This window comes from Episyrphus balteatus, chromosome 1 (genome assembly GCF_945859705.1).
Source record: "Episyrphus balteatus chromosome 1, idEpiBalt1.1, whole genome shotgun sequence".
Taxonomy (NCBI): domain Eukaryota; kingdom Metazoa; phylum Arthropoda; class Insecta; order Diptera; family Syrphidae; genus Episyrphus; species Episyrphus balteatus.
This window is the reverse complement of record NC_079134.1, coordinates 29,188,091-29,258,444: the sequence shown is the minus strand read 5'-3', so window position 1 is coordinate 29,258,444 and position 70,354 is coordinate 29,188,091. Positions and strand designations below refer to the sequence as shown.

General features: G+C 31.5%; 6 protein-coding genes across 8 annotated transcripts; 5 read left to right on the top strand and 1 right to left on the bottom strand.

The window, feature by feature from the left end:
- Positions 1–9,854: 9,854 nt before the first annotated feature.
- LOC129921522 (uncharacterized) lies at positions 9,855–23,219 on the top strand. Of its 3 annotated transcripts, none has more exons than XM_056003383.1 (2): positions 9,855–9,873; positions 22,782–23,219. In XM_056003383.1, the coding sequence occupies exons 1-2, from the start codon at positions 9,870–9,872 to the stop codon at positions 23,123–23,125; spliced, it is 348 nt and encodes a 115-aa protein (XP_055859358.1). In that variant the 5' UTR covers positions 9,855–9,869; the 3' UTR covers positions 23,126–23,219. The 3 variants fall into 3 exon arrangements, 1 of the variants encoding a protein (XP_055859358.1); XR_008773532.1 differs by lacking the exon at positions 9,855–9,873 and adding an exon at positions 22,580–22,678; XR_008773533.1 differs by lacking the exon at positions 9,855–9,873 and adding an exon at positions 22,642–22,670.
- A 1,555-nt stretch (positions 23,220–24,774) lies between these two features.
- On the top strand, positions 24,775–26,018 carry LOC129921520 (phospholipase A1-like). The gene is made up of 3 exons (XM_056003381.1): positions 24,775–24,885; positions 24,945–25,194; positions 25,252–26,018. The coding sequence occupies exons 1-3, from the start codon at positions 24,840–24,842 to the stop codon at positions 25,967–25,969; spliced, it is 1,014 nt and encodes a 337-aa protein (XP_055859356.1). The 5' UTR covers positions 24,775–24,839; the 3' UTR covers positions 25,970–26,018.
- Positions 26,019–30,655: 4,637 nt separating this feature from the next.
- Positions 30,656–31,802, top strand: LOC129911613 (phospholipase A1-like). Its single transcript, XM_055989504.1, has 3 exons — positions 30,656–30,701; positions 30,766–31,015; positions 31,076–31,802. Exons 1-3 carry the CDS (start codon positions 30,656–30,658, stop codon positions 31,800–31,802), a joined length of 1,023 nt encoding a protein of 340 aa, XP_055845479.1.
- Positions 31,803–37,819: 6,017 nt separating this feature from the next.
- On the top strand, positions 37,820–39,089 carry LOC129921521 (pancreatic triacylglycerol lipase-like). The gene is made up of 3 exons (XM_056003382.1): positions 37,820–37,953; positions 38,012–38,255; positions 38,315–39,089. The coding sequence occupies exons 1-3, from the start codon at positions 37,914–37,916 to the stop codon at positions 39,024–39,026; spliced, it is 996 nt and encodes a 331-aa protein (XP_055859357.1). The 5' UTR covers positions 37,820–37,913; the 3' UTR covers positions 39,027–39,089.
- A 16,480-nt stretch (positions 39,090–55,569) lies between these two features.
- On the top strand, positions 55,570–58,328 carry LOC129921518 (phospholipase A1 VesT1.02-like). Its single transcript, XM_056003380.1, has 3 exons — positions 55,570–55,668; positions 55,732–55,999; positions 57,534–58,328. The coding sequence occupies exons 1-3, from the start codon at positions 55,629–55,631 to the stop codon at positions 58,252–58,254; spliced, it is 1,029 nt and encodes a 342-aa protein (XP_055859355.1). The 5' UTR covers positions 55,570–55,628; the 3' UTR covers positions 58,255–58,328.
- A 3,998-nt stretch (positions 58,329–62,326) lies between these two features.
- Positions 62,327–63,527, bottom strand: LOC129911531 (phospholipase A1 VesT1.02-like). Its single transcript, XM_055989388.1, has 3 exons — positions 63,488–63,527; positions 63,127–63,406; positions 62,327–63,065 (listed from the first exon to the last, which is right to left on the bottom strand). Exons 1-3 carry the CDS (start codon positions 63,525–63,527, stop codon positions 62,327–62,329), a joined length of 1,059 nt encoding a protein of 352 aa, XP_055845363.1.
- Between the last annotated feature and the right edge of the window lie 6,827 nt (positions 63,528–70,354).

The window sequence follows — 70,354 nt, the reverse complement described above, 5'->3', positions numbered from 1 at the left end:
AACTTGCAAAATGTATCTTCTTTATCGACTTTTATTGATTTAATTCTGCACAGTTAATTTGTTTGTGATAGTGACCCATTTCCATGTACCTATTGATATTATTTAGAAAAAAATCGTAAGTCATTCAAATTTGGTTGAGGTAGGTTTTAGTTTTAAGGTCAATTAAAGATGTCAATGACCATACTACTTGCTGTGTAATTGATTTATTTCTTATTCTTTGAAAATAACATGAAACAATTGAAAGAATTAAATTAAAGTATTGTTCTTAATTTTGTCTTATCAATTATTCAAATGGAATCCCCAATTTGTTTCTATAGACTTACGTATTTGCTGTCATCATGAATGAATGCACCTGCTTATACCTAATTTATGTGAACTCATTGAACTTTAGATGCCATTAACAAGAAAATATTTATAAATACTTAAAAACGAAGTTTCAATAAAATTCATTTTTTTCATTTTCAAAAAATTGAAAGAAAAAAACTTGGAACTTTTTGTTCTTAGTCCAAAAATGATTTTTTGTTTAAATGTTCTCAATTTTAACATTAGAGTTACTATTACATAAAAGGCAATTTGTTGGGAATGGTAGGATGTTGGCAGCAGCCGCCATCTTGGAAAAGAGGTTGGTAGCTCCATTTTAACTCATTGTTGTTATTTTTTTTTTGCAAAATTCTGAGTTTGAGTACCATTTTTACTTGCGATATAGGTACTATATATCAAGTTATGCATTCGTAAAAAAAAAAAAGTTGAGATAACATTTTTCCATGACATTACGATGGTAGACAATTTTTTTTGAAATTTTGTTGTAAGATGTTGATTAGTAATTTCTACAAAATGGCATACCAATTTTATTTTAAAACTTTTTTTCCAAAAAATTATTTATAAAAAATTAGTTTTTTTAAAAAACGGCTCTAACGATTTTGAAAATTTTTTTTCTAAAAATGCATCTTAATATATCAATCAAAACTGCATACTTACTTTGGAGGGCAATTTGATTTCAGATTTAATTTTATTTTTTTCCAAATACAGTAGTCCCTCGATAATGTGAACTAATTAAAACAAGGCGTTTTCGGATTTTAGAGGGATTCACATTACTGGAACTTTTTCCAAATGCCATTTAACTGATTAAAACATTCTTAAAACTAATGAATATTACAGTTATTTAAGCTCAGTTTAAGCCTGTACTGAATAAAGAAAAAAATCAATAAAATACAAGTAAAAAAACTTAAAAAACTTCGTATAAAAAGATGTAAAATGTTAGCACAAAAATCTCCAGCCTGCAGCTGCTTTCAATATCTTAAGAAATGTCAAGACAAATAACAGTTATCCACTTTTCAGACCTATACAAAGATTGCGTGCACGAACGAGAAAAACATGCAAGCTTTTGCAAAGGAAATTCACATTATAGAGTCTAAAAATTTTCGAAATTCACATAACAGAGATGAAAATGAAAATTTTTGGCGATTCACATTTTAGAGAAATTCGTATTATCGGTAATTCACATTACCGAGGGACTACTGTATTTATTTTTTTCCAAATTTCTATATAAAAGTCTTAAAAATTTAAGCAACTTTAACTCTAAGAGCAAGTTCGTGCGACCCAGTCGTGCATTTTATTTCAAGAACACTTCATTTAGTTTACCTGATTATAATAATTTTAAAGATAAGAATAAATTTCTTTGTAAAAATATATATCTTAATAATGCATGTGTTGCCTTTGTGTTGTAATAATATTTTTTTTTACGTTTTAAGTCGATATTTTTCTTTTAAAAATCTAAATAATTTAATTTATAGGTAGTTTTAATTTAATTTATGAAATTTAAACAAATTTTTTTGATAACGAAGAAAAAAATAACAAAAATAATAAAAATTATTTAAATTATTTCTGATGAGCCCACTGTCGTACCTGGGCGAAACGCTTTATAAATTTGGAGTTGAGGTCACTTGAACTTTAAAATCAAATTTTTTTGAGTTATTCAATTTTATTCAAATTTTTTTAAGTCTTAAAAAACAAAACGGCAACACCGTTAATTTTTTACCCATAGATGTTATAGTATTTTTAATTATTTTAATTAAGAACAAAAATCATCAAAATTGAATCTTTTATTTGCTTTAGATAATTCACTTAAATATAATAAAACGATATCAATGCAAAAAAATCCAAATTTCTTGAATTAAAAAAAAAATGTCTTGTTAAATAAATTGCTCCAAATTGTTTATACTGTCGTTATGCTGGCAATAAATAACGTTTAAGAAAAACTTTTGCTATTGCATTTTTCAATAAAAAAAAATATCTGAATGTAGAACATTGTTGAATAGTTTTGAGCTGATATCAATAAACCCAATATGTTTTAACAAAATACAGCCTTTGAAAATCTACTAACTTTTTGAGCTCGAAATTTGTAACAATGTGTTTTAAATGTAATTAAATTAGCTAATTATTCAGATAAATTTTTCTTAAAAGCTACAAAGTAATTACAATTTTCAGATATAGTAAGATTGTCATCCTGAAAAAAGGATGTGATTTTAGATATTTTTAATATTAGTACAAAAAACCGATTCGCGGGTTTTTTATCGGATGGCTTGATGGATTTGATTTCTGTTAAAACATATAATCATATTTAAACCAAGAGTACTTAATGCAAAAAATTGGCAAAAAATGAGAAAGGGTACAAAAATTAACGTTTCCACACTTTTTCCGCAATAACCTAATTTTAAATATTTTTTTTCAACGCAAAGTCTCAGAAATCAAGTTGTTTCAATTTATATTAATTGCCAAGAATTCAATGATATCAGCTCAAAACTACGTAATGCCGCCGTCAGAAAAACTCCTAAGAAATCGCATAACACACATAACACTGGTCAGCAAAATTTAACTTTTTTTTTGTCACAAGAACCAAAATATACTTTTCTAGTAGTTTTTGGGGTGCTAAATCCGAATCTGAAGTCAGAAAAATTTGATTGGCCTTCGTTTTTGAAATATTACCGTTAGAAAATGTCAAAAAACGTAATTTTGGCTGTTTTCGAGGTTCTGTTTTTATGTATGGTAATTCATTATAAACAAATTTATAACGGTTATTATAAGAACAGATATTCTTCTTTCAAAAACTTTTAAAATTTTCCCGATATCTCTTTTATTGCTCGAGATATCTTAAGTTTCATTTAATAAGTCAAAGAGAAACTAAACTTAATCTAAAGTTTAAGTCACTGGTCACAGAATTTTTGCCACAAGAACCAAAATATACTTTTCTGAAGGTTTTTGAGTTGCTGAACTCAAATCCGCAGCAACTCAAAAACCTTCAACTCAACTCCGCTCAGTTTCAAACAGACATTCAAAGCAGATAGACGTGCAGCGGATAGTTTTAAACACTTAACAAAAACAACCACCAAATCTACCAGCGAAGGGTTTTACCTGCGACGATTTTCAAAAGTTTTATTACCCTGTGGTAATAAAACCCGAAATCATTAGCAGAGTTAAGCTACCTAAGCCAACCCTTAATTAATGTGCGCATGAAAGTTTTTCTTAAAATATCGTGCGAGGATTAAACTAAGTGGTGCCATATAATAATTAAAGTAAAAACAATTAGCAGCAATTAAAAATGGGTGAGCCTTTTAATCTTGAAAGTGCGTTTATTGCCCTGGAAGAACTAATTAAGAGGATCATCAACGACCTGGGTCCTGAACACGGATCGCGAATCAATAAAACCCTAGGAAGTTTTATCACAAGGGATGATCAATTGCAGAAGAACAAAGAAGACAAAGCCGAAGATGAAATGGAAACCGAAAGTGAAGAAAGCTCATCGACACACGCCAACGATGAGGTGCAAACCAGCCAAGATGAACCAGCCAGCGAAGAAGAGGATATTTGTGATTCTGCTTCCAGTTCGGAAATTGATGGTGAATCTCCCCAGCCAGGGCAGAAGAGGCCTAGGAAATCCGGAAAAGGAGCAACTGCAGCCAAAAAACTAATAATCACGGATTTCTACAAGCCATCAACAGCAACAGCCCAGCATTCTCCGAATAAGCAGCCAACATCAGCCAGTCCAAACAAACCGCCAACAGCACAACAGTCACAAGCTGCAACACAGCCACCAACAGCTAAAGAACCAGCAACAGCAAGTACAACTGCCGCCCAGCCAACGCCTCCAATCACCACCACCAAGACAACAGGAATGCCACCAATCTTCTGTTTTTCCGCTAACATCGCGGAAATTAGCAGATTCTGCAAAAATAAAAACATCAAGGTGACATTTAAAAACCGGAGCACAAAGACAACCATCATTTCAACTGGGAACCGCCAATCTTTTGAGGACATTAAAAACTTCCTAAAGGCGAGGAAGATCCAATTTAATACCTTTACACCCCGAGAAGATAGGAAGAACCTACTAATGCTGAAAGGACTTCACTTCACACTCGCAGCCATTGAAATAGAAGATGAACTTAGGATCGAGGGTCTCCCAGTCATCAAAGTCACTGAATTCAAGTCCAAAAAGGCACAGGGCAAAGAATTCAACAACTTCGTCGTAGAACTAAGTAAGAGCTGTGACATCGCCGAGGTCTACTCAAAGACATTGATAATGAACCACCGGGTTCATTGGGAGCGTCTTAGGACCAACGACATCGTGCAATGCCGAAACTGCCAACGTTTTGGTCACGTTGCCACAAACTGCGGCCGCCAATATGTTTGCGTTAAGTGCAAAGAAGACCATGAACCAGGACAATGTAGAAGGAAGGAAAACACCGGAACGGATGTATGGTGCGCCAACTGTAAGAAGGAAGGACATCCAGCTAGCTTCAAAGGATGCCCGACACTGAAAGCTAAGCTTACCGAAAGGAATAAGGTGCTGGCGCAGAAAAAGTCTCACCAGGAGTTTGCTGCTAAGTCAGCATGTACCATTACCCGGCCAGCAGTGAGCTATGCAGCAATGGCCCTAAAAGCACAACCACCAAAGGCAGCAACACCCAAGCCAATAGCACCAATGAAGAACCAAACACAACAACGGCAAACCAGGACTCCAGCAAAGAGCATCCCAGTTAAGACAGGGCCAACTAAGCCGACCAAACCAGCATCTACATCAGCACCACCACCGATGAATCTCAGTAACGAAGTTGAGCGCCTCTTCGGAAGTGACCTCTTGTCAGTGATGCAGAAAGCCCGGAGTGCCGTTCCGTCTAACTATGGGCTTCTGAGTGATAAAGATAAGTCCGCGGCCTTAGCCACCTTCATCTACACACTATGTCATTAAAGAAGCTCCGCATACTGACGTACAATGTCAATTCATTGTACAGCCTGGAGAAGAGGACATCATTCAACTTGTTCTTGAAGAACAACAGCCCAGACATCGCCCTCATCAGCGAGACCAACGTGACACGGAAAAATAACATTGACATCGTTGGATTTAACACCTTCCGACAGGACAAAGCCGAGAACCGAAGAGGGACTGCAATTTTTGTAAAGAAAAATATAAGCACCAGTGAAACCATCATCAAAGGACTCTCGACCAGTGAAGCTACTGCCGTAATCTTAAACCTAGGAAGAGATGAGACACTCACCATAATAAGCGTGTACTTCAAATGCAATTCCACGGCCAAAAACATCCAGAGCGACTTACAGACCCTCAACGGCACACTCTCGAGAAGCACTTATGGACTCATCGGCGGTGATTTCAATGCTAGACATCACCTTTGGATGGATACAACAATCAACACTGAAGGGAAGGCAATATCCGACTGGTTGGATTTCAACAGTGCCCAAAACTCGTTAGTTGTAATTTCTCAACCGAAACCAACCTACCCAAGAACACCTTCAACATTGGACTTCTTCTTAGTAACATCAAATTTTGTGCATATTCATCCTGATTTCTGCAACTTTATCTGTTCAACAGTATCCAGCGACTCGGACCATGAAGCAGTTCAGCTCAGTATTAAGCTTCATCAGCCCATCAACTTAGTGACACAACCAGCGGAACACTTCATCAACTATAGGAGATTGGATATAGACAGGCTGCAGAGAGAGGTTGAACAATCCATCACTTTCCCACCACACAACAGAAATCTCCAGAATGTTGAAATTGATGCTGCTATTGATTCTCTGGAAACGGCAATCACAAGTGCACTGGACAATCAAAAACAGCCGAAGACATCAAAGGACCGCTACCAACATCTTCCAGTACACGTGCAAAATTTATACGCACACAGACAGCGGTTAAGAAAACGCCTCCAAAGGATCCACAAGCGGGACTTAAACACATCAAATGCCAACTACCGGACAGTGTGGAGTGAGCTGCAGTGCACCAACATCATGCTCCGTAACGCCATTCAACACTTCAACAACACACAGTTCCAGAAGAGACTGCAGTCAATAAAGCCCGGACCTGATGCCTTCAAGAATATCAACCGAATTGTTGGACAGAAGTCACCAATGCCGGAAGTTATTAACACCAACAATGGAGAAGCAACAACATCTCAGGAAAAAGCAGAAGCATTTGCAGCCCACTTCGAAGGTAACTTCACACCGAACCCTTCCGCAGACCCAGTCTTCTTACAGGAAATGGAAGCATCCATCCGAAGGACCTTAGTACCTAACATCGATGTAGCAACATTCAGCAACACCAATCCCGCAAGTGATCCAGTTGACAGCCCAAACCTGAGCACCCCAGAAGAGATTGCCGAAATAATAAGCCTATCCAAACCTAAGAAATCAGCCGGACCGGATGGCATTTCCAACTTCGTCATTAAGAGGCTCCCGCAGACAATATTAATCTTCTTAACCATTATCCTAAACAACTGCATCAACAACAGCTACTTCCCGCAGAAATGGAAAACTGCAAGAATCGTGGCAATTCCTAAGAAAGGTGCGAGGAACATTATATCTAATTACAGGCCAATTTCTCTTCTCAACAACCTAAGTAAGCTCTTGGAAGAGCTGACACTGAGGAAGCTCAAGAAGTTTTGCAGCGATTTCAACATTATCCCAGACATGCAGTTCGGCTTTCGGGAGAAGCACTCCACACTGCATCCGCTCATGAAGTTCCACCAAGACATCACCTCAGCTTTGAACAACCATCAAGTTACCGTCGCATGCTTTCTGGATGTCGAGAAAGCATTTGACAGCGTATGGATAGAAGCCCTTATCCATAAACTTCATTTACTAGGCTTCCCTGTAGCACTAATAAAAATCATTTTTTCTTTTCTTTCTTCTAGGAACTTCTTCGTACAAGTGGAGGATAGCAAATCAGCAAAGAAGTGCATTAGAGCTGGAGTTGCCCAAGGATCAAAACTTGGTCCCTTCCTCTATAGTATCCTGACGTCAGACCAGCCGCTTGCAAGTGAGTGCGAGAACCTGCTTTACGCTGACGATTCGCTCACATACTACAAGTCCGTCTCGCCAACGATAGCTGCCAGGAAAGTTGAAGCTCACATTCCAAAATTGTATGAGTTCTACAGTAAATGGGGTATCCGGATCAACTCATCCAAATCGGAATTACTGTGCTTTAGACGAACAGGAGGACGAAGCATTCGGTCAGCTGCAAACTGTAGGAGCATCACACTTACACTACCTGATGGTACTAAATTGGCAGCCAAACGCAACGCGAAGTATTTAGGGATCAACTTTAACGAGCTCCTGAGGTTCAACCTTCACTCTAGGTCTGTCCTGAAAAAAGCCAACTACGCCTTCCATCGCCTTCACCCCCTGATGAAGAGAAGAAACGGATTAAGCCAACCAACGAAACTCCTGATCTACAAGCAGCTTCTACGACCTGTCATCGCCTATAGCTTTCCGGTATGGTATACCATTTCCAAGACAGCCATGAAGGAACTTCAAATTTTTGAGAGGAAAATCCTGAGGATCTGCACCGGACTTTACTTCGATCGACAGCGACAAAAATACTACAGCAACGAGCGACTTTACGAGGAAGCAAACATCATGACGTTGGAAAAGTATCTGCTGCAATCTGCAAAGAAACTTGTCGGAAGCATCGCCAACCACCCCAATCAGCTGATGAGAAGCATGAGAACCCAACAATGACATCCCGAACCCAGATACCTTAGTGCTTTGGATATTCTGGATGAGCACATAATCCCAACCGACAACGAGGAAGTAGTTTACTTTTACGCCGATACGCAATCGGCCTACTACCGCGGCTAAATGCCATACCACCCAACCCACCATTATCAATACCACAACTGGACAACCGGGACGGAACACCCCGAGGATAACCTAGTCAGCAGACTTGTAAAATTAAGCCTATTCATGTACTATATTTATATATATTTTATCTTTTATCCATTGTATAAGGTTAGGCCCCATATGTGCCAACAAATTTTATATCAATCAATGTATCTTATTAGAAATAAGTTAAGCTTAAGTCAATTGTATATAGTATGTTCAATAAAACAAAAAAAACAAAAAAAATAAATACTCAAATCCGCAATCGGAAAAATTCTATTAGCCTCCGTTCTTGAAATATAACCGTTATAAAAAAAACCGTTTTTGCATTTTATAACGGTAATATTTTAAGAACGAAGGCTAATAGAAGTTTTCTGATTGTGGATTCGAGTTCAGCAACCCAAAAACCTTCAGAAAAGTATATTTTGATTCTTGTGGCAAAAAAAGTGTAATTTGGTTGGCCAGTGTTGTATCTGATTCAAAGACCGCTACTTAAATTTTAACCCTAGAAAGCTAACCTTCGTCGATTTGACGAACACCAATTTTATTTTTTCTGATTTTTCGGAAAAAGGAGCTTCCGATTGCATTTTTAATTCGTGTAATCCGTGTGTAAAAAAATCCTTTTTTTGTTTTTTTTCTGTGAAATAAATAACTACTTAACATGAATTATTTAACTTCACAGAAATTAGTTAATAACTTTTTCTTAACAGCGCGGTTAAAAATCACTTCGTCGTTTCGACGAATGGTTAGCTTAAACGTACTACAAAATAAGGTTAGCTTTTTAGGGTTAAATATCTCGGGCAATAAAAGAGATATCGGAAAGATTTAAACATTTTTTGAAAGAATAAAACTAGCTCTTATAGGTACCGTTACATTTACTTTTTACAATTTATTCACAATTAATTGCTCCACATAAAAACATAACCTCGAAAACAGCCAAAATTACGTTTTTTGACATTTTCTAACGGTAATATTTCAAAAAACGAAGGCCAATCAAATTTTTCTGACTTCAGATTCGGATTCAGCACCCTTAAAACTACTAGAAAAGTATATTTTGGTTCTTGTGGCAAAAACCTTGTTGACCAGTGTAATTAATCAAATTGCGACCTTTTCTCTTCATTTCTCTGCACTTAGCCTTACACTGTATTTCTATTTCACTTTCAAATATGCTACTTACATCAAATTCGAAGAAGATTATAATCTTAAAAAAGAAAGAACAAATTTTTCAAACTTTCCACTTACATATTTAGCTCTTGCGTGCTTGGGATAAGTTTCAGAACGTTACTAGCAAAATGTATCTTCTTTATCGACTCTTATTGAATTTGTTATGATAGTGACCCATTTCCATGTCTTCATATTATGGTTAATGTAAAGCATTCATTTAGACTATCTTATATTAGAAATCATTAAAATTTTGTTGAGGTAGGTTTTAGTTTTAAGGTCAATTAAAGCTGTCAATGACCATTATACTACTTGCATTTGATTCATCAATTTTCTTGGAAAACAACATGACAACTGATAGAAAACATTGAAGTATTGTTCCAAATTTTGTCTTATGAATTATTCAAATTTGTTTTGTCAAATTTCTAATTTGTTTTTGCAGACTAACGTATTTTCTGTCACTATGAATGGACTTTCCTGTGAATTGTTATGAATTGGTTGCCTCTCACGCAAAAAATCTGCGGACACATCTTCGTCACATGGGTATTGTATTTAATTAATGTGTTGACATCTTGTCTCGAAAACTGATAAATCAGGGCGCGCCCGCCCTGGAGTATACACATTAACTTCTTGGGTTGTGTCATGCTGAACTTTTTTGTACATAAATAAATTAATTAAGCGATCGAGTTATTTTAAAAAAATCTGCAAACTAATTTAAGCCCGCAAAGTTTTGTTTTGATGGTTATGATTTATCTTAGAATCTATTTATACCTATCGTTCTGCAGGTAGAAGATGGTCGAAAACTGAGATGTAGAGGAATGAAAATGGGTTAAAATTGAGTTATTGAATAAAAAACGATACCAAAATCTTTTCCAAGATGGCGACTGCTCCCGACATCCTATCATCCCAACAAATTGACTTTTATGAAAGGGACATGAAAATTTATTGTACAACAACGTTATAGTACCCAGAGCCGGTTTTAGGGGGGGGCAGCCTGGGCCGTCGCCCAGGGGCGCAAGAATTGAGGGGCGCCGCAGGCGCCCCGAACTTTTACAAAAGTTATATAAATAACGAAGTCTTTCCAATCGATGTTTTATTTTTTTTACATTCACAAAGGCGCCCCAATTTGTTTCTATTTTACATTTTCAACGGCGCTCGTATTGTTTGTCCTAAACTTTTTGAAGAATGAAGGCGCCCCCCAATTTTGGGTTAATTTATTTGGCTTACGGAAGGACAATGGTGTCCAAAATCTTCGTTCATCTTTGAAGAACAAGGCGCCCCAATTTCTTTTGAAAGACTAAAGCAATCCTAATATTCCTCCTACCAATTTAATTTTTTCAAAGGTGCCCCTATAATAATGAATAAGGAAAGAGAAGGGAGACGGACAGAATCCCGAAATTAAAAATCCAGAAAGCCCAAAATCCAGAAAACCCTCTCCCCCCTCCAGGGCACTCTAAGTCATTTCAATTAACTGTGAAAAAAATCAGAGTTTCTCGGGTTTTCATTTTACATCGAACACCTCAGAGCTTTAGTTTCATCAGCGAACATCGAACACAGAGGAAATAACTCTGGTTGAAAAAGAAGCTACAAAAAACGCTTGACAACGAATTCGGAGCGACCCAGAGTGCCCTAGAGCTCACAACGAACAAACCTTATACTTATAAAGGTACAGTGACGAGCAAAAGTGGTCAAATGTTTTGCCTTTTTTGAGAAAGTTGTTTGAAACTTAGTGTTCTTTACATAAATTAAATCGTTTTTATTTTATTATTTTTCCATATTATGCCACCATTTGTTTTCCTGATTAAAATTTAAAAAAATGCTTCATTGTCCAAAAATGGAGAGTATCATATTGGTATTTGGACTTGACCAATTCTGCTCGTTTTGGAAAAAGGCTTTTGTTTCAATATTTTGAGTGCACTAGAATTAATTTTTACCACTTTTAACCACTTTTAACAATGCCTCGAGATAGGATCTATCAATCTGTGAAGAAATAACTTTAAAATTCGGTAGTATTTCAGCTTAATTCAAAGCTAAAAGCTAATCGCTTTTAGACTTGTGTTTTTTTACTGCCCTTACAATTTCTTCAAAATTTTCAACGGATTTTCAGCCAAAATGGGTCAGGGCCTTATGCTGACTACGCAGCTGCCTTAAATTTCTGATTTCCGAAGCAATATTGAAAATTTTAAAGGTTTTGGTGGGGTCTTCATGTAGTTGAAAAATTATATCACACAACACGGAGTCTTCTTTTGGCAAAAAAAACTTGTTAAATTGTACCGTTTTATATCAAGATAGATTCTCCTCTTCATCATATCTTCAAATTTTATCAAAGGTCGGAAACTCCCCCCAAAAACTCAAACAACATCACCAAACCTTTTTTAAGTCAAAAATCGTTAGGTTAGATGAATTTTTACTAAAACTTTTACTAAAACTTTAACTATAACCACAAAAAAGAATCAATAACCAATGGGAAAAGTAGATTGGAATGACGAGAACACAGAAGAAATAGAATGCAAATCTAGTTACTATCCAAAACTGGAAAAAAACATTTCAGCAGTATCAAGTTTATAGAACGGACATAAATTATTATAGATTCAAGAATATTTACCGAAGTTATCTTGTGGATTGCTAGCTTATTTTGAAAAAATAATGGACAAGCGAACCTATCTGAACAATAATCTATTAGTAGCTTTAGTGGACTGTATAATATTTTGATAATAACAAATAAAACACAACACATTGTTTTGCTATTAATTGGACTGAACGTCCTCTTTATTGAAAGATCTTGTTAAGACTGAGGAGAAGAGAGGGAGGGAAGAAAAAGGAAACACACACGATCGTTGGTTGGTGTTGTTGGTTGGCATGTCATGCGTGTGTGTTGGTAGTCTTCTCCGTAGTAGGCACGGATTATTGAACATCCTGCCCACTTTAAACCTTCGGTTTAATATCTTCTGATTGTTATTTTGCTTGAAGTTAAGTTCTGCTTTGGGGCTCCTTCCGAATAGCATTTGCTCAAGGACATTGGGAAAACCATTGGCGCCCCTGAGTGTTTGTCAATGCCAATGGAAAAAACCAAGTCGATTCGGGTATTATGTAAAGAAGTGACTATAGTGACAGAGGAGATCGTTGTTCAAATGAATCTCCAGACTGAAAGCCTGTTAGATGCCTTGGAGACTTGATTTGAGAGTCGGGAGAATATCGTAGTGGTGGTTTTAATGAACCAGAGTTTTGAAACTTGAAAATGTCCAAGGACAGTTTTGTTGTTGTGAAAGCTGTTTATACGGTTGTGTCATATCTGCTATTATTGCCAAATAGATATCTGGAGATTTCTTGGTGTGTTTTCAGTGTGTGCTTAACTTTTTGATGAAAATTTTTCTACTTTGTGTGTGGAAAAACTTGATCCGTTTTATTTTGCAAATTTTTGGTGATGATTGTTGTAAGACTTGTAGATACTGCTGAATTCTTGTGGTTAAAATTGAAAAGCTACTGAAACTTGTTGGTGTATTCTGTTGATGGTTTGATGAATCACAAGTTGGTGCTGTGCTGTCGTTCTTGCAGTTCTTGCTGCTGCTTTGGTTGTTATTCTCGTTAAAATACTAATATATGACGAAATATTGCTGCTATTGATATACTGCATTGTGTGCCTTGTGTTGTGGGTTTGATCTGCCTATGAACAGATGTCCCTGCCCACTTTGATTCTACAGAATCAAGAGAATTGAAAAAGCTGTGTCGTGTCTCATATGGCTTTCTTAGCCATTTCTCTGTGTTGGAAAAGCTCGGAAAGAAAAGAAAATAAAGAAGAAAATATTTAGTCATGCTTCCTACTTGAAGGAATATAATTTATAAATGTATGTTTGAAATGTGTATGTTTTGATTTTTTTTTATATTGTGTTTTATATCGTGCGCCTCTTGTGGGCTCATACTTCTAATTAATTGTCAAAAGGTTACCCATTGTAGGTAGATCCTTTTCTGCAATGTCAAAAGGTTACCCATTGTAGGTAGGTCCTTTTCTGGAATGTCAAAAGGTTACCCATTGTAGGTAGGTCCTTTTCTGGAATGTCAAAAGGTTACCCATTGTAGGTAGATCCTTTTCTGGAATGTCAAAAGGTTACCCATTGTAGGTAGATCCTTTTCTGGAATGTCAAAAGGTTACCCATTGTAGGTAGGTCCTTTTCTTCAATGTCAAAAGGTTACCCATTGTAGGTAGGTCCTTTTCTGGAATGTCAAAAGGTTACCCATTGTAGGTAGATCCTTTTCTGCAATGTCAAAAGGTTACCCATTGTAGGTAGGTCCTTTTCTTGATCGTCAAAAGGTTACCCATTGTAGGTAGGTCCTTTTCTTGAACGTCAAAAGGTTACCCATTGTAGGTAGGTCCTTTTCTGCAATGTCAAAAGGTTACCCATTGTAGGTAGGTCCTTTTCTTGAACGTCAAAAGGTTACCCATTGTAGGTAGGTCCTTTTCTGCAATGTCAAAAGGTTACCCATTATAGGTAGGTCCTTTTCTTGAACGTCAAAAGGTTACCCATTGTAGGTAGGTCCTTTTCTGCAATGTCAAAAGGTTACCCATTATAGGTAGGTCCTTTTCTTGATCTTCAAAAGGTTACCCATTGTAGGTAGGTCCTTTTCTTGAACGTCAAAAGGTTACCCATTGTAGGTAGGTCCTTTTCTGCAATGTCAAAAGGTTACCCATTGTAGGTAGGTCCTTTTCTTGAACGTCAAAAGGTTACCCATTGTAGGTAGGTCCTTTTCTGCAATGTCAAAAGGTTACCCATTATAGGTAGGTCCTTTTCTTGAACGTCAAAAGGTTACCCATTGTAGGTAGGTCCTTTTCTGCAATGTCAAAAGGTTACCCATTGTAGGTAGGTCCTTTTCTTGATCGTCAAAAGGTTATCCATTGTAGGTAGGTCCTTTTCTTGAACGTCAAAAGGTTACCCATTGTAGGTAGGTCCTTTTCTGCAATGTCAAAAGGTTACCCATTGTAGGTAGGTCCTTTTCTGGAATGTCAAAAGGTTACCCATTGTAGGTAGATCCTTTTCTGCAATGTCAAAAGGTTACCCATTGTAGGTAGGTCCTTTTCTGGAATGTCAAAAGGTTACCCATTGTAGGTAGGTCCTTTTCTGCAATGTCAAAAGGTTACCCATTGTAGGTAGGTCCTTTTCTGGAATGTCAAAAGGTTACCCATTGTAGGTAGATCCTTTTCTGCAAGAATGTGCGCGTTGTAAGGACGCACACTCTTAGTCCAACCCAAAGTCAAAAGGTTACCCATTGTAGGTAGATCCTTTTCTGCAAGAATGTGCGCGTTGTAAGGACGCACACTCTTAGTCCAACCCAAAGTCAAAAGGTTACCCATTGTAGGTAGATCCTTTTCTGCAAGAATGTGCGCGTTGTAAGGACGCACACTCTTAGTCCAACCCAACGTCAAAAGGTTACCCAACCCAAAGTCAACCCAAAACACCAAAGTCAAACCCCGAACACCAACCTTGTGTACCCTATTTTGTATATGTACAGGTACCTAATTTTTTTTTTTTTTTTCAAATTTAATTTTTTTTTTTTCAAAAATGTTTCTCTTGCACAATAAACCCATAAATAACACAGTTTAAGTTAGTAAATACATACATAGATGTAAAATGTAAATGTACTAGCATTTTTGTTCTGCATGATACTCTTTGAAATTTTCTATGATTTGATTTTGCTTAGTTTGTTGAATTTTGTTTATTGAGTTTGCTTTATGACTCTGCTTCCAATGATTTAATTTGTAAGTTAATTTGTGTGATTTGAAAATAACCAATTGAACAGGTTTTTGCATAGGTGTGAATGAAAAACTTTTGGTTTTATCAATTTATTATTTTTCAATTGCTTAACCTTTTTTAATGAATGCGATCGATCTGATGTAGCTGCATTTTCTTGAGCAGTTTTAATGGATACTGATTTTTTTTTATTATGTACACACGTGTTTGAAGTGTTTTGTATTGTTGAACATTTGATATCAACTGATGTTTTTGGTTTGAATTTAGTGTCTTTAACAAATGCTTCATCTTGGTTTCATGTTAGAATGTACGCCGGGATGAATTTTGTCTCCTGAACAAATGATTCATCTTGCGAACGCACACTCAAAATTGAATTGTGAAAAGGACACCCTAGGTAGGCGATCTGCTTTTTGTAAGAATGTACGTTTTGTAAGAACGTACACTCAAAATGGAATTGAGAAAAGGACACCCTATGTAGGCGATCTGCTTTTCTGAAGGAATATACGCTGGGATGAATTTTGTCTCATGAACAAATGATTCACCCTGCGAACGTACACTCCAAGTGAAAATATAAGAAATAAAAGGTTATCCTTTGTAACAACTTGTCTGCAAGAATGTGCGTTTTGTAAGAACGCACACTCAAAATGTTAAATTCACCCTTGTAGGTAACAATTTTTTTTTTTTTTTTTTTTGGAAGAATGTGCATTTTGTAAAAACGCACACTCAATATGAAATATCGAAAGTTTACCTTTCAAGGGCAGCAAATTTCCTTCAAGAATGAGTGTTTTCACACTATGCTGGCAAATCCTCATGTTATTATGTTTCAAATCTTCGTCTTTTTTTTTACAGAAATGTGAGTTTTTTCAAATGAAAAATTAATTGAATTGAGTTCAATTGTGTTTAAGTGCATAAGTGTGGAACAAACCTTTAGTTAGGTCAAGAAACGGTTTTAAATGGTGAAATATGGCAGTTGTCATTAACTCTATATGTAGCTTAAAGCTCGACGTACAATTCGATGTACCTAACCTATTATTTGTGTAATATTTGCAAAGACAACTCAAAATATTGTGAGGTAATTTGTCTCAAGTTGTAAATGTGAATATTTTACGCTTTGTGGGTAACTACTTACCGGAAGAATGTACGCTGAAATGAATTTTGTCTCAAGAACAAACGATTCATCCTGCGAACGTACACTCAAATCGACTGAGAAAAGGACAAAAGTATAAAGTCAAATAAAATCCCTGATAGACAAATTAACACATGAAATTCTTAGAAAACAAATGAAACAAAAGAGTGAAATGTAATTGAAATTTTAGTTTGGATGGAAGTAAACTTTAAATGCACTTGTATTTTGTTTTGTTGGTTTAATATGTATGTTTTGTTACCTTAACGTAAATTGGCCTATATTATTTTGCATTGTTGTATTATTTATTTAGTCGCTCATCATGAATTAATATGTTTTAAAAGTGTAGGTATTATTTGTGTTTTTTTTTTTTTTTTTTTGTTTTTGTTTTTTTTTTTTTTTTTTTGTTAGAAAAAATGCTTTGTATTGATCTTGCGTTTCTATAACTCAGCTTGCACTGACTCTTTTTCATAGTTTGTATGATTTTTCTTATAATTATATAAACGCCTACGTTTTGTATATATAACAATAAACGGACAAATAAATATGTAGGTATTGCATAAATGTTAAGATCCTTAAATGACAAATATTAAATGCTTTTCCTATAAAATGAAAAGCGCTATTACTTTGTTTTCCATTATTCTCATTCTGAGCTATGAGGATTAGAAAAGTTACCCAAATTGACTTTGTGACTTGTGAAAAGGTCTCACTCCTACCCAAACAAGTAGGTGGATAATTATCCTACCAGCTCCAGCACCTTGAGAAAACAAAACAATTCAATTCAACCCAGGCAAATCTTAACCTCAGATTCACTGCGCAAAAGGACTACCTACATTTTTTGGAAACAAAAGCAGCGCGAAAAATAAAACTCTAAGATCCTAATTGTCTCAGCGATCTACGATTATGATTCCCTCATAAAAGAATTTTGCACAAGAATACCAACCTACCTGCCCTGCACCATAAAACACGAGTTCTCAATCTGACCCTACAAAAAAAAAGGAAAAGATCTTACTGTATAGTTAAATGAGTGACCGATTACAAGAATATTCTTTTGCTACAAAAAGGGTCAGTAAAAACGACCTAACGGAATTTTCAATAACAAGAGCTGCATAAATTCTTCACAACAACAAACTCTAAAACAAAGAAAAAGAAATTGTTCGCACAACAAAAAAATGAGTTGGTCTACATACCTACCTACATTTGTATAGATTCTCGAGTAAATAGATACATTCTTACACTATTTGGTGAAGGACCACTTTCTCTATTTACTCGCTAATAGTTTGGCGGCTCATACATGAGATGCCAATATGTGACAATAATCTAAATTACTTTAACGAAAATAAATCTTTTATTTTTTTTTTTATTTCTTGATATGTAGAATGTAGGTATATTTTTATCCTTTTTGTATGTGACAAGCCTGGTTAAATTTGACATTGTACATAGGCAAGATACATAATAGCACAAGTTGTAAATAGCTGTGTTTAATTTTCCTTGTGATCCAGATCAGATCATTGATTTATTTGCTAAACAATAACAAAACAAAATCCTGCTTTGTTGTAAAGCTAATAAAAATATCGTTGGCCTTAATTGTTATTCGTGGCAGTTGATATTTTTATTTGCTATGTTTTGATTCATACCTACCTACTCTACTTATCGTATCCGCGATCATCTCATCGCATATTTTGTCTGTGGAGATGTATGTATGTTGTACTTGGCACTTCTATAGGTACACAGACTCATCACTAAAGAAAACAAATCTTCCTACCTGCACCATAAAAACAATTCGCGATTTGAACGAAAAACAGCCATAAAAATAAAAAGGGTACCTAATGTGTACTCGAGTGACCGCGACCCAAGCAACGCATCCCTAAATTACTGACAAAAACGAAAACAAAACTCTCTTGCTAACTACACAAATTAAAAGGGCAATAAAGATGACCTAACGGGTTTACTTTCTTATTAGCTGCACGACATATTCCACAACAACAAATCGACGCAAATAGATTTTCAAGAACAGAAATGTGCATACATACGGCCCACGTAAATTTCGGTGGTTGATATATCTAGAAATTGTTTGATTTCTAAACGAGCAATTTAAGGTATGCAAATTTTCTGTGGAGTTAGATAGGTATTTTTGTTTTATGTTTTTTTTTTTTTTGTATGTATAGCATGTGCAAAGTAATGTGGGTATAGGTTAATGTGTATGTACATATGTAGGTACACGAATCTTAATACATACTTTCATCATTGTTTTTTTTATAGAATCGTTAGGTAGGTCCTAGATAGGTATAACGTACCTACTACAAAACGAATTTTCATTTCTTTATGTACCTATCGACTGTCTCCATTTTTAAAGACATAAATCCCAAATCACAATCGTGCGTCCACTCAATCATAATTAAATGTACCATTGCATAGGCACCCAGAATCAGAGATACCCATCAGAATCATCAGTCATAACAAATAAAAACATGGAAGCATAGCCACCCAAAAGAAAGAAAAAACGCAATACTTACAAATAACCGACACTAAAACGGCGCGAGATTATAGGTATACCTAATAGAAAACAACATTATCTAGACTTCAAAAAGTAATCCTAACGATCCTGTGCGCCTCGCCTGTGCTGGATGGGTGGATCACGAAGCTACCTGCGGCATAAAAACAATTCTCCATCTGAACGAACAACAACAAAAAGGGTAATGTGTTCACGCGACACAAATAATGTATCTCTAAATGACTGACGAAAACAATATTCTTGCTACACACATAAAAAAAAAGGCTATGAAGATGACCTAACGGGGTTTTGTTTTCCAAGAGCTGCACCACCAAGTTGGTGGCATACAAAATAAATAGAAAAAGATGGGATAGATGTTCAAGGAAATAGATCGTTTGCGTACCTATGTACATAGTGCAAAATATACTACCATCTACCTACATAGAATTATATATTTCGGTGGTTGATGCATGTATACGCGACCGCGACACCATAGACCGATGTCTCTTGTGTTGGAGGTTTTGAGGTTGAATTATATTTTTATGTATCTATGTATATTGGATATTGGATATCGAATTTATACTGATCTTAAGTTTTTTCTTATTGGAAATCTAATTGGGAGAATGAAATGAATGTATGAAATAGAATTGTTAATTATTTAAACGCAGAAATTGGTTAAATGGTCCTATCAAAATTTTCAATGTCATGCACGCATGCGGATATATGAAAGAAAATATGATTTACATTACGTGAATGCAATGTTATGTAAATGTGTGGGTACATAATGAAGGTATTTGTACATTATTGGCTTGATTTGAAATGATCCTGTCAGTAAGTAGGTATACGTGGATGTGTCTATTGAAAAGTAAAATGATTGATAGACATAAACCTTCTTGAAGCATGGCCTATGAATGCATTTGCTACCTACCGCCATTTTCGGGAGCTCACTAGTATGAAAATAATTTCCATTGCTCCTTTATAATTTTTTTTGTTACTCTTTATAAACGTTTTGGTTGTTTTTTATTTGTTTAAACCTTGTAAGTGTTTATTAATTTTATCCGAGGACATTGGTTGCGATTCCTCTTTTATAAATAAGTAGGTAGGTTGGTTGGTAATTTGAAACTAACAGATATTTTGAATAGGTATGTAGAGATACCTATTATTAATGAAAGTATTTGTAGTATAAAAATGAAGAGGAATACGATTGTACCTACATAATATAGGTATGGTGATTGATTTGTATTTTGTTTATTATAAAATATATTGATAGGAAACGATCTCATGTATGTTGAAAAATAATGATACCTTTTGTATTTAAGGTAAATCTTTGTGTTTGTTTTGTTATGATGTTGTAACAAAATTAAATAAATAAATTAGCAATGTAGGTATATGAGAAATTATAGTAAAATATATTATATATATGTTGTTATGTATGTATGATGTACATTGTACTGTACATATAGGTATAACGAGCTGGGTATATTGTTATTTTAATATTTGTAGGTATTTGTTTGATTTGTAAGATCATGACATAATTACTTACATTTTTTTTTTCCATAGGAATGTATTTGAATTGCATTAAAATGCCATTATCTATAGATCCATTCCTGTTGAATCATGTGCTACAGATAGAGCAGCTTATTGATTATCCTTTTTTTGTTCTTCTGTACCTATACCCGCGTTCATGAACTCCATTTCAAGCATTTTCCTGTGTGCCCAGCTGAGTTGTCACCAAATTTGTCTCCTTCACACGCAAAACGTGAACAGATGTTTTTTTTTTTTTTTTTTTTTTTTTTTTTTTATTCGCGAGAATTTTGTTTGTTTTTGTTTTTCTATTCTTCGTACTACGCACTTGCACTCGGACAAACACGTAACCACCACCAATGGTGGTTATTGTTTATTTTTCAATTCGAAATGTTTTTTTTTTTTTTTATTTTATTAATAAATGTAGGTACTTAGGTGCATAGCTCAATATTGGGCTACGAAGGACCGTGAACAATAATCTATTAGTAGCTTTAGTGGACTGTATAATATTTTGATAATAATAAATAAAACACAACACATTGTTTTGCTATTAATTGGACTGAACGTCCTCTTTATTGAAAGATCTTGTTAAGACTGAGGAGAAGAGAGGGAGGGAAGAAAAAGGAAACACACACGATCGTTGGTTGGTGTTGTTGGTTGGCATGTCATGCGTGTGTGTTGGTAGTCTTCTCCGTAGTAGGCACGGATTATTGAACACTATCCTGATATAAAACGAAACAATTTGACAAGCTTTTTGGCAAAAGAAGACTCCGCGTTGTCTGATATAATTTTTCAACTAGATGAAGACCACACCAAAACCTTTAAAATTGTCAAATATTGCTTCAGAAATAAAAATTTTTAGACAGTTTCGTAGTCAGCATAAGGCTCTGACCCATTTTGGCTGAAAATCTGTTGAAAATTTTGAAGAAATTGTAAGGGCAGTAAAAAAACACAAGTCTAAAAGCGATGAGCTTTGAGCTTTCCATTAAGCTGAAATACGACCGAATTTTAAAGTTATTTCTTCACAGATTGATAGATCCTATCTCGAGGCATTGTTAAAAGTGATTAAAAGTGGTAAAAATTAATTCTAGTACACTCAATATTTTGAAACAAAAGCCTTTTTCCAAAACGAGCAGAATTGGTCAAGTCCAAATACCAATATGATACTCTCCATTTTTGGACAATGAAGAATTTTTTTAAATTTTAATCAGGAAAATTAATGGTGGCATAATATAGAAAAATAATAAAATAAAAACGATTTAATTTATGTAAAGAACACTAAGTTTTAAACAACTTTTTCAAAAAAGGCAAAACATTTGACCACTTTTGCTCGTCACTGTATGTTGTTTTCGATTGGCAGTCCGGAAGCGCCTGGAATCATTAAGAAGCGTGCTGCAAGTTTTTTATTCACCAATACAGATATTAAATTTTAGAAATGGGTGGAAGCGATTCAAAGTTTTTTATTGGATTTCAGAATGAGTGAATCATTGAGTGATTCCAATCGAAAACGACATTAATGTACCTAGTTGAAAAAGTTTTTGAAAAAATATTGTTCAAATAAAACCAACTGTACCTAATCTTTAAATGTGTTTAAACAAAAAAGTCAGAGATAAAGGTAGTCTTGTCAATTGAGCCTAAATGACATGAATAATTAATTTTTTTTTTAAGTTAACCTTTTTAAGTTAATACACTGCACATTTTTAATAAATGCATTAACAAGTATATGAGAGGTAAGACATAATCTGCTATTGCTTTTTTTCGTGATTTTAAAAAATTGTTTTTAGATGAATTTTTTCTTAGAGGCGCCACTTGCAATCTTGCAAAGGGGCGCCGGTAGTGCTTAAACCGGCACTGATAGTACCTAACTCTAATGTTAAAATTTGGACAAAAATCATTTTTGAAAACAAAACAAAAAGTTCAAGTTTTTTTTATTAAATACATTTTTTGAAAACGGAAAAATAAATTTTATTGAAACTTAGTTTTTAAATGTTGATAAATATTCTCTTTTTAATGGCATCTAAAGTTCAATGAGTTCATATCAATTAGGTATAAGCAGGTCCATTCATTCATGGTGACAGCAAACGTAAGTCTAAAGAAACAAATTGGGAATTTCCATTTGAATAAATTGATAAGACAAAATTTAGAACAATATTTTAATTTAATTCAATTCGATTGTTTCATGTTATTTTCCAAGAATTAGAAATAAATCAATTACACAGCAAGTAGTATGGTCATGGTCATTGACATCTTTAATTGACCTCAAAACTAAAACCTACCTCAACCAAATTTGAATGATTGCAGATTTTTTTCTAAATAATATCAATAAGAACATGGAAATGGGTCACTATCACAAACAAATTTACTGTGCAGAATTAAATCAATAAAAGTCGATAAAGAAGATACATTTTGCTAGTTACGCTCTGAAACTCATCTCAAGCACTCAAAAGCTAAATAAGTTGTAAAGTTTGAAAAATTTGTTCTATCTTTTTAAAAGTGTTATTCTCTTTTCAACAACAAATAATCAGAAATCATTATTTCAAAATGATATTTGTTTTAATTTTTATAGCAATCCTTGGATTTAATTCTGCAGTTGCGCACCCACAAGGAGATTTTGTTGAAACTATTGGCACGCAAGCTGATAAAGACATCTTTGTTCCAGTGGAAACCAGTCAAGTCCGACTTCGTCATGAAGGCGGACGACGGAGGAGAGGAGAGAACATATCATCACGTTTCACAAAAATCCGAAACGTCGAATTGGACCCAGATTTTCAAGCTGAGGGTGAATTAGAAGGATGGTGTAAGGCTATTTGCAGCCGATTGAAGAGAAGAGGAGCCGATTTGGATCAATATTTGTGTCCAGGTCCTCCGGAGAATGGGTATTCAATAAAATGCTCTCAAGTAAAACTATAAAACATGCCTGGTACCGATTGGTTCTACAGTGGTCCAAATAAAAATACAATTTTTGTGCTTTTTGCTGTCATAATTAAATTAATAAAAACTTTAAGCATTGATTTTTTTTTAGTTTTTTTAATTTAAAATAATTTTTATTTATATATGAGGCTTTCAGAAAAATGGAAAAATTGAAATTTGTGGATTATACAGAACTTTGAGATGTTCTCTCTCATTAACTCTCCCTATTTTCCTCTTCATATTCGGTAAGGGTAACCAATACTCCTTTAGTGCGCGCAGATTATAGAAAAAAAAAAAAAATAAACTTACCAAAAATAAACTCAAAATTTAAACTACTCGTAAAGTCATCACATTTTTATTAGTTGAAATGAACACAAAAAAAATCATTCAAAACATTACTTGGAAAACATAGAATTCATTCCATTTATGCTTCTAGGGATAATAAATTTATTTTGTGTTGAAAAAGTGGATGTTGTACATATTTCCATTTTTTTCTTAAATTTTCTCCCCAAATGCTAGTTTTTGTTGTTCCTTAAAAAAGACCATTTAAAATGAAAACATTTAAAAAGTAAATTGAATTTTTAATGAAAAAAATAAAAAAAATCTTGACCACTGCACCACAGCTGCCGCACTGCCATGCCATTTGGCGGAAAATTTCGGCGCATCACCGCCGCACCATTTCATTTTGAATGAAAAATTCGGTGCACCACACACGTACCTCATCTGCACCACGACTGCACCATATCCGCACCATTACATTTTGTATGAAAAATTCGCTGCACCTTAATACATAATTTTAGATTATTGAAAAATAACAAAAAAAAAAAAAAAAAAAAAACTACCGACCTTAAGGAGATTCTAACCCGAGTTTCCAGAGCAATTTCAATTTGAACGCCCAACTCGAATTGGCAATATTTCCTTTAGTCAAAATAACTTTGAATACGTTGAGGAGTTGTGGTGCACCGACTTTTTAAATAAAAAATGAAATGGTGCGGACGTGGTTTAGACGTGGTGCGGTGGCGCACAGTGGTGGTTTTGAGGAAATAAATGGTAAAAACGAAATTGGGAGTATGAATTTGTTTTTGAAATTTTGTTTGTTTTTTTTTGCCCAAAAAAAAACTATTTCTATAATTTTCAAAAAAAAAAAAAACAAAATTCTAAAAATTCTAAAATATACAAGAAATAAAATGGAATACTTAGTTTGGAGAATAAAATGTTATTTTAAAATATCTTCAAATCCGAGAAATGTCAATAATTTTTTTTCAGTGTATTTTTTCTCACCAAAATTTTCTCAAGAAATTTTTAAAATGGTGCAGCATGGTGCAGTGGTGGTGCGGCGCAATAGAAATTAGGCGTAATGAAAACACAGTGAAAATAAAATATTTTAAGGAAATTCAACTTTAGCGATATTAAAAAATCGATTCTGAAATAAAACATTTTCTTCGGCTATGTTTATTTAAATCAATCATTCTTATGTTAATAAGGTGTTTTTAAACTAGCAGTTAAACTATAAATTAACTTGAATTATAATTTTATCAAAGTTTAAATATATAACAATTAGTATCACGTCAACAAAATTACCTTCTGTTATTATCAAACCCAATTAAAATTTTTTTACTTACGTAGTTAATAACTTAGGTACAAAATAAGTCATTAAATAAATGAAACTATAAAATATTTTAAAACTCACGACATTTTTCTAACACAGAGTGCAATGAAAGTTCTTCAAAAAGTGTTCTTAGTTTCATTAGTTGCTTCTGGTGAATACATTTTTTTTTATATTTCCGACACTTGTCTGAATTTATTATTTTTTTCTTAGTTTCTTCCTTTAATTTATCATATGTTCTACCAAACACTGATCCCTGGCTGGTACCAAATTTTATAGATGGCACCCTTGTTTGGATAACAAGGGCTTTCGTTAAAGCTGAACTGGGATTGTTGGCTTTTGATCCTTATCTAGTCGAGTATTATCTATACACCCCGGCAAATCCAACAAATGGTCAAAGAATAAGACATGACGATCCTTCGTCAATACAACTTTCCAACTTCAATGCATCCCATATCACTGGGTAAGTCAGAAGTATTGAAATAAAATATCCCTTTAATTTTTTTTTTTCTTTTGACAGGATCATTCTTCACGGATACAGATCATCATCTGACGAACCTGTGTGTTCCTTAATTCGCGATGCTATTTTCAAAACTAAACGTCCACGGAATATAATTTGTATTGATTGGTCAAAAATTGCTCGAAAAACATATCCAACTGCCCGTTTTGTTGCACCCAGTGTTGGCAAGGACTTGTCAATGTTTATAAATTTTCTTCTTAAACATACTTCGATGTCAATGAAAAATCTATACGTTGTTGGTCACAGTTTGGGAGCCCATGTTGCTGGAATTGCTGGCAAGCATTTGAAGGAACAAAACAAAAGTATTCCACTGATAGTTGGATGTGATCCTGCTCTACCGTTATTCGATTACAATAATTGTTCGTCTAGACTTTGTCAAACGGATGCTGATTTTGTTGAGACCGTTCAAACTAATGGCGGTCAGTTGGGATTTCTTCGGCCTATTGGAGCTGGAACATATTATCCAAATGGTGGAATACGTCAACCTGGTTGCGGGCTTGATCTAACAGGATTTTGTTCTCATTCGAAGGCTTATTTGTATTTAGCTGAAGCAATTGAAAAAAATGATTTTCATACAATGGAATGTAAGGGTGGTTATTTGGATGCTGTGCGCAAACAATGTGGAGATACTTATAGTTCGGTGAAAATGTTAACACCTGGAACGGCGGGAGTTTTTTATGTTCCTGTTAATGCAGAACCACCTTATGGAAAAGGATAGTTTGCATGTAATTTCTAGTAGTTTTTAATAGTTGTTAGTTGGAAATTTTGAATGTTTGACTTAAAAAAAAAAACAATGAAACAATTTATAGAACTTATACAAGTACATATTTCTTAACTTTGTCTTATTAATCAAGATGGTGGAATTTTCCAATTTTTCAGCTTTACTAAGATAACGTCTTCTCAACACGTTAAGCACAGCTAGTTATAAGTACAATTATTGAAGTTAAGAAGGTAGTTATAAACATAACATAATTTTAATACATAAGTTTTGTCAAAGAAGACATAATTACACCGAAGTTTTTCGTAAAATATTACACTTTGTTGTGAAGTGAATAACTTGTAAAAACGGTAGGTATTCCTTTTGGAACAGCTTAACTTTCTACACTTACATTATTCAATTTTATCGGTCAAAGGGTCAAAAGTGCTATTGTTTGTTACCTGCTGGTCGATAATTTTTGAAACAAAAAAAAAAATCATAGTAGAATGAAACCCATTGGAAAAGGAGGTGAAAAATTAAAGGAAAAATAAATTACGGGCGAGCCGAGTTCGGGAAGTGGGTGGGTTGAGTTTTTAATGGTAAAAAATGGTATATCTCGATTTCCGGCAAAACTACAAGTTCTATGGAAAAAAGTTGTATGGCAAAGTTGTAGGTAATAAAAAGATCTACAACTTAGACATTAACAATTTTTTCACATAACCTCAAAATGTATATGAAAAATTCAAAAAACCGAGTTTTTGGTTTTTTATTTTTATCTTTTTCAAAAAGATGTTTTTTTCTACGAAATTTGGTGAAAACCTACCTTATTATGTCTCAAATACACAGTAATTATTTATTTGATTTAAAATATTAATTTTTTAACCTTATTTTGACTTAATATCAAAAAAACACCCTACTTTTCAATCGAAATAGACTCTCTAGAAAATGTTGTACATATTTTATTATAACCACTTTAAATTATAGAATTGGATCCTTTTCTCCAACTAGGAGAGGTGACCGTCTAGTTACTTGAGCCTTAGGTATGATGAATTAGGGGTTCAAATTGGTGTCAAATGAAAGATAAATAAATTTCTACTGAAAATGAAATAAAATGTATGGGTTGCACGTTCTTGTTCTTTTGGAATAAGAAGCTTAGAATTTTAAAGCTTTATGAAAAAATTATTAAAGACTATTTTTAACTTAATTTTATGAGAAACTAAACTAAAAAAAACTAAACAAACAATTTTATACCTCTTACAAAAACAGCTTTTTAAATTTAATTTCTTGTATAACAAAAAAAATTTAAAAAAAAAATTAATTGTTGGAGTTGTTTGTTTAAGAGAATTGTTTTTTTATATACTTATGAAAATTTTCAAAAAGAATTTGGTACCCTATTAAAAAAATATTAAATCAAAAAAATTCAAAAATAATTTTATTGAAAACCACAACATTTTTGTAAAAAAATTTTCATTGAAATCAATTAAGTCGTTTATTTTTAAATTAAAATCGTTACAGCCCTTTTTGAGAAACTCATTTTTTTTTTCATTTTGGTCATAGGGCTAGTACCGTTATTTCTTAAAGTTTTAGTATCTTTTCTAGGGTATAACCTATAACTTTTAGGTTTGATGTAAATGGATTTAATAGTTTAGGCTGCAGTTCGAAAAAAAACACACAGACAAACAGACATAATTGCGAGACCCAGTTTTTTAGCATTTAAAGTCATTTTTTATAAGTATCTCGAGTTCAATCCTAAACTTGCCTATATCGCTATTTACCCTATTCAAATAAAAAAACGAACACACCAAAAAATATTTGTGCAACAAAAATGTTTGATTTTTTTTTTATACAATAAAATGTTTAAATATACACTTAACTTTAGCTGAGAATTTTTTTTATTAAAAAATGTAATTAAAAAAAGGGCTATAGTGTTCGGCAACAATACTTAAATGCTAAAGAAGACCAAAAACACCTATTTTTTTAGCCAAAATGTGTAAAATTGGACCAATTCCAGTCAAATAAAGGTTCATTTTCGGAAAAAATACTAACAGACATTTTTTTTTTCAAATCTTGTTTCGTGCAATCTACATCAAAAGTTTTCAAAATCAGAGCTGTTCGCTAATATAATTTGCTTTAGTTACCCCACTATCATATATCATATATATAATATTTGCAAAATTTAAAAAAATATACAATGTTATCATACTATACAGATACATATGATGATTTCGAGGTATTTTTTAATGTTGATTCCAAAAATTCAAGGCAATCTGACATCTCTGAAAAAAGTAATACCTACCTCTTTTTAATATGTCAACTGTCAACCCGTATTATCGTAACAGTTAGCAAATTTACTGCCGAAAACTCTTTAAAGCAGTCATGTCAAACTCAATGGTTACTAGGGGCCAAAACAGAGAGATCTATGTAAATTTTTATGGGCAGCAAAAAAGTTAAACTAGAATTTTTATAAAACAAATTTATAAAAATAAGAAGAATTGAAACATTAATGTTTTCTTCCTGATACCTAGAATCTCTTATTTATTACCATTTTTGCCACAAGTCCAAGGTGTAAGTTAAGCTGGATCTTATTGCTCTTGATAATAAAAATATCTGCTCGCATTGGAAGGTTGTGTAAAATTTGCAAACGATTGTAGGGATATGGCAGTTTTAAATTGTGCCAAATCTGACTGAAAAAGACTTATAAAATTGGTCACATCCACTTCATAGATATTTGGAACTTACTTCGGAGTCACACAAAATCACAAAGAATGCCATATCTAGGGCATTCATGATTTAACCTACCGTTGGGTTAAATAAGAACATTCGCTTCCTAATTCACTAGATCTTATAAATTTATAATTTTGTTTTCATATTTATTTGTTCATTAAAAAAAAGAGGTTGTCTGTAAAGCCGATTTACGGACGATGATTTTAAGTGATAACGTCGTCAGAAAACAGGTTGTGTGCTTTTGTTTAAAATGAGTTAATTGAAGCGTTTACTTATTTCAAACAATCATAATTTACAAGAAAAAGCTAAAAAAAAAATACTTTTTTTATTTTCTCATTATATTAATTTTTTTTATTTTAAAAGCTTACAAAAATAATTATGCAATTTAAAAGCTAAGTATTTCTTTTTAAGAATAAAACCATTTTTAAATTTTTACAATGCGCAAAAAGTATAAAAATAATTTATTGAAAACAATCATTTTCATCAAAAAAAGCAAAAAAAAACATGAATTTTTATCTTCTCATGTCATTAATATCATTTTTTTCCCTAACAACCTATACAAATTTTCTGAAAAAACATCTGAAAACTTATTGTCTTGTCTTAGTCCAAAATATATATATCGATCAGGTCTATGAGACATCTACAAAAAGAGCTAGAATTTTTTGAACTTGATCAAATTTCATTAAAAAAAGCAAAAAAAAAACATTTATTTTTATGTTCTCAGGCTATGGAATCATTTTTTTGTTTGACAACCTATACAAAATATATACCATGTGAAAGCTTATTATTTCATCTTTCATATGACGTATCAATCTCATTTCAAAGATGCCTACAAGAGAAGTTAGAATTTTTTATAGTCAACCATGTCGAATATTTCCAGACTGAGATTACGATACTTCCCACACTGGTGGCTATTTGGGGGGAAACAGATCTCCACTGGTGTTTTGAGGTTTTTCGCAAGTTTCTTGATTTAACATTGTTTAGCTTGTAGTTAGTTTACCGTTATGTGTTATATACAAAATGAAAGGTAATTGTATCAGGATGCTCATAAAAGGATCAGGATTAATAAAATTTGTATCTGCTCTTGGTCAAAAGTTATAACTTGTTGAATTCTAAAATTTTATTTTACCGTTATCTCAAAATTATGTTTACGAAAATGATTGAAACTTCGCCCACATATTATCGTAGTCATGGTCAATCATTACTTGATATACTTTATTCCTGTATCTATTAGAAAAAAAAGATAAAAATAAAAAACGATGAAAATCGGTTTAAAACGGTCAAAAAACGTGTTTTTTTAAAACTTGTTTCTTCCGTTTTTCAGTCAAAACTCAATGAACGATTCCAATTTTGCACATGTATGCATAAGGCTAAAACCTACATGTCCTATAAGTTTGAGATTTTTTGAACCCTCCACAAAATTACCCAAAAATACCCCTAAAAAACAAGGTGTTTTTCAAAAATTCATATTTCGAAGTTTCAATCCGTATCAGACGCCTAATTCAAAATTATCTAAAATGTCGACGGTCGCAAATTTGATATACATGCTTTAATGGTTATGAGAACCAGTAACCAAATTTTGCATCTCAACTTAGCAGTCAGTTCATGTATTTGTATGAAGCATTGGATTGAAAAAATCGATTTCTGAAACAACACATTGCATCTTCTTGAGTAATGTATATTTTTTACCCAATTATACTTATTTTTAATTAGCTCTTAAACTAGAAATTAAAAATAAATTAGCTAAAATTATCATTTATTAGTAAAAGTATAACAATTAATATCACGTCAATTTGCAACAAAATAATAATAAATTTTAAAATAGTAAAACCCTTTTAAATATATACGCATACTCACTCACTGACGTATATCTAAATACCTCAATTAAGATGCCAGTATCAAAATGAGCCATTAAATAAATGAAACTATAAAAGCCTTTTGAAACATTACCTATGACTTGACATTTTTAAAACCCAGAGTGCAATGAAAGTTCTTCAAAAAGTGTTCTTAGTTTCCTTAGTTGCTTCTGGTTAGTAATTTTTTTTTTTATTAAGTTTTGATCCTTATTTTATTTGTTCTCATCCTTCCTTTAGCTTCTTCCTTTAATTTATCATATTCTCTACCAGACACTGATCCGTGGCTTGTACCAAATTTTATAGATGGTACACTTGTTTGGATAACAAAGGCTTTCGTAAAAGCTGAACTAGGACTCATGGCATTAGATCCTTATTTAGTCGAATACTATTTATATACCCCTAAGAATCCTACAAATGCTCAACGAATAAGACAGGACGATCCTTCGTCCATACAAAATTCTAACTTTAATGCATCCATTCCAACAAGGTTATTGAAATTTCTTGAAAAAAGGTATTTTCTAAACATTTTGTTTTATTGTTTCTACAGGATCATACTTCATGGATACAGATCATCATCTGACGCACCTGTATGTTCCTTAATTCGCGATGCAATTTTTAATACAGGACGCAGCCGAAATATAATTTGTATTGATTGGTCAAAAATTGCCCAAAAAACATATCCAACTGCCCGTTTTGTTGCACCCAGTGTTGGAGAGGATTTATCCGAATTTGTAAATTTTCTTTTAAAAAATACTAAGATGTCAATTGATGATCTGGATTTTGTTGGTCATAGTTTGGGAGCACATGTTGGTGGAATTGCTGCAAAACACTTAAAGAAACAAAATAAAACAATTCGACTGATAATTGGATGTGATCCTGCACTGCCTTTATTCGATTACAATGATTGTTCTTCCAGACTTTGTCACACAGATGCCAAGTATGTCGAATCCATTCAAACTAATGGCGGACGTTTGGGTTTTCTTAGGCCCATTGGCGCTGGTGCATTTTATCCAAATGGTGGAGTGAGTCAACCTGGGTGCGGAATTGATCCAATTGGTGCATGCTCACATTCAAAGTCTTACATGTATTTAGCTGAAGCTATTGAGAAAAATGATTTTCCTACAATGAAATGTAAGAATGGTTATTTGAGTGCTGTGGCCAAACGATGTGGAAATACTTATAGTTCGGTGAAAATGGCAGCAGTTGCAAATATTGGAGCTAAGGGAGTTTTTTATGTCCCAGTAAATGCAGAACCACCTTATGGAAAAGGATAAAATAGTTTTGTTCTAAATACATAAAAAATATTAGATTAAGTGATAAGTGTGAGGTCTATTTATGTGGTTTTTAAAAGTTGAGTTTTGTTTTTTTCTACAACACTGTTGTTTTGTTTGTTATAATTATATATAAAATTTTAAATAGGTTAAAATTTAAGTGTAAGATGTTTAATTTATATTTATCATAGCTGATGGTAATTTGTTGGATTCAAGCCTCATTTAATTTGACTTCGCACCTTATTCCTGTTAAAGGATCTCTGCGTCTGCGTTTCCTCGACCTCATTGTCTCTATTCTCCTGATCAGAGATGTTGTTATTTCCTTATTATTATTATACGGTTAGGACCAGGGTTCGAAGGTTTTCAAAAAAAATCTCCTTTTTTTGGCACCAAAACGTTTATTTTTCGCCTTTTTCGTAAAAAAAAATCACCTTTTTTGCAGAAAAAAAATGCAAGTAGCTATTTATTTTTTTACTTAAATCTTTTTTTAAACATATTAATTTTGTATTTAATTTATTCATAAAAATAAAAACTTTATAATGGACATAAGTAAATAAAAAAAAATTAACAAAAATGAAACTCAAAATACATTATTTCATTTTCAAACAAAAAACAGTCAAAATAAAATTTATGAAGTATGGAACTACTTCATAAATTTTATTTTGAGGGTAAACGGTAAATCTAAAATATCATTAATCCAGTCAAATAAGGATTTAACCTCGGAATGAATGTTAGTAGAAATTTTTTTTGCTCAATATCTTCCTTTTGCCATTCTATAACATAACTCAAAAGTCTAGAAAAATCTTATGTCCGCTTGTCGCGATTTCAAGGTCAAATCGCGAAATGGAGATTTTCAAAATTAGCTAAATTAGGGAAATTTTGGGCACTAAAAAACATCCTGGTACAATCTTGGAATTAGTGCTAATAGGCTAATTTTTTTGTTTCTATCTTTGTTTGGATATTCTATAACTTATGTCAAAAATCTAAAAAAATCTCATGACCGCAAGTTCTTATTTTCCAGGTTAAACTAAGTAAGGTGCAGATTTAAAAAAAATAATAAGAAAATTTTAGATTCTTATATGTATACCAACATAACCCATATCATTTCAAGGTATTTTTTAACGCTGATTCCAACAGAACCCACAAACAAATCAATATGACCAGACCATCCCTGAAAAGTAATGCACCTTATTCATGTTGATCTGACACAAATATCCGAAGAGTAGTTTTTCAATTTTTTCAAATCTGCACCTTATCTTCAAACCAAGAAAATTAGGACTTGCGGACATGAGATTTTTTTAGATTTTTGAGGGTAGTTAAAGAATATCCAAACAAAGATTAAAATGAAAAATTAGCCTATTAGCACTTATTCCTAAGATGAACATGAATCTTCTTTAGTGCATATCCTAAAATTTGCCCCTCCATCAAAAAATAACATTATTTCGTAGGTATATATATTTTTTGTAATGGATTGTTTTAATTTTTAATAATGATGGATTCTAAGATCTTCATGCAAAATTTGGTTCATCTACCATAACTTTTAAGGGTTTTTCGGCAGTAAGTTTGCAACTGTTATAATAATATGAGTTGACAGATGAAAAACAGGTATAACTTTTTCCAGAGACGTCAGATTGTCTTGATTTTAGATTTTTAGATTTTAGAATCAGCATTAAAAAATACCTTGAAATCATGTATCATATGTGTATATAATACCATAGCCTATTTTTGCTAATTTTGAAAATCTCCATTTCGCGATTTGACCTTGAAATCGCGACAAGCGGACATGAGATTTTTCTAGACTTTTGAGATATGTTATAGAATGGTAAAAGGAAGATATTGATCAAAAAAAATTTCTACTAACATTCATTCCGAGATTTACCCCTTTTTTCTCCTTATTTTACTGTATTACATTGCTAATTTAATAAAAACTGAATATTATTTTCTATATTTAATGTATTTTTGTAAATCATAGAGTATTTATGCCGATTAAGGCAGGCTTTTTTAACAACGATGTCTTAAAAATGTATAAGTATTTTTTTTACTGCCGCGGCTGCTGGTTGAAAATTTCGTTTGATATACCCAAAAAAGTACAGATTCCCTTAATTAAATATTTTGAGGAGTTAATTAAAAAATGGAAGCACCCTAGTTTTTAGTAGAGCTGTCAAATTAAAAAATCCACTTAGCGTGGAATACGATAGTTTATTTCCAAATTAAGTTTTATTTAAATTGATTCCATTGTTCAAAGATTGTGTCTAACGTTTTTGTAAGCTTAAATGTTTCCCCTTTTAGATATTTTTTCCCCTTTTTTATCCCCGTCCAATATTTTATCCCTTTCGTCTAAGAAAATCGGCAAAAATGGTGATTTTCCCCTCAACCTTGGAACCCTGGTTGGGACGTATTCATCTCCTTTTGAAACCACAATCTATGGGCTTTAAGCTTAAAATGAATCATTTTTATCGAAGGAACATTGCATTTCTTTTTAGAAAAAAGAGGATTGTTGAAATATGTTATTGATTGATGTATAGTTCTAGTTTTAGATATCAGAAAGATATAGGTACTACCACATGGTCAGTGGATTGTAAAAAGTTTGTCTAAATAGTGATAGTGTCGTTCACTGAGCTGATTGAAAGAGTTTCAAAGAGTTACCAACTTGGAAACGATGATCGGTTTCACTGAGAGCTCATCAACGTCTTGGAAGAAAACTTTTCCAAGTAATTGGTACTTGGTATTGCATGAGCAGTTAGTAAAAAATAAGGCGAGAAACTTTAATAGGTAGTATTATGTGGTGTGCCAAGCTTTACTACACATCCCCTAGCAGCCATGTAAAGGTTTCTTCAATTCTGGTTAAGTTCTGTCTAGGTCACCTTTGATTTAATTATTCTACGAAGAAGGACAGAAATGTGCATTTCGAAACTCCTAGAGGATGTTATTACTTTCTTTTGCCGATTCATGGAGTGAACATGGAAATTTGGTTTTGTTTTTAAAAAAGAAAAGTTCTATTTGTCACTGGTTGACAAACAGCCCACCAGTGGTTCGGCAATCAAGTAATTTTTGATCGTGTTGCGGTTTTAATTCGGCGGAATTTCATTTTTACTCGGGAAGTTGCTTTGGCTATGTCTTGAGAACCTAGCCAAAGCGTCCTGAGCAGAATCGGATCTGATTTGTGAAAGTAGATTTTCAATTTGTAATAATCTTTTAAATTATTTCTATTTTCGTGACTTTCTTTAATATAATTTTAACTCCTCACGTTCACATAGGAGTTAAAATAATAAATAATCCTTTATATCACTGATTCTTATAGAAGTAACAATGCAAAAGAATTCTAATAACCGGAGTAAAAAATATATTTTTGACGTGATAACGTCTTATAAATCGATGAACCATGGCAGCCACCACAAAAAAGTGACGCCATTTTCTAACGTTACACTCTCGCACTTTCGCAGTCCGGCAAAAAATTTCAATTAAAAATTAAAAATAAACTATTAGCGATACAAAAATCTTCTATAGCTTATTTGAAAGATAATAACCTAAAGCTTAATCCAAATGAAGGATTTTTAAAAATTCCGTCATTTAATAGGGTAAACAGGGGTAAAACGGAAAGATGAAATTTGGGCTAAAATCTAAACGCGAAGTCGTAGAGGATTGATTTTTTTGTTATAGATAGATGAGGTTAATTTAAGAATAAGAAAAAATTTTAAAAAATTTTGAAACTAAGCTAAAACGTTTTGTTTGAATGTTGTACATGTGTTGGGGCTATGACAAAATGATGATTTTGGGTAAAGGACATTTTTTTTGACAATTCTAAAGATGCCAGGTGAAAGATGAGGGAAAAAAAATTAGGCATCTTTGGGGCGTTCAAAAAATCTCAAACTTTTGGCCTTATGCATACATGTGCAAAAACTTGGAATCATTTAGTGAGTTTTGACTGAATAACGGAAGAAACAAGTTTTTAAAAAAACACGTTTTTGACCGTTTTTAACCGCTTTTCATAGTTTTTTATTTTTATCTTTTTTTCTTTAATAGATACAGGAATAAATAATACGGAGTAATGATATACCATGACTACGACTATATGTGTGCGAAGTTTCAATCGTTTTTGTAAACACAATTTTGAGATAACGGTAAAATAAAATTTTTGAATTCAACAGGTTATAGCTTTTGACCAAGAGCAGATAGAAATTAATGAGCATCCTGATACAATTACCTTTCATTTGGTATATCACACATAACGGTAGACTAACTACAAGCTACACAATGTTAAATCAAGAAACTTGCGAAAAACCTGAAAACACCAGTGGAGATCTGTTTCCCCCAGAACAGCCACCAGTGTGGGAAATACCGTAATCTCAATCTGCAAATTCGACATGGTTGACTTTAAAAAACTCTAACTTCTCTTGTAGGCATCTTTGAAATGAGGATGATACGTCATTTGAAATGTGAAATAATAAGCTTTCACATGGTTTACATTTTTTTATAGGTTGTCAAACAAAAAAATTGATTCCATAGCCTGAGAACATACAAATAATTGTTTTTTTTTGCTTTTTTTTAATGAAATTTGATTGAGTTCAAAAAATTCTAGCTCTTTTTGAAGATGTCTCATAGACCTGATCGATATATATACTTTGAAGTAAGCTTTCAGATGGTATAACATTTTTTATAGGTTGTCAGGTAAAAAAATGGAATTAATGACGTTAGAAGATAAAAATTCATGTTTTTCCTTTTTTGATGAAAATGATTGTTTTCAATAAATTATTTTTATACTTTTTGCGCATTGCAAAAATTTAAAAATGATTTTATTCTTAAGAAGAAATACTTGGCTTTTAAATTGCATATTTTTTTTTTGTAACCTTTTAAAATAAAAAAATTAATATAATGAGAAAGTAAAAAAGGTATTTTTTTTTTTGGCTTTTTCTTGTAAATTATGATTGTTTGAAAAAAGTAAACGCTTCAATTGACTCATTTTAAACAAAAGCACACAACCTGTTTTCTGATGACGTTATCACGTAAAATCATCGTCCGTAAACCGGCTTTACGGACAGCCTCTTTTTTTTAAACGGAATCTCCCTACGAAACCTTATCTTTTTGGATATAAAAATTGCACTATACGCTGCGTGCGGTTATGGTGCCGTGATTAGCGCTTAAAAAGTTGCGTGGCGTTGGTTCAGTGGAATTCCATTTACTCCGGAACCTCCATTCTAAAGAGAATCGGTGAGCTCACCAAATATTTTGAAGAAAATGCTTGAAGTCCACCTTTTGACTATTCCATCTAAAAATCTTATTTATCTGCTGAAACAGATCCCGTATCCCGTATAAACGCTTGAATCTGGTCTGTGTAGAGCTAAAATTTTGGTATTATGTTGCATAAGACCAGTTCTTTATATTTTTATAAAGTTCCAATCATTGTTTGCTAAACGGTGTCAAACATCTTTTGGGAACATGAACATTGACATTCTAAAACGGTAAATTCTTCAACACAGCTCTAAAAGTACCTGTTGTAGAAAAAAAAAAAAACTACCTCAATACTTATACGTTATTAGGTAAAAGGTGATTCCCAACAATTCTTGGTACAAAAATAGAGATAGTTGTATCGATAATGGAAAACTCAAGGTCAAAATACTTAAAATTCTCTGCAGCGGATAAAGTTTACTATTGCATTCTAGCTATCTATTTAGAAATCTTCTTGTTGGAGAAAGTTCATTTAAATGAACTTAAGATACCAACTTATCTTGAAAGGTATACGTCAAAACAACTGTTTACATTTTCTATTACAACATTGTGTCTGTAGAAATTCTTGCACTTAAAGTATTTGCGTGCTAGTCGCATATTATTCTTGCACTTAAATTCTAATAGACCCCCTTATGACGATAGTAATATTTTCGAAAAAATCAAAGAGGTCTACAACATGTGCCTTGAGCCACTTGGAATTGAAGAGGATAGGTACTAAAATAATTATATTAAGTGGACATAAATAAAACTGTAAAGTACAGTACACAAATTAATTATTATTAATATTTGTAAACCCTTGAAAAGATAGTGAAATTGCAAGCCCTGAGGGTATATAAAACAGACACACTTTCTAGCTGTTCTAAGTTTCTGAACTTATTTCAGTTCACAATGAAAAGTCTTATATTATTCGCTGCCATTTTTGCAGCAGGTATATTGAAAAACTTTTAAGTTTGAGTGAAATGTATAACTAATTTTGTTTTCCAAAGTGTCTGCACTTCCTAGAGGCAATGATACTGAGCCTAAAGGTTGGTATGTTCCAGTTAAAGGCGGAAAGTTCCAATGGGTTTCGAGGGACGAGTACGAAAATGCACCAGTTCCGGAAATGAGAAAAAGTGCTGAAGTGAAATTCTATTTGTACACCAAGTCTAATCCTACAAGTCCCAAACAACTGTATTTGAATGATAAAGGAACTCTGTCAAGTTCCAACTTCCGTGGTTCCTTACCAACAAGGTAATATCAATTCAAGACTTTTTTTTATTTGAAATTGCATGGATTTTTAACCTTTGCAGAGTTATAATTCACGGATGGGAAAATGATTTCAAATCTGCCGTTAACACTGACATTCGTTCTGCCCTCCTCAATATTGGGTCGTTTAACGTTATCTGTGTCGATTGGAGTGACAAGTCTGTTTCGCTGAATTACGCTGGTTCTAAAAATGCTGTACCAGATGTAGGCCGACAAGTTGCTAATTTCCTTGACTTCCTTAGCGCTCAAGGTGGTATGTCTTTCAATAAGCTGACCATCATTGGACACAGTTTGGGAGCTCATGTTGCTGGATTTACTGGTAAACAAGTGACCAGAGGCAAAGTGAATACTATTATCGGTCTAGACCCTGCTTATCCCCTCTTCAGCTATTCGGATAGTTCGAAGAGGTTATCCAGCAGCGATGCTACATATGTGGAATCTATTCAAACTAGTGGAAGTTTGTTGGGCTTCTTGGAACCCATTGGCAAGGCTGCTTTCTATCCAAATGGAGGCAAATCGCAACCAGGATGTGGAATTGATTTAACCGGATCATGTGCTCACTCAAGGTCTTACCAATACTATGCCGAAGCAGTCCAAAGAAACAATTTCAAAAGTATCGGCTGCTCAGATTATAACGCTGCTGTTAAAAACAAGTGTGGAAATTCGTTCAGCAATATCAGAATGGGTACTGGCTATGGCAATTCTGGAGTTTTTTATGTTCCAATTAACAAAAAATCTCCATATGGAACGGGCTAAGTTTTCAAATTGATTGAATTAAATTGATAACGGACTTTCTTTTTCTAATAAAAAAGTGTATTTTTTTTTCTCTGATTTATGGTGAAACAATGTGAATAGGCACATTCCGTCGCACTATCAAGTTCAGGTATCAAGATTTTTTTTGAAGTAGGTACTATATCGTACGACTTTTTTTTATCTTTCTAGACAAAAAATGCGCATGATTTTTTCAGAAATAATGTAGTTCAAGTTGAGATATAAAAAGAAATGAACTAAATTTCTTATGGTCATTTGCAGAAGTTTTCTTATCTTGACTGAAAAAACGTGGTCGATAACTATTTTTTTTTTTTGTTATCAGAACACGCCTCTATTGTTCTTGTTTACACATAATAATAACTATTATGTATGTTTTTCTTTTCAAAATTGCTTACGCTTTATTTTATAAACAAATTGGACAAGGGAAAATACGAAAAAGCTCAAGACATCAATATTTTTGTTGACTTTTAATAAGTTGACTATGAATGGACAGCTGCCGGACAGAAATCATGATTGTAATCATGATTTCAATCATTGTTGAATTATTACGATTATGATTTATGAGACGCATTTTACTCCTTCAACAAAAATGATTGTTTTATTTTGAAGGGTTTGGAAATTCTAAAGTCACATAATACAAACAAAACAGTATTATAATTTGCAAGTAATTGGAACTTTGGAGATAAAATTAAGAATTCAAATAATTTGTTATTGATTGGTTTGAAATTCAATTAAAATGGGAAGTATTATTATTTTTTGACAGAGGCTAGACGAAGTTGATTAGTGGTACCATAATGGGTAATAAGTCCGTTGTGAACTTAGCAACTAATCAACACAATTAATATCGTGATAACATTGAAAAGAGTGCAATTTTATAGACTGCAATATTTTTGTTAAAATACAAGATTATCAAAAATTTTTCTGCGATAAAAAATGTTTACAGGAAGGTTAAAGAATTTGTTTATTGATATCGATTAAGGAGGCTTAATGTACTTAAACCAGTACATTTGGAGATTTTTTTTTATAAAAATATCTTCATTATTTCCTCCTATGACTCAAGGGCGAAAAAAAAATTTTTGATAATAACAGCTATCAAATTAACATTTTTGAGTGACAAAAGTCGTCCAACAATTAAAATATCAATTTTGTATGATTTTATCATATCATTATGGACATTTTTACTTGCGATATAGGTACTATAGGGCAAGTTTAGGATTCGTAAAAAAAATCGAACTCGAGATAACAATTTTACATGACATTACGATGATGGAGAATGCCAAAAAAGTGGGTCCGGCAATTCTGTCTGTCTGTCTGTCTGTCTGTCTGTCTGTGTGTCTGTCTCTATCTGGAGCTGCAGCCTAAACGAGTGAAGTGATTTTCTTCAAACTTGGTAGTTAGCAGTTTTTGGTGATTCCCTAGAGGGGAAATTGAAATTTTTTTTTATGACCAAAACTAACTGCCATATAACGGAAATAGAAAAGTTATTTTTTTTCAAAAACGGCTCTAACGATTTTGATTAAAATTTTTGTGTGTAATACTACACATAAGGGCCAACTTTTTAAATAAAAAAAATATTTTTTGTACCGTTATTAACGGTACCTGTCATAGAACGGTTTTTTTCGTTTCTGCACAGAGAAAAATAGACCACATAAAATAGAACAAAAACAATAAGATTTCTCTATGGTTTTCATCCAAGAAGGAAACCTTATTAAAACAATCGGGTTCTCCTTATTGTTTTAAAATCTGCAAAAAAATGAAAAAAACGATGACCAGGCTGGGAATCGAACTGGAGACTTCAAATCATTAGTCGCCCACCTTACCACCTGAACCAACCTGCCATGAAAATATTGATCACGATTTTTGTTCTAGTGCTAAGTTGCAAAAAAAATCAACTTTTCAGTCAAATTTTAATAAGATTTTCTCTATAAAAATAATAAGAAATCTCCTTAAAAAAACCTTATTAATCGGTGATTTTAATAAGATTTCCTTATGAAATGTATGGACGGTAAAACAATATGGCAATCTGTTAGTTTTTAGCGGGTCATATTTTTCTCTGTGTGAATATCTCGTACAAAATTAACCCGATTTAAATGAAAATTTTTATACAAAAGTGTGTAAGTAAAGATAATATTAAAATTTTAGAAAATTTTCAAAAAACGCATTTTTGGTTTTTTAAAAAATATTTCAAAATTTTTTTTTGAAAAATCAATTTTTTGAAAACGGATCAATGAAAAATTTTGAAATTTAGTTTTTATGTGTAAATTAATTATTTCTTCAAAATGGCATACCAACTTTTTTTTTGAAAAATGTTAAAAAAATTTTATATATAAAAAATTATTTTTTTAAAAAACGGCTCCTACAATTTTCAAAATTTTTTTTCTAAAAATACCTTTTTATACGAGAAATAAAATGGCATATTTGTTTTTTTTTTTAAGATATTTTAAAACGGAGTTTTATTAATTATAAAAACAGATTTAATTTTTTTATACTACTTATGAAATTTCTTCAAAATATATTGTTTTGATATTTATATTTATAGATAGTGTTAATTTTATAGGTATTTAAAAAATGTTAAATTGATATTGTTTTTTTTTTTTTTTTTTTTTTTTTGGTGCCCTAAATCCATATTTTGGAGTTGTTAGTATCCGAGTTAGTATCCCGAGTATTTTTTGAGTGTTGCAAAGTAAAATATTTTTTATTTTCTATCGTTTTGTTTAGAATATGGCACCTCCTGCTTCCAGTTAACGGGCGAGATAGATCTCCCTCTCTCATTGTTAAAAATGTGTATTTTGTCCTTCTATAAGGGTCTAACATCATGGTATAAAAAGACAAGGTATGATCATTAGAGCCGCCATCTTACAAAATGGGGTAATAAGGTTTTGACGTTTGGCATTTGGCAAAGTCAAAAGCAACAACAATTTCCAAGAGAAATTTGTTTACAACAACAATTTCAATGGGCTGGGCTGTCAAAACATTAAGTAGCCATAAGTTTTGACAGTTCTCGATACTGAGTTTTTTCTAATGATCATACCTTCTCTTTTTATACCATGGTCTAACATCACTTTGCGACAGCGTTACAGCTTGTAGAAAAAAAGGCGAAGTAGATTTGAATAAAGAATTGAAGTTGATTGAGAAAAACCGAAGTAGACTTCAAAATATCTTTTTTTTTTTTTTATAAAAATCTATCTTTAAAAAACAATTCTATTAAATTTATTTAAATTGAATAATTAAATTAGTAAAAACAACTAAAACCAAAAATTTGAATTCTTTCATATTCCATATTTTCGGTATGGTATTATTTCTATAGGTACATTATTTTATCACAATTTTTAATCAAATATTTGGTTTTCTGAAAAAAGAAGAAGATTTGGCTTATATTTTGATAATTTGAAGTAGTAGATAGAGATTTTAAAATTAGGTAAGTAGATTTCGATATTTTTGTAATGGTGCGAAGAAGGAAGTTTTTTTTTTTAAGTTTTTTTTTTTTTTTTTTTTGAAAAAAAAAGAAGTAGGTATGTATAACTTTCATTGATGTAAAGTGATACCACTGCTTGCGGTGCTTAATAATCGTATTCTCCGAGACACCTTTTTTCAAACCCAGATATATGTAGAGCTAATGATTTGCTATGTTGAAAATATGTATATTCAAAAAAGGATATTTTTTTTTATTTTTTTCAACACTATAATGAAAGCTCTTAATTTGTGGTTTTCTTTATCTGATTAAAATTATATATTTAAGTAAATGCAATTTTGATTTGAAGGTACTATAATGGTAATAAACAATTAATTACACGCAAAATTACTCTTCTTTAATAAAATGCATGAACTCATAAGAACTTGCTCTTAAAGCTGAGTTTCCTATTTGAAAAAAAAAAATCACAAAATTCATTCTTCGAAGAAAAATAAATCCACATTTTAAAAGCATTTGAGCTCCAATTACTCTCCAATTACGCTCTTTGATTACTTTTAAAAAGATTCATTTTGACAAATTTAAAACCAACTTTTAGAAAAAACTAGTTTTTTTTAAAAGTTTGTATGCTATTTTAAAGTAATTTAATAACTAATAGTCCGGTCAAATTAGACATTTGAGGTTACATAAATTCCCAGCAAGCTGAAAATTGGTAGGATTGTTGGAAATACCATCATAAATAAAATTTAAAAAGTCCTCTTCGATCCGAGTTGTGGAAAAAAATTTACGGGGGGTCAAAGGTCAAAAAAATGGGTTTTTCACGATTTTTAGCAAAACGAAAAGTCTTATCAAAAAATGTTCAATGCAAAAATTGTAGACCAGCTTATTATCTATAAAAAGTGTCATGACACTTTTTTTCCTCAGACCCACCGTTTTTGAGATATAACGATTCAAAAAGTTGAAGTTGAGTTGTAATCGTCATAATCAGGCATATTTTGAAAAAAAACTCCCAACAGAAAAGTTCCTGAAATTTTACTATCTTTTAGCTTGAATTTCGTTCTTCAATGGTTAAGAATATGGAGAAAGCAAAAAAAAAAAAGGAAATTTTCTCCATTTTTCCGATTGGGAGCCATTCTCCCGAAACAATTTCCCTGGGAATTTTTGTTTAGAATAGGTCTGAATATAAACAGGGTGTCCGATAGGGAATGGACAACCCTAAAATGGCTGATAGCTACACTTATGACTGTTCCAAAAACAGATATAAAAAAGTGCTATCGCAACCAGTTCATAAAATATTGACTTTTTTTCGTTCAGTGTATTTTAAATTTTATCATCTTGTGTTTTCGTTCACTACAACCACAAATGAATGAATTTTATTTATTTCTTTTTTTTATAATTTTTTACAATAATTGGCTGAGTACATATTAAGTTTAAAAACTTCATAGCTATTGCACATTTTTCTTAAAAAAAATTTGAAGTCTGTTTGTCGAGCAAAATGAAAAAAAAGTATTTTATGAAAAATTTTAAACTACTGTGGTACAAAATAAATCAAAGGAACCTAGGTGGCCACCTTTTTTAAAAATACTCTCAACTAAGAGGAATTTCAAAATGGTAAAAGGTTTGTCATACCTAGAGTTATAAGGAAGTTATCGGTACCATGAGTCTGGTCAAATAAGACTCAAAAAAAGGGGTGAGGTTACACAAATTCCCAGCAAGCTGAAATTTGGTAGAATTGTTGGAAACACCATCATAAATAAAACCTAAAAAGTCCTCATCGATCCGAGACCTGGAAAAAAATTACTCGGGGTCAAAGGTCAAAAAAACGATTTTTTCTCGATTTTCACCAAAACGGTAAGTATTATCAAAAAATTTTCAATGCGAAAATTGTAGACCAGCTTATTATCTATAAAAAGTGTCATGACACTTTTTTTGCTCAGACCCACCGTTTTTGAGATATAACGATTCAAAAATTTTGAGTTGTAATCGTCATAATCAGGTCTATGTTTTCTGGAGAAGGGATCCCAACTGAAAACTTCCCGAGATCTCAGTCTCTTTAAGCTTGAATTTTGTTCCCCCATGGTTAAGATTGGGAGCACTTCTTCCGAAACTATTTCCCCGGGAATTTTTGTTTAGAATAGAAATGTATACGTGCATCACGGTTTTACACCACTGAAGATGTAAGACAAGTAAAAATACACTAAGACCCCACATACGCGATTAGGCTCATACGCGATTAGGCTTATACGCCTATATTACCAAGTTCAGGTGTGGCTTGGTTATCAGCTAGACCCAAAAGACTGGGGTTGGAAGTTGGTCAACAATGCACTAGAACCTGTTCCAACATTATTCCCACCTGCACCGGAAAAAAAGCTGAACACAATTTTTTGCAACTGTAAAAAGGGATGTAGTGCTAAATGTGGTTGCAAAAAAGTTGGAATGTTTTGTTCTGTAGCATGCACAAATTGTCAAGACCGGTCGTGCTCCAATGTTGAATCACCAACAATTGAGGATTCATTTGACACCAACGAGGAGACAAGCGATGTGTCATTATTAACTTGCATCCAGGACCAAGAACAAGAAGAAGTTGAAGAGGAAGAGAACTATGACACAGATGGATAAATCTACCTATTTTTTTTTTTTTTTTATGAACCCCAATAAATCCGTGGAATAAGCCTACCGGGGAAACCACATTAAAAAAAACGCGCTAGGTACACTACCTCAAAGGTGGCGTGGAAACGTGTGCATAATTATGACGATTACAACTCAACTTCAACTTTTTGAATCGTTATATCTCAAAAACGGTGGGTCTGAGGAAAAAAAGTGTCATGACACTTTTTATAGATAATAAGCTGGTCTACAATTTTTGCATTGAAAATTTTTTGATAAGACTTTTCGTTTTGCTAAAAATCGTGAAAAACCCATTTTTTGACCTTTGACCCCCCGTAAATTTTTTTCCACAACTCGGATCGATGAGGACTTTTTAAATTTTATTTATGATGGTATTTCCAACAATCCTACCAATTTTCAGCTTGCTGGGAATTTATGTAACCTCACCCCCTTATTTTAGTCTAATTTGACCGGACTATAACACTTAAAACTTAAATATCAAAAAATTATCGAAAATTTGATATTTCAAACTAATTTTTTTTTTTATTTAAAAAAAAATGTTTTGAATAAAAAAAACTAAGTGTTAGATGATACATATAATTGCGCATACAGTTGTATCACTATTATTTATTATTTGCGATGTTTAATCATTAAACAAAACAAAATAAGAACAAGAGATGTTTTTGGTATAAGAGTTTGTTATTGTTGTTGGCTCTTTTTTTTCATTATTTCCCTGCGACGAATTTAGTAGTTAGATAATTTTATTATTATTATTTTATAAATAGTTGGACAAAAAAATGTGAGTGATTTGTTTTGACCAAAAAACGTGGAAATAACAAAAACTTTAATAAGAACATTGATATGATCAGATTGTGAATCTGAGGTTTGTTTTCTATAAATTTACTTTAGCGAAAAAGTTTTATTTGTGTTAAATGTTTAAAAAACGTTGGTATAACTTGTTATATGATTTCTTCTTTCTTTAGACATTAAAAATAAAAAAAATAGTAAAATGTTTAAAAGATTCATACATAAAAAAAAAAACAAAGAAATCATTAACCTCTAAGCGGAGCGCGAGGATAAGGAAATACCCAATGTTACGAAAGCAACATGTCAAAACTGACAGCTTGTTAATTAATATTTATCGATTTTGTCAGGAAATATATTGGTCTTAACAACAAGAGAAACCCAGTTTTAAACAATAAAAAGTACTAATCATCACAATAGAAAAAAAAACGAAAAAAATGATTAAAAAATTGATTACAATATAATTCTTTTTATGAATCAAAATTTCCAAGCTTGAATTATGTCAAATCAAAATTTATGACCCCATTTGGTGGTATGAATAATTTATTGGAGCAAATGGGTCATAACAACTTAGCTTCCTGCTACTGTTTTTGTAAACTTTTAAAGTTACAGCTTTAAGTACCTACCTGAAAATTTATGAGTATTTAGTCCGGTCAATTTAGACATCCGAGGTTACATTAATTCCCAGCAAGCTGAAAATTGGTAGGATTGTTGGAAACACCATCATAAATTAAATCTAAAAAGTCCTCATCGATCCGAGGTGTGGAAAAAAATTTACGGGGGGTCAAAGGTCAAAAAAATGGGTTTTTCACGATTTTAAGCAAAACGGTAAGTCTTATCAAAAAATTTTCAATGCAAGAATTGTAGACCAGATTATTATATATAAAAAGTGTCATGACACTTTTTTTCCTAAGACCCACCGTTTCTTAGGTACAACGATTCAAAAAGTTGAAGTTGAGTTGTAATCGTCCTAATCAGGCCTATTCTGAAAAAAAAACTCCTAACTGAAAAGTTCCTGAAATTTCATTATTTTTTTAGCTTGAATTTCGGTCTTCAATGGTTAAGAATATGGGGAAAGCAAAAAAAAATGGAAATTTTCGCCATTTTTCAAAATGGGGGCCCTTCTCCCGAAACCATTTCCTTGGGAATTTTTGTTTAGAATATGTCTGAATATATACAGGGTGTGCAATAGAGAATGGACAACCCTAAATTGGCTGATAGCTAGTTTTATGACTGTTCTAAAAACAGATAGAAAAATGTTCTATCGCAACCAGTTCATAAAATATTGGCTTTTTTTCGTTCAGTGTATTTTAAATTTTATCATCTTATGTTTTCGTTCACTACAACCACGAATGAATGAATTTTATTTATTTCTTTTTTTTATAATTTTCTACAATAATTGTATGAGTACATAAACGCTTTAAAAACTGCAAAGCTATTGCACATTTTCGTAAAAAAAATTTTGAAATCTGTTTTTTGATGCAAAATGTAAAAAAAGTATTTTATGAAAAATTTTAAACACCTGTGGTATAAAATAAATCTATGGAAACCTAAGTGGCCAACTTTCTTAAAAATATTCCCTTTAGACCAGAATATTTTTAAGAAAGTTGGCCACTTAGGTTTCCAAAGATTCCAAAAATTTTTTTTTTTTTTTTTCAGAATAGGCCTGATTAGGACGATTACAACTCAACTTCAACTTTTTGAATCGTTATACCTAAGAAACGGTGGGTCTTAGGAAAAAAAGTGTCATGACACTTTTTATATATAATGATCTGGTCTACAATTCTTGCATTAAAAATTTTTTGATAAGACTTACCGTTTTGCTTAAAATCGTGAAAAACCCATTTTTTTGACCTTTGACCCCCCGTAAATTTTTTTCCACACCTCGGATCGATGAGGACTTTTTAGATTTAATTTATGATGGTGTTTCCAACAATCCTACCAATTTTCAGCTTGCTGGGAATTAATGTAACCTGACCCCCTTATTTTAGTCTAATTTGACCGGACTAATTATATGTAAGTAAAAGCACCGGTACGGATATTAAAAATTTCTAAGTTCAAGTACCAGCGAACTTTGATGAAATTTAAAGAAAAAATAATTTTTTTTATATTTTCGTTATCTTGTTTTGTTAAACAAAAATCTATTAATTAAAAAAAAAAAAACATTTTAATGCATTTTTTTAAATACTTTCCTTATCTTATTTTATAAAAGATATTCAAATTGAAATATTACCTGAACTCCATATCAAATAATTGAATTTCAAAATTTTCGATGATAAATAAATGAATAAATTGTCGTGATTTCGATAAGTTTTTTTTGCTATACCTTTTATTTATTTACCTAATATTGATAATCGTATAACATTAAATTGGTTCGTGTGACCGTTTTTTTTTGTATTAATTCAAATCTATAGGTAGCAACTTGGATGATCTCCTTATCAAAAAATCTTTGGCAGTGATAAATAAAATAATTTTAATGTTATTAGTACATATTGAAAAATGATTAAGTGCATTCCCTGACCTTCGATACAAATTATTGGCAAGCATCCATTTTTCATCTAGGAAAATCAAGTCTTCTCTAGATAAGATATGTATGTAAATATGAGAAAATTATATCTTAAGTCTTAGCTGTATTAAAAGCTTAGATACTTAAATACTCTCTCATATTCATGCCAAATTTTGAACTGAAAATACTAAAATTTATAAGAATTTTTATTGGCTTAACTGTGTGTTTAAACTATCAAAAGTTATTCTGGGTAGATAGCATTTTGGGTCAAGGCTTAAAGATTTTATGATTTTGTCATATCAGTTGTTGTTACCTACCAAATAAATTTGCAAATAAATTTTTGGTAAAAAATACACTCCGGAAATGAGTTTGTTTTGTTAATTCTTGGTATTTTTTTTTTCAAATATAAGTACTTTTTATAAGTATTATAATGCATATATATTTAGGGGAAGTGGGGGCAAGACCGCCTATGGGGGCAGGACGGTTTTCGTACTATGTTGTATGAAAAAAAGTAAAATTGGCAACACTTGCAATATAAAATAAGTGCCCTTTGGTACGATCGATCACTTCTGTAAGTTTTAGCAATTTCGGTTAAGACCCTGAAGAGTTACGGTAAATTTTGTGATTTTTCATCAAATTCTTATAGTTCATGTGAAAAGTCAGTTGTATTTTTGACACTGAAATAATTAAAATTTTTAACTTTTCATTTTTTTATCATGGTAAAGTAAATATTAAAAAGTATTTTCTGCGAATGAAGGAGTCATAAAGATAAATTTCAAAAAATAATACAGAATATCAAATATGATATGACTGGGACAAGACAAGTTAAATCTTCAAAAAATCTAAGCAACAGGCTACAAACAATACTGTAATTGATGATTCTGATGAAGAGGACTTTGTAGATTGTATTTGTTAATTCTATCTGCAACTGTTTTCTAAATCCTATCCAAAGTATTGTTGGATTAAATGCAAAATGTATAAAAAAATTTTTCCAAAAAGCTTCTGCTGGAGTGAGAACTAATGAAAATATAGCATAACTGTGTTATTATTACAAATAGGCTGCATTTAAAACAATAGAAACGGTCATTCTACCAACAAAATTTGATAGGACGGTCTTTTGTTTGATGTTTTTTTCAAAACGTATTATCTTTTGTTCAGTGTTTTTTTTTATATTGAGAGTTTCTGCAAAAAACATTAAACTTAATGAATAAAAACTTTATTCTATTTAAAAGGTTTTTATTGGTTTTTAAGACAGTCAAACACTAAGTGGGCGGTCTTGCCCCCACTTCCTCTACTTTTTCCCAGAATTTTAATAAATTGTTTGAAATATATTATAACACATATACATATATTTATACAAACTTACAAGCAAAACTGACGGTCCGTTTTTTTTCACGATTTATTGCACGTGAAGAGGCAGATTACCATTAATTTGAACTGGCTTTGCCATTGATTCTCCCCTCTGGGCAAAATTTTTTTTCGCTTCGCGTTTGGGTTGGACAAATTAAATAGATTCTCATGTGAGCAAAAGTTTTTCCGTTTCACCCTGTTATCAACTCAAAAACAATACACATCAAAAATATTTTCAAAAAGACTTTCACTTTCCATGATCTTATTTTGTCACGATGCAATTTCGACTAACCATTAAGTTTGCAAACTTCTTTTTAAAGTCTAAACTTTTTTAGTATCGAAGTGATTTGAAACAAGATGAAACGAAAAAGCGACACGAAAAATCAATTGATCATAACTCCTTTGTTTTAATAGATAGCTGAATGAAATACAGTAGATAGATAATAATAGAATAAACTATAATTGTACAAAATTTCAATCAATTTCATATTCCAAATTCTGAGATAAGGGTGAAAAGATGTTCTTTTTCTAAACACGTTATATCTTTTGATTTAGGGCACATAAAAATGTTATTTAACTTTAATACCCATGCTGATAAATATGTCCTTTCATTTGATATACTACACATTGCTTTACGTTCTCTACAAGTTACACAATCTCAAATTGAAAAATACTTCAAAACACCTATGGAGATCTGTTGCCGATGACCAGCCAGCAGTAGAGGAAGTACCGTAATCTCAGTTTGAAATTTCGACATGGTTGGCTTTAAAATATTCTTACTTTTTTTGTAGGTATGGTAGAAATATGATTGAAGCGTCATATTAAAGGTGAAATAATAATGATATAAAATTTATTATAGGTTGTCATTTAAAAAATGGATTTAATGGAGTTAGAAGGGAAAAGAGATTGATTGTTTTGCTTTTTTTTATGAAAACTAATTGGGTTAAACATATTCTAAATTTTTTGTAGATGTTGTATAAACATGGTCGATATTAATATTTTGAGATGAAACAATAAGCTTTCAGATGGTATAAAATTTATTGTAGGTTGTCATATAAAAAAAGTGATGGAATAAAAAAAAATTATATTTTTCGATTTTTTTTTGCAAGAAAAATTATTTTTAAGGTTTCACTTCAACCACGTGTAAATTGCACACATGATTTTTTTTATATTTTTGTTTTTCAACATCTTGTAATTATTGTACTTTGCATTGGAAGTAAATGAAGACCGGTTCTACTATTTCGGTTCTACTATTTCATCACCAGTGGTCATATTTACTTGTCTCTTTAGGTATACGCAAAATTAAAAAAAAAAAAAAAATACATGTGGGAAATGAGTCCTGATTCCTGAAATTGTTTTTTTGGGACTTATGTCTCAGTAGTGAGGGACATACCTACACTGAGGGAAAAGCCACCATAAAACCACGTAAAATCAATGAAAACAACATTGATTTAACTATTATTCGGAATGATTTTGCGTTGAAGATGAACATTTTAAAATCAACGTAGAAAAAAGGTTAATTTTTGATGGTTTCGTATTTTAAAGTCGCATAAATCAAAGTATTCATCTTTGAAACAACGATGTTTCAACTTCAATTTATTTTTTCAATCAGTGTCAGTTCCGAATTGGATTCAAGTAAAGTGGGACATAAATTCCGAAACAAAATCGGGACTTATGCCCCTGAGCGTTTTTATTTACACTAAAAAGTACTTTTAAGAAAAATCACACTTATTTGATTACTTTCGTTATTCGTTATTAAATCGTTGTTGAAAATAATTTCTCTTTTAATTTTTTTGAATGTTTACTAGGTTCCCATTAGAGAGTGGAATTCAATTCCATCTGAATGGTAAAGAAAACCACTTTACTAAAGTGGATTTCGTTCCCACTGAATGAGAACGAAGTCCCTCAGTGAACTTAGTTCCCGTGGACTTAGTTCCCTGCACCGTATCATTATGTGTTATGATATTGTTTCATCACTTGTACTGTGAAATGCAATACTCCTGAACCTATCTGCTCTTCCAGATGGAATCAAAACTAGTCCAATATCTCTCTCAAAATTATTCATTAATAACTTGAATATGTTCACAATTGACAATTTTTGTTTTAATGCTTAGTCAGCTCGATAGTTTTAATACATAATCTTAAAATCACATATTTCTATTTGCTCTTTATTTGTTCAAAAAACTTTAAATCAGAGTGTTATTTATTAGTCATATAAAAAGCTTTAATATTCTAAAGTTAAATAATGGCACAAAAATTTATTAGTAGAATTATTTATCTTTTTGACAAGTTGATAAAAAAAAAAACATAAAACTATTTAACAATAGTTTTGTTGACACTTAAAATATAAAATAAAATAAAATGCACGACTGGGTCGCACGTACTTGCTCTTGTAGTTCAAAGTATCTTTATCTTAAATATCTATTGGAAATCCAAAAAATTGTGATTTTTTTTTAGTGATTTTTGATAGACTGTATCTCAGTAAAAAATGATCGTATCATGACAAAACAAAAAGCATGTGAAAGCTACATTCGTCTAGTTTTGGGATTTAAAAACTAAATATTTTATTTCTAACTAGATCTGGAATTATTCAAATACCAAAATTTTTCAAATTTGTTTTGTTTTTACTTTTCTCTAAAAAAATTGGGAACATTTTTTGCGAAAAAATGATTATCATTTTTAGAAAGGCTATTTATCTTTTTGTTTCAAACTTCTACGATTTTTTTTAGACTGCAAACCAAAAACCATAGTTTTGACTTTGACTATCAATATCTCAACAACGGATCACCTTACAGAGAATTTAAGGATACAATTGAAAACTTCATTTAATTCTCTACAAATAAATTAAGTTTACTTTGTTAAAAAAAAATGTTTTCTTACATTTGAGATCATTTTAGAAAAGCTATCAAAATAGGCCTTTTTACGGTTTCTGAGAAAATGTGCCGCTATTTTATAACTATGGTTGATTATGAGCAAAATTAAATTCGTTTGAGTTTATTTCAACATTTTATTAAAACATACCGTTTAAATTTTAGATAAACCAAAGAAAATTAAAAGTTTTCAAAAAAAAGTTAAATTTATACCGTTTTCTGATATTTTAGCTTTTTTTTTTTGAAAATTTTTGATTTTTCTTTATTTTTTGGTTTATCAGTGATGTCTACATAGACCTCTTATAATGTAAACCACTTTATTTTACAAAAAAAAGCAGTTAAATTAGAAACGGTAATACCAGAAGCCAATTTCAAGTGCTGTTTGAGTGAAACGCATTGCTACACTCAAGAAGCTCTTACAGGAGAATGGGTCTATATGGGTCATTTGTTTTCACACCATAAATAGTATATATCATAAGCTATAAATTAATACTAAAATGAACGTGGAGCATCGCACAGTGGATCGACTAGTACAAAATTCCTGTCATGGGGTGATTTTTTTTTATTAGTTTATTGTACGAAATTTTTTTTGGATTGCACAGATAATTGTCCCTTCTGTCATAATCCACAAGTTTTTTTTTATCAAAATGTTTTGGTTCCCAAGATACAGAGGGTCAAGTGGGGACTATTTCACAAGAAAAAAAATGATGGTTTTATTAGTAATTTTCATACTCTTATATCTAGCTCATTTTTTAAGATATCTTCTCGAAGTAAATTTTTTCCATAAGATAATGATATCTTAAATATATTTTTAGGACAAAAATTACAAAATTATATTTCTAAATAATTCTAAAACCCGTTTTTCTATAACCCTTTTTAAAAATTTCACTTAACTTTGAAAAGGCTTTTAAAAAAATGCTTACATATGCAAGCTTTCTAAGTAGTCTAGAATGAAAGCTTAATATTTTGTGTGTAATATTTTTAAGCTTTTGGATCCGACCGAATCCGACCCCGTTTTTTGGAGCACCATCTTTGTAAATTTAACCCTTAAGGTAGTATTTTTTCTAACCTGCAAGGGGGAGACTTGGTGTTATTTGTAGTTAAAAGTAGCATGGGGTAGTTAAAAGCAAGAATGTAACTACTGGTTACATTTGCGCCTTTTGAATTTTTATTTCAAGTTTTTTTCTTCAAAATTATTTTCTAGTTTTAATTAATTGACTTTATTTAATTTTGACTTTCGCTATTGACTTTGTAGACTTATAAACATTTTCGTTTCGCTTTAGCAGCGTACTAAGTAAGCTTAAAATAAGAAAAAAACAAATTGGTGGTTTCGAACTAAAATTTGCCTTACAAAAAAATTGATATTTTAATTATTTCTCGTTTCGAAAAATTTAAACTTATGTAGGTTAGATTACTACTAATCCAGTTTTTATGTTTTAAAAATTGCTTTAAAAAATAGGTACATAATACAATTTCATTCATTTTTAATCTATTTTTTATTCATAAGATTTTTTTTTGCAAGTTATCAGTATTTTAAAAGACTGTTAAACAAAGTAAACGCTTTTTTTTAATTAATTAATGAGACAACAATGTAAATTAATAATTTTCTGCGTAGTAAAATAAGGATTTGGTAATTTTTGTATGCTAACTGATATTTTAGGTAAAAAAAAATTAAAGAACTAAAAAGTTTTTGTAATTTTTTTTACTGAATTCAATGCTGTGAATTTCAAGAAGCAATATAGCGAAAACCGCTTTAAAATCCGTTCATTAGATCAGAAATTACAGCCCCATGACCACTATTTCACAGTTTCGATCCACAATGCATCGTGGAGCCTTTTTTTTATAGGCCTACAAAGAGTAAAAACTATTCGCTCTAGAGGTTTCTTCATATAATATTCTGGTTTTTCTGATTCAAAAGCAAATTCAACAAACGGTAAATGTAGACTTAAGGAAAAATATACTATTAACAACACTACATACTTTTTTTTTTTTAAAGCTCTATTCTTAAAAAAAAATTGTCAAAAGTTGTAGAAAAAAAGAACGAAATTTCCAAAATTTTAAAGAATCTAGTTTGAGCTAAGTATACTCGCGACCCAGGCTATGCAAAAAATTAAAATTGATTGCATTCTGTATTTAAATATATTTTTAATCAAAAAACCAAATCAAAAAAATTGAAAAAATTGTTTCAATTTTTTGGGTTTTTTCCATCTGGGAATCACTGTGCGACGGACGGCATGACGAAAACCACTTTTTTGATCTTCTCCATCATCGTAATGTTGGTTTTGATTAAAACCTCGAATTTTTTTTTCTACACGAAACCAATACTTGCCCTGTAGAGCAAGTAAAAATCAAATATCTTTATTAAAATCAATAGTTTATAAAAATGAACATACTTTTAAGATCAAGAAAAACTTTTTCAAATCAAATAATTACAGTCATGTCAAATGCAAGTGATTTTGTACATCAGTCCTCTTATCCATATAATAATAATAATTACACATATTAATCACATTTTAAGCCAACGATAAGCTCATTTTATTATCAGTCTTTGAAGTTTATTTATTTCTATGAATCGATAAGAAAATAATTATTTTATTAAGATAGTTAAAAAAATAAAGCAAAAAGCTTTTTTTTCGATTAAATTCTTACCTTACACAAAAATAAAAGAAAACAATCAAAATAAAAGCTTTTTTATAGGATTAACTTCTTATCTATAAGAATACAAAATTTTTGAGCAATAAAAAAAAATGCAATCAATAACCGATAAGAATCATTTGATTTGACTTTAAAAAAATTTTATTTGAGGCATACATAAATAATCCTATCATAAAAAATTCGCCAATTCTTTATTTGTGATAAGGATGTGATTTGTGACAGGTTGATAAAATGATGGATTATAGGAAAAAGTAGCCCAATGTAAGAGCCATTGCGAGTGTATAAAAGCCGATTGAGCCAAATGAATCAAAATCAAAAGCAATTAGAGCCCAACTAAAGTAAGGCACTTTCTGAGTAAAAAAAATAAATTAAAAAAAAAAATAATAATGAAGTCTTTTGCGTTAGCACTTCTAAGCCTTACAGCAGGTAAACAAATATCAAAGTTTGAAGTTTTTTGAATTTTTTAACATTTTCTTATTTTTTTTGAAGTTGTGGCACTTCCTTTGGAAAAAAGTCTAAAGGATGAATCATCTGAAGATGGTTGGTTAGTACCTCAACTTGATGGATCAATTAAATGGATGACAAGAGAACAAGCTGATATGGATATTCGACATGATGAGAGGGCACGCAAGGCTAAACCAGTTAAAGTTGAATTTTATCTATATACCAGAAATAATCCCGATGAACCTGATCAACTTCTATTAGACGATGTTGATAGCTTGAAAAATTCCAATTTTAACAAGAAACATCCAACAAGGTAAGACAATGTTTTGAAAGTTGAAGTTTATTGTTTTTAGTGACGCGAAATTTCTAGAAATAGACTAGTTAAAAATGTTTCTAACAAAGATATAGATTAGATATAGCTAATTAAAACACTTAAACCAATTTAATCAGATCACTTATGTAATCTGATATTTAACTTTTGTTTATTTGTGTACCTTAAAATAAACTTAGCGAAATAATTCCTTTGATAAAAAGATAAAAGGCTCTTAATGTGTGATTTGTTATCCAAAAAAAAAATTTAAAATCATATGAATTTTTTTTTCGCTGAGTTGATACACACTGAGCGAAATAACTTTTCTTCAAAATTCAATGAAAATTGCTTAATCTTGACTAAACAATTAACAAACAACTGTTTTTTTTTAGCATTTTCTGATTATTCACTTATTTCTCTGGTAGTTTTTAATTTCGCTAAGATGATAATATCATAGCGAAACTACTTCATAGCATAAACTATTCCATAGTTTTACTTAGTAGTAACCAATAAATTGGCAATTTATTTAAATATATTTCACGAAAATCCAATACATTTTTTCCTGAAAGTTGTTTCGCTCAGTTTAAGTGAAGCAAGTGAAACTGTTTTATTTGTTTGACAAACTGAACTTAATCGAAATGCAATGGAATTATATTATAATTACTGTAATAATTAATTAAATGACACACATTTTTGCTTATAAAATAACTGAGCGAAATGATTTTTGACAAAAAGTTAATGAAATAAATTAACTTCATACTGCGATCAGATATAAAGCAGCACCCTTGTATTGAAGACTTTTTAAATTTACCAATAAAGAGAACCAAAAAATGTTTCAGCTCAGCTGACTTTAACTGAGCGAAATTGTTCTCCAGCAAAAGAATTAAAAAAATTAAACGCAATTATTAATTTATTGGTACCTTACTAATGCTAAGAAAAAAACTACTTCTATGTAACTTTTTAAAAGCTTCAACCGATAACTTAGCGAAATTATTTCCTCACAGAAAACGAATTTATTAGTATTAGAAAATTCTCTTTAAAAGAAACTTATTATTTGTTTAGTTTAAGTTGCTTCCATTCAATGCATTTATTCTAAAATTTGTTTCGCTCAGTTGAGTAAACTTAGCGAAACTTTATATTGAAATAGAAAATAATGCAAATGATTGATGGAAACTTGAATTAGTGTTTTAGTAACAGTTACTAATTTAAAATATTTTATATTTAGCGAAATAATTTTCTTTCCAAAAATACTTGTTAACTTGAACTGAGGGAATAAACCTTTTTTAAGTTTATAAAACTCTTATTTATTTATCTGAAAGTATTTTTTTCGCTAAGTTACTGATAACTAAGCGAAACATTTCTAATAAGTATTCATTTACCTCTTGCTATGACTTGGGGTTTGCCAAATTGTGTAACGTTTTGTATTTGTATATCTTAGCTTTTTCAATTTTTCGCTCAGTTTCCTTAATTTTGTTTCGATTGAAATTGAAACCATTGTTTCGTTGCTTATTTAACACAAAACGTTTTTTCTCTTCAGATTCATCATTCATGGTTGGCAAAATGATTACAAATCTGATGTGAATACAATAACCCGTGATGCTCTCTTAACAACTGGCGACTACAATGTCATCTCCGTCAACTGGAGTAACAAAGCAAACAAACTAAATTATGCAACTTCAGCCAAATACGTTCCAGATGTTGGAAAAATTGTAGCTCAAATGATTGATTTCCTCGTAACCAAAGGAAAAATGTCAATGAAAACTTTGAACGTTTTTGGTCACAGTTTGGGTGCTCATGCTGCTGGATATGCTGGCAAACATGTTACCGAAGGTGAAATTCCCATAATAATCGCCTTCGATCCTGCATTGCCATTATTCAAATATGAAAATTGTGATGAACGTTTATGTGACACTGATGCTGCTTATGTTGAATCAATTCAAACAAATGGAGGTTTATTGGGATTCCTAATGCCAATTGGTAAGGCTGCTTTCTATCCAAATGGTGGTAAATCACAACCAGGATGTGGTCTTGATTTGGCTGGAACTTGTGCACATTCAAGATCATACATTTACTATGCTGAAGCTATTAAGGAGCAATACTTTTTGAGTTTGAAATGTGAAAATTGGGAGACAGCTGTTAAGAAGGCTTGTCCAGAAGATAATGGTGTAGCGTTATTGGGTAATCCTAAAAATTACAAATATGCAAGTGGATCGTTTTTCACGCCAGTTAATAAGAAGGCTCCTTATGGAAGGAAGTAGGGAAGAGAGTTATTATGATGTGATATTGTTTAGTAGATGACTAGTTTGAATTTATAATTTGAACACAAATGTTTATTATAAGGAAAGTATTTTAAGTTTAAGTTGTTAAAATGTAATTGGTTGAATGAAATTGTTTTAAATTTTATTTCAATAAAAAATTATCTAATTGAATGTTTTATTTTATTAATGAAAAATAACCAGAATCCTATTTTGCCAAAAAGGAACCGAAAAAAAACACGTGGTATGGCTTGGTGTGAGCTTGTTTCTGAACGTTAGGAGGCTACATATTATACATATCATACACAGTGATGAAGATTCAAATGTGATGAAAATTCTAATGATTTAAAGCTAGAACTACATCGAAACACAAAGTCAAAAAAAGTGTAAAAATTAAACAGAAGTACAAAATAACAAAAACAATTTTATTGGTGTCACATTTAAAAATTTAAATTATTTGAAAAATTAGAAACTTTTTTGTACTTTTTTCACTTTGTGTTTCTATGTAGTTCAGGCTTTAGGAAGCATATAAACTCAAATGTTATTCCAAACTAATGACTGTGCGAATTAATTTTCAAAGAGTATGAGAAGGGATACTGAAGCAACGCGTCCTAGCCAACAAAGTTATCGTGGCGTACCACAGGGCTATCTTTTATCGCCGACTCTCTTTCTCTTATTTATAAATAATTCTTTAACTGAATTTATTCATTCAAAATATTCAGGCCTAAATACGTATTTCAACACAGTTTTTAGTTTAAGAAGATTATTAAACCTTTTAAACCTGGGAATTAGCATTAAAACAACAATAGTCCATTAATCTGGAATTTGAATTGAAGCAGAATTTACAGAAGACATATTAAAAGCGGTTAAGAAAAAGGAATAGCGGAAGAGAAAACATCAATTTCTGACTCTGTGAATTTTAGTGATCCATTAACTCAACAAGAGAAAACTAAAGATTCGATAAAAGCAAAACCAAAGAATATAATGAGTCAATTAGAATAAACTGTCATAACTCATAAGAGTATGAGGTAATTCAATTATCCTCAACTTCAAAAGTTTTCTACCTTAACCACATTTAGATGGTAACTTTATCCAAAAAATTCTGCAAAAAAGTATAGCACAGCTCATTTTACACATTTACAAAGTTTAACCTTGACCTGATTTAAACATTTCTCTTCTGTTTCGATTAAAAACGCTATAAGTAAAAAAAATAAACATTTCTGCAAAAATAGTTTTGATTAGTTAACATTTTTCATTTTTCCTATCATAAAATTTCATGACTTGATAGAGACAAGATTCATTTTGAAATAAATTAAATATTTACTTTATTCTCTGAAGTAACATTGCCCCGAACAACATCGCAAAGTTTTTACTGGTTTAAGAGCCGATTTTTCAATCTTCTAATAAACAGTCAGTTGACTGTTCGACGAATAAAGTTATTAGGCTCATAAACAATCAGATAACAAAATTGAATTTCTAATCAAGAATAATCTATTCTACAGAATAACAAAAAATGTCAAATTCAAAAAATATTCAAAATTAAACGTCATTTGTATTCATAATTATTTTTGTTTTCCTGTGTTCCCTTTTACTTTTTAAACGCATTGGTCTTTAAATTTGTGAAATAAGTATAATTTATAATCTCAAAGAAATCCATTTTATCAACATTTTCTTCAAAACAGCTTTGAAAATTGACACACTATTTTTGTTGAGATTATTCCTTAGAATAATTTTTATTCGTCTCTGAAAAAAGCAGATAGTTTTATTCCTCTAATAAATGTTTTATTCCTAGAATAATAGTCCGGTCAAATTAGACTAAAATAAGGGGATGAGGTTACATTAATTCCCAGCCAACTGAAAATTGGTAGGATTGTTGGAAACACCATCATAAATTAAATCTAAAAAGTCCTCATAGATCCGAGGCCTGCAAAAAAATTACGGGGGGTCAAAGGTCACAAAAACTAGTTTTTTACGTGCACCAAATTGAATCGAAATCGTTAAAACGGGAATATTAAAAAAATAAAAAGATGAGTCTTGTCAAAAACCATCTCTACCAAGTTTCAAGCAAATTCAAACATCCTTTTAGACCCGTATAGCAAAAAAGTAACACATTATTCCCATTTAGATTTGCGAAAAAGGCATCCCTAAATTCATGCTCATGTTAATGGGGAATAAAATTTATATTGCGTTTTTTTTTTTTGACTTAAATCATATTTTCCCGTGTTGTCTTCTTATGTACATATGCGAAATTTAATTTTCCGTCTCTTAGTAATATCTCGCTCAGTTACTAAAAACTCAAAAAAACAGCTTTTTGGGTTGGTTGAATGATAAAACTGGCAAACTTTCTGTGAAATCAACAATCAGCAAAACTATTGCACTTACCAATTGGTTCTATGCATAATGTCTCACTTAATAGTCTATAAGAATGTATTAAATAAGATACTCTTAATTCTAAACTATGTATTTTTCTTAAAATTGTATTTCTTTGAAATTGTATGTTGCTCAAATTAATAAGAGACATCTAATGCTTTATATTTGCCTTTTAATGTTTTTTTTTTTCTCGAAGAATTTATCAGTATTTTTTTATATTCTGTGAACTTACCTATTCGATTATTAAGTCTTGAACTTTTCTGAATCGTGATAAACCTAAAGATTTGCGGAAAATTCGTCGAAAACAATTCATCGAATTACAATTCATCGAACACAATTGATCGAAAAAACAATTCACCGAACAACAATTCCTCGAATGACAATTCGTCGAATAACAATTCATCGAATAACAATTTATCGAATGACAATTCATCGAATGACAAATTCATCGAATAAATTATTAAAAATCATTGTTTGCCACCACAATGGCGTGCCATACCTTTTTGTAAAGCTAGTAACTTTCTCTTTTAATATGCATTTAAATAAAAATGTTTTAGGGAATTTAAAAAAAATTTCAAAATTTTTTTAAGTCCTAAATGTGAAAAATTTTTCTAAGTCCTGAAATATGAAAAATTATTCTAAGTCCTGAAAAAAAATTTCTTAGTTCAAAAATATGAAAAAAATTTCTATTTCATATTTCACGACTTAATAAAATTTTTCACATAATTAGGACTTAGAATATTTTTTTTTTATATTTTGGACTTAGAAATATTTTCAAAAATTTTATTTTGAAAAAAAAAAAAAATTCTTAAAACATTTTTATTTAAATGCAAAATAAAAGTAAAAGTTACTCGCTTTACAAAAATATATATTCTAAGTCCTAATATGTGAAAAATTTTATTAAGCGAAATTTTTTTCATATTTTTTGACTAAGAAATTTTTTTTCAGGACTTAGAACAATTTTTCATATTTCAGGACTTAGAAATTTTTTTCAAATTTAGGACTTAAAAAAATTTTGAAATTTTCTTTAAATTCCCTAAAACATTTTTATTTAAATGCATATTAAAAGAGAAAGTTACTAGCTTTACAAAAAGGTATGGCACGCCATTGTGGTGGCAAACAATGATTTTTAATAATCTATTCGATGAATTTGTCATTCGATGAATTGTCATTCGATAAATTGTTATTCGATGAATTGTTATTCAAGGAATTGTTGTTCGGTGAATTGTTTTTTCGATCAATTGTGTTCGCTGAATTGTAATTCGAAGAATTGTTTTCGATAAATTTTCCGGTGACCAAACCTAAATCGTTCAATCTTTTAAAACTTGTATTAAAATTTTGTTTTAAGTAGTTTTAGGTATTATTTTTTTAATTTTCACCTGATACCATTTTTTAATTAGGTTTATTTAATTAAATGTTTAATCTCTTAATATAAATATACATTACATAATTTTTTTTAATCTTTATCTTAGATTGCCAGTTAATCGTTTTTCAATCCCTTTTTCCACCAATTATTTGGTATATATAAAAAGGCAGTGCCAGATAACAGGACTACTGGACAGACCTTACAATTATTATTCTTATACGGTAAGCATACCCAAAAAAGAATCTGAATAAATGTTTGTTTATGCATTTTTTAAAATTTATTTTACTCTTGTTTATAAATTGGCAAACCAAGATTATACGGAATATATTACTCTTGTTATTATGTATTATATTTAGTAAGCAAACTATATGGTGACTTTTTATCTACTGGAGAATAAAATGTACCATCCAATTTCATATAATTATATGCATGACTAAATCCTGCCATTGTTCCTTGACCACCTGCCAGGCAATTCTTCTTTACAGCAGTTTTCCAATCGTCACACTTCAGACCCAAAAAATTCTGTCTTATTGACTCGGCATAATAAATATAAGCTCTCGAATGTGAACACGTTCCACTCATATCAAGTCCACATCCTGGTTGAGTCTTGCCTCCATTTGGATAAAATGCCACCTGACCAATTGGCTGTATGAATCCCAATAGTTTTCCATTTGTATGAATTGATTCAACGTACATTGCATCCGTACTGCATAAGCGTTCATCACATTTGTCATACTTGAACAGAGGAAATGCAGTATCCAAGCCAATGATGGTGTGAATTTGTTCTCCTTCAATCGTTTTACCAGCAAATCCAGCTACATGAGCTCCCAAACTATGACCAATGACTATCAAATCCTCATTTTTCACATTTCCTTCATCGCGAAGGAATTCAATCAAATGAGCAACTCTCTGACCGATTTCAGAAACTGCTCCTGCAGCGGATACATAATTATAACGATCGGCTTTGTCACTCCAATCCACAGAAATCACATTGTATTCACCCATGCTGAATAAAGCTTCACGGATTTCTGTGTTAACATCGGATTTATAGTTATTTTGCCAGCCATGAATGATAATTCTAGAAATGAAGGACATTAATTAGGACTTCAAGGCAAAATGAAATGATCCTTAAAACATACCTTGTTGGATTCTCACTATTAAAAGATGACATTTTCAAATTTGCACTATCTCCAATATATATTTGATGTCCTTCATTGGGGAATTCTGCAGTGTACAAATAAAATTCGACTTTAGCTTCCTTAGACTTTTTTCGAGACATAAGTTGAGCTCGTGCTTGTATTTGAGCTTCTTCTTCGGTCATCCATTTTAGTGAGCCATCTTTTTGTGGAACAAACCATCCATCTTCAGGTACATCATCTTCTAGGCTATCCTCGACTTCATTTATTGGAAGAGCAAAAACTGTTTAACAAAACAAAAACAAAAAAAAAAAAATCAAAATTCAGTACAAATTTTCTATTCCTTGAAAAAATCAAACCTTACCCAAAGTTAAACTCAAAAGAACAATTAAAAACTTCTTCATATCAATTTTTTTTTCAATAATAAAAATATTTTTTCGATGTTCCAAGTATTTATATCCCGTCAATATCTATCATGATGATACAAAAATCTTATAAATTAATTGAATCTTGTCTTATCATATCATTAATTTCCTATAATGATATTATTGATATGATAGAATAAATCTTTACAACGTGTTGAGTGTAAATTCGAAGTCAACAAAAAAACATTAGGTACAATTTGGATAATCTGATAAAGGTACTCATAATGATTTGTTTTGTTTCTTTTTTTCAACACATGAACTTTTTAGCTTGAAGCTTATGTTTTGTTTTTTGCGAGTGCCGATGACTCCACATGAATTTTATCAGTGATAAAATTCAGTAGATGATGGGTAAAATTTTGTCTAATAAAAGGGTTAAAGTGCAGAAACCTATATTGAGCACTTTATCAAATCCATTCATAAGTAGTTTTTATCTTATATTTAAACAAATTAAGAAACTATCGATTAAAAACTATTCGAATGAAAAAACTATCGAATAAAAAAAGTTATTTAAATGAAAATAGTAACTTAATGAACTTTCGAACTAATTTTGCAACTATCGAGTAATCCGATAGTTTTTTTTTGATACCTAGTTCTCATCACTAATTTTGGAGATATCGATTATTCTCTTGCATTATTAAAAAAAAAAAGATAACCGCTATAACATTATTTACATTTTGGATTGATTATATTTATCAAAACTTACTAAGAAAACATTCTGCGGTATACTTGTCTTAAGCAGCATATAGTACAAAATATGTGTTTTTTTAGAGTACCTACTTTGTACACATATTTTGATGGTTTGTCTTGAGTTTGTTGTCATTTCTATAATAATAGTTATATGAGTATATATTTATTAAATGATTATATTATTTGCTCATTAAAATTTTTGTTCAAATGTGATATATGTAACCATTGTATAGTACATGTACTGAATACAATTTGTACTCATTATAACCTGTCTTTAAGTCTGCACTATCTAAAATTAGGTTACTTTTCAGCATATCACTTTTCGTTAAAAGTAATTTTTTTAACGTTGGATTTAAGATATTTGTAAATGTACCTATACATATAAAAAACAATTCATTTAAATAACTTCATTTTAAAATTAATATTAAGTTTATAATTCTAGCTTTTGAAAAAAGTATCAATCAAAGCTGTAAGTGTTGCCGTTGTTTTTTAATAATTTTTTTTTATTTTAAGTATTTTTTTTAGAAAATTGCCCCTCCCGCCAAAACGGGGGGACATTGACCCCCCTCCCATAGTAAACAATAATTGTATTTAAGCCCCTCTACAAAATCTCATTATCAGTTCATGGTGCTTAAGTTATCGTACTTTCCCCTCAAATGTTTCTGTTTTACTGAGTAAAACTAAAAATGCGAAAAAAAAGATAGATTAAAATGGCCATACTTCGGTCAATTTTCAATGAAAAAATTTAGTGAGTACAGCATTTTGAAGGAAATTTAATCTTCTTTTTTTCTTTGGAGCAATGTTTATGTCTATCTCAACCCAAAAAAAATGTACAGGTAAAAAAGCAAAAAAACTCAAAAAATCGATTTTTTTGATATTTTTTTTATGATTGTTTCGACTATTTTGGTATGGAAATTTTTTTTTCAATTTTTAAAAAAACATTATTCCAATAGGAAATTTAATTCTCTACAAAAAGTTTTATGTGCAATATATCAAAATTTTGCTTGGTTTACGAGGTATATTGAAAAAACCAAAAAGGGGGCTTTTGCACCCCTATCTTCAGTTTCCACCCTCTCATTTAATAGCACTCCGCGGTTTTATCTTCTTTTATAACCCATTGAACGATTCCTGCAATAAAAACCCGTGAACGTCTTAGTTCCTTTCTAAACTACATAATCAATAGCCTATTACAATGTTACCTGTACACATAAATTATAGGACTAAGTACAAAAAGGTAATGTTGCAATCTCTTCCTTTCCAGGAGGGGCGCATGTTTTGGGATATTCAGCATTTAAGGGAATTTTTTTAGGGATGTGTTCAGAGGGTAGGTAGTTTAATATTTATTAAAGGTGCGTTCACATGTCTACCTTTGCAGTAGTAGGTAGGTAGTGTGTTCAGACATTTATCTTAAAAGTTGTTCAGTAATTCATTGTACAATATTTTAGTTTACTGAAATGTGGTAGTAATATTTTCAATAAATTGCCGCTAAGCCGCTCAAAAGCGCTGCCGCTCAGGACCATAGTGTGCAATTTTGCCAATCTAGTGGAACTTAATTCGTGGTTCTAAGTACACTTAATTTTTGCGGTGCAGGGTCGAAAGTCCACAGGCCTAAAGTCCATAATGGACTTTTGGCTCACTAGTGTGGGTCATAGCTCCATAAATCAATTATGGACTTACAACCCACCCAAGTGGGTTAAAAGTTGACACAAAGTTCCTGTGGACTTTCATTATTCAAATTTTCTTGGCAATATTTCTCCAAAACATGTATAAAAAAAATGATCAAATATCTTTTAAATTCGAGTGAATTTTCGAAAATTACTTTAATAAGTATTCAAAACTGGAATAATCGTCAATTTTCGAAAGTTTCTTCATTAAATGTTCAATTGGTGTGATGAAATTAGTCCAAGTGAAATAAGACCAACTTTCAAAAATTGGTTTTACTTCAATTTACAACATTTATAAATATACAATTATTCAAAAGCTTTTTAAAACATTTGAATAAACATTGAATACAAAAATTCGCGCGAATTTTTATTTTCACAAATAAGAAAATCAGCAAAATCAAAGCTTTATTTGCCCTAAATTGTTTTGACCATTTTATTTAAGAAACTCGGAGAAGCTTTTGTTCCTAGGTATTTATTTTCAATTTTTTTCAAAATCAAAGCTTTATTTGCCCTAAATTGTTTTGACCATTTTATTTAAGAAACTCGGAGAAGTTTTTGTTCCTAGGTATTTATTTTCAATTTTATGAATGGAATTTAGGCACGGTAATGATTTGAAATGATCGTTTATGTACACTTCGCGTCACTTGAATAGAAACAACATTTTTTCTTTAGAAAATAGCGATTGGCGCTTTGGTGAGGTAACTTAGTAGATTTTTGGTTTTGCATTTTCAAAGAGGAACTTTTAACAAACAATGTTGTAAAAACAAAAAACCCAAAACAGAAACCGTATGGCTTCTAGTTGTGTTTTTTCGCATTACCTCACAAAAAACAGTGTTTTTTTTGCGTCACTTGAATAGAAACAAGCTCTTAAATTAGATAAAAATGATGAAAAATCATGGACAACACTAATTTTAGTAAAGCAATATTAAGCTTTGACATTATTTGCACATTATAACCAATTATGGGCTACGAGCTACCAATAGGCCCCACAGAAAATCCATAAATAGCATCTAACATTGGAAATGCACCTGCACTATGCAAAATCGCGAAAGATATTGGAAAATTTGCCAAATTTGGATGAGATAATTTTTAAAATATCGTAAACTAGTGATCAAATCAAAAAATAAGACAGGTGAGACCCAAGTCACGAGCAGAGAAAAAAATAACTTAAAAACTAGCTGCAATTTTCTTCACTTTGCCGCTAAAATCGGTCAAAAACGTGGTGTTAGTGCGATGGAAACGTGTTGGTTTGTTCCATCCTGGAAGTTATAAAAGGTGCACAACATTAAAAAAGCCTCAAAATGCAAAATAACAACATTTTACGTTCTACTAAGATTACAAAAAAGTTAACTATTTTATAGTTGCATTCGAACTGAAAAGTAGTGAGGTAAATAGTGGTTTTTAAAGGAAAACATACAAACTCAGATGGACCACGTTAATATTAGCCCTATTTCATTGGTTTATAAAAGAATAACCTTTATCGCATCGCCAATAAAGGGCACTAAAATGTGTTATAGTAATACGCTTTGTTTTTATGATGCACAAAGGCAAAATTGAAGCTTCAAGCTTCAAAAACAGATGCTAACTTTTACAAAGAAATAATGGTAGAAGATCTTGGCAAGTTTAGGAACGTGGAAGATCAACCGTCTTAGAGATTGCACAAGAATAGTTCAAGAAAAAACAACGCAATAAAAACAAAACAGATGCATTCCGGATAAAAACAAAAGTTTATTTCACTTATTCAATCCTTAAATTGTAGAAAATGTCATTTTCTTAATTTGTAAGAAGTTACCAAACACTTTTATCACTTTCTCCAATTGGGTCCACGATTGTGTAAGTAATAATAATACGTTTGTATTTGGTATATGATATTTTATTCGAATCTCTTTAAAGACTGAAGACTTAAGTTCTAAGCTAATTCTATTCTACCCTGCTGCTGGTGCAGCAATTATAATATTTTGCAGCGTGTGCAAAATATCACATTGCTTTCTATCTTTTTTGTGGCTGACGACGGTGTGAACGACTTCGTTTATAGAAGTCGTTGTGTCAGCATATAATGTTGTATGTCGGCGATGATATTGACGACGCGACGACGACGACGACGACATACACGACCGTCGCTTCCGCTGACGACCTAGGAGATCGTGTTAACTCCTCCCTCACTTAAATGAAGGCCGTCCTCGGTCTTCTTCAAGGCCTTGATCATGTTTTTTAGGTCGACTTTTCGACGTCGTTCGTTTTGACATTGTTTCAGTCTAGCAGAAATGTAAATTACTCCAATGATCGAAAGAGTAACGCAGGAGGCTATAAATGGGTGAGTCGTCAATTTGGTTTTCATTTCACCAATGTAGCGTAAGTTGTCTTCGTTTAATTTATGCAAAAACGGTAAGCTCAATATTTCCATATGACCGGTAATATTAACAATCGATGATGTTGCACTAATCGGATGTTTCTTCTGAATGTTGTTGTAATTAACAAATTTTGTTCCATTTATTGAAACTTCATCATCAAAAGTGAGCAAGTATGTCCCGTTGATAGCTATTTCAGTATTGTTGGCCTCCTTTATAATAACATGGTTGTTATTTATAACAATAATACCCTCATCGATTACAAACACTGCATCCCTATGATCTGGTTCTGTATTGCAATGCGCTGTTCCACCAAAGTGCAGTTGTTGAGCACATGTCTTGATAGAAACTTCCTTACAGAATGTAGATGCTGTTGTTTCTACACAATTTTCTACTGCCAGTACATGTTTTCCGCATTCTGCAACCACATTATTGCCGTTGAAGTATATAATTTTACCTTTATGCGCAACAGGGAAGATAATAACCTTCTTACAAACTATCTTAGGTTTAGGATACTTAATTATAAAATGCAATACATTTTCATTTTGCAAAATCTTAACACTAGAGGCTTCCATTAGTTCTACAATGCTTATGTTTACAAATTTTTCGTTTATTGAATTTAAATCAACATCTTTCAAAATTACTGGGTTTACAATTTTTTGCTTTGCAAGTGTTATTGAGGTTATAAGATTTTGTATTTCGTTAATTATAATTCTGTTCCTTGCTAACAAGGTTTCATAAAGATGGAAGGTGTCAATTTGTTGTTTTTTTGAGTTTGCTAAAATACTATTGACTGTGTCTGAAAGCCTGTTAATTTGTTCCCGGTACCTTGTGTTGATAATAACCTGTCTATTATTCGAATTAACTGATTGATCCTGGTTAAATTTAATTTTCTCGAAATCATCAAAATCAGGAGTACCGGCCACAATTTTGAGACCAGTTCCCAAAAAATTAAGACTCCTAGCGTTTCTATGATGAATGTTTATACTTTCGATAAGTGTTTCTAAATGGCTTATATCTATTTCCAGGATTTTACGCATAGGCGACTGCGGAAAAAGATTAGTCATGTTCTTTGACTCATCTACTACTTGTCTGTAGGCTGTTAGATTCGCTGAGTGGCTTAAATAGCCGTAGACTTGCCAGAGAATTACATCACCGTCAACTATTGGTATATAGTTCGAATTGGAATAATTTATTAATTTTCCTGTCGCAGTCGTCATCAATAAAAATAGGATAATCCTGAAAGATGTCGGTTTCTTTAATAAAATCGTTTTTTTTAAGTTTTGATTGTAAAATGTAAAAAAATTTTAATAAATCATCTATTTGAGATTGTCCTTATGGACTAGGGTACCGGTGTTTCACCAATCAACTGTTTTTTAGGATGTCTATCGTACTTTGACTTTGAGCATATTTTACAATTTGTCACAACCTCATTTGCTTGTTTGGTCATTTTTGGAAAGAAGTAGTCACATAGAATTTGCTTAACGTTCTCTTGAGCTGCTCTATGAGCTCGGTTATGTTCCGTAATTACAATTTCTTTTTGCTCATTGGGGTCAAATATATCTAATACAAATTTATTAGTATGCCAAAACTTAGTTGATGGAAATAACTCGACTAAATTGTTTTGAATAAAAGCCAGAATTGGTAACTCACAATGAATAACGTTGACTACATCTGTTTTAATTACGTTTTTTAAAGTGTCAATTAAAGTATTTCTATCGGAAAAGTTTATGAAATGTCTAGTTTTCTTACCAAATATTATAAATGTACGAGTTGAAGCGCTTGGAGCTTCCTCTATAATAATTTGATTTCTGAAGCAGTTTAATGGCTTATCTGTTGTTTCGATTGTATAAGTTAGAGATATTTCACTATGCATTGTAGCGGCATTAGAAGATGATTCATTATCCAATGCATGAATGTTTTGTCTTGAAAGCGCATCAGCGACATAATTCTCTTTTCCTGGTTTGTAAAATATACGAGGATTATGCTCGTCTACAAAAGCTTTCCAGCGCTTAATTTTTGCGTTTGTGTTTTTGTCTGAAACTGAAAATGAAAGAGGCTGATGATCTGTAAAGATATTTAGACTCTTTACTCCGTAAAGATAATT

Coding starts and splice junctions, on each gene's coding strand:
- LOC129921520 (XM_056003381.1), top strand. CDS start 24,840: ATGAAAGTTCTTCAAAAAGTGTTCTTAGTTTCATTAGTTGCTTCTG. Junction 24,886..24,944: donor AGTTTCATTAGTTGCTTCTG/GTGAATACATTT, acceptor TTTTTTTCTTAG/TTTCTTCCTTTAATTTATCA. Junction 25,195..25,251: donor AATGCATCCCATATCACTGG/GTAAGTCAGAAG, acceptor TTCTTTTGACAG/GATCATTCTTCACGGATACA.
- LOC129921521 (XM_056003382.1), top strand. CDS start 37,914: ATGAAAAGTCTTATATTATTCGCTGCCATTTTTGCAGCAG. Junction 37,954..38,011: donor CGCTGCCATTTTTGCAGCAG/GTATATTGAAAA, acceptor TGTTTTCCAAAG/TGTCTGCACTTCCTAGAGGC. Junction 38,256..38,314: donor CGTGGTTCCTTACCAACAAG/GTAATATCAATT, acceptor TAACCTTTGCAG/AGTTATAATTCACGGATGGG.
- LOC129921518 (XM_056003380.1), top strand. CDS start 55,629: ATGAAGTCTTTTGCGTTAGCACTTCTAAGCCTTACAGCAG. Junction 55,669..55,731: donor ACTTCTAAGCCTTACAGCAG/GTAAACAAATAT, acceptor TTTTTTTTGAAG/TTGTGGCACTTCCTTTGGAA. Junction 56,000..57,533: donor AACAAGAAACATCCAACAAG/GTAAGACAATGT, acceptor TTTTCTCTTCAG/ATTCATCATTCATGGTTGGC.
- LOC129911613 (XM_055989504.1), top strand. CDS start 30,656: ATGAAAGTTCTTCAAAAAGTGTTCTTAGTTTCCTTAGTTGCTTCTG. Junction 30,702..30,765: donor AGTTTCCTTAGTTGCTTCTG/GTTAGTAATTTT, acceptor TCCTTCCTTTAG/CTTCTTCCTTTAATTTATCA. Junction 31,016..31,075: donor AATGCATCCATTCCAACAAG/GTTATTGAAATT, acceptor TTGTTTCTACAG/GATCATACTTCATGGATACA.
- LOC129911531 (XM_055989388.1), bottom strand. CDS start 63,527: ATGAAGAAGTTTTTAATTGTTCTTTTGAGTTTAACTTTGG. Junction 63,407..63,487: donor TCTTTTGAGTTTAACTTTGG/GTAAGGTTTGAT, acceptor TTTGTTAAACAG/TTTTTGCTCTTCCAATAAAT. Junction 63,066..63,126: donor AATAGTGAGAATCCAACAAG/GTATGTTTTAAG, acceptor CTTCATTTCTAG/AATTATCATTCATGGCTGGC.